Source organism: Schistocerca serialis, unplaced genomic scaffold (genome assembly GCF_023864345.2).
Source record: "Schistocerca serialis cubense isolate TAMUIC-IGC-003099 unplaced genomic scaffold, iqSchSeri2.2 HiC_scaffold_849, whole genome shotgun sequence".
Lineage (NCBI taxonomy): Eukaryota > Metazoa > Arthropoda > Insecta > Orthoptera > Acrididae > Schistocerca > Schistocerca serialis.
This window is the reverse complement of record NW_026048462.1, coordinates 11,195,084-11,267,172: the sequence shown is the minus strand read 5'-3', so window position 1 is coordinate 11,267,172 and position 72,089 is coordinate 11,195,084.

The window sequence follows — 72,089 nt, the reverse complement described above, 5'->3', positions numbered from 1 at the left end:
AAAACTGGCGTTCTGCGGATTGGAGCATGGAATGTCAGATCCCTTAATCGGGCAGGTACGTTAGAAAACTTAAAAAGGGAATTATTGAAGTTCGGTGGCAGGAGGAACAAGACTTTTGCTCAGGTGAATACATGGTTATAAATAAAAACCAAATTAGGGGTAATGCAGGAGTAGGTTTAATAATGGATAAAAAAATAGGAGTGCGGGTAAGCTACTACAAACAGCATAGTGAACGCCTTATTTTGGGCAAGATAGACACAAAGACCACACCTACTACAATAGTACAAGTCTATATGCCAACTAGCTCTGCAGATGATGAAGAAATTGATGAAATGTATGATGAGATAAAAGAAATTATTCAGGTAGTGAAGGGAGACGAAAATTTAATAGTCGTAGGTGACTGGAATTCGAGAGTAGGAAAAGGGAGAGAAGGAAACATAGTAGGTGAATATGGATTGGGGGAAAGGAATGAAAGAGGAAGCCGTCTGGCAGAATTTTGACAGAGCATAACTTAATCATAGCTAACACTTGGTTCAAGAATCATAAAAGAAGGTTGTACACATGGAAGAATCCTGGAACTACTAGAAGGTATCAGATAGATTATATAATGGTAGGACAGATTTTTAGGAACCGGGTATTAAATTGTAACACTTTTCCAAGGGCAGATGTGGACTCTGACCACAATCTATTGGTTATGAGCTGTAGATTAAAACTGAAGAAATTGCAAAAAGGTGGGAATTTAAGGAGATGGGACCTGGATAAACTGACTAAACCAGAGGTTGCACAGAGTTTCAGGGACAGCATAAGGGAACAATTGATAGGAATGGGGGAAAGAAATACAGTAGAAGACGAATGGGTAGCTCTGAGGGATGAAGTATTGAAGGCAGCAGAGGATCAAGTAGGTAAAAAGACGAGGGCTAGTAGCAATCCCTGGGTAACAGAAGAAATATTGAATTTAATTGATGAAAGGTGAAAATATAAAAATGCAGTAAATGAAGTAGGCAAAAAGGAATACAAACGTCTCAAAAATGAGATCGACAGGAAGTGCAAAATGGCTAAGCAGGCATGGCTAGAGGACAAAAGTAGGGATGTAGAGGCTTATCTCACTAGGGGTAAGATAGATACTGCCTACAGGAAAATTAAAGAGACCTTTGGAGAAAAGAGAACCACTTGTATAAATATCAAGAGCTCAGATGGAAACCCAGTTCTAAGCAAAGAAGGGAAACAGAAAGGTGGAAGGAGTATATAGAGGGTCTATACATGAGCGACGTACTTGAGGAAAATATTCTGGAAATGGAAGAGAATGTAGATGAAGACGAAATGGGAAATTCAATACTGCGTGAAGAGTTTGACAGAGCACTGAAAGACCTGAGTCGAAACAAGGCTCCGTGAGTAGACAACATTCCATTAGAACTACTGATGGCCTTGGGAGAGCCAGTCCTAACAAAACTCTAGCATCTGGTGAGCAACATGTATGAGACAGGCGAAATACCCTCAGTCTTCAAGAAGAATATAATAATTCCAATCCCAAAGAAAGCAGGTCTTGACAGATGTGAGAATTACCAAACAATCAGTTTAATAAGTCACAGCTGCAAAATACTAACACGTATTCTTTATGAACGAATAGAACTAGTAGAAGCCAACCTTGGTGACGATCAGTTTGGATTCTGTAGAAATATTGGAACACATGAGGCAATACTGACCTTACGACTTATCTTAGAAGAAAGATTAAGGAAAGGCAAACTTACGTTTCTAGCATTTGTAGACTTAGACTTAGAGACTCAGATTGACGAATTAGCACAGATATTGAGTCGCTAAGAAATACTATGTGTTCTATGACTTTTCCATCTAAATCGAGAAACGTTACTAGGGAAAATGCAGGATTTTCTTTTGGGATACGAGTATCTCCTTTCCGATGCACTATTCCATCTTTACTGCATCCCGCGCTCCCACATATTGACGAATTAACCCAGAAATTGCGTCGCTGTGAAATACTATGGTTACTATGACATCTCCTTGTAAATCGAGTAACGTTTCTATGGAAACGACAGGAATTTCTTTTGGGAAACGAGTATCTACTTTCCGATCCACTATTAATTCTTTACTGCATCCCTCACTCCCTCACATTGACACATTAACACAGAAACTGCGTCGCTATGAAACACTATGGGTTCCATGACTTCTGTTTCTAAATCGAGTTACGTTACTATGAAAACGACAGGATTTTCTTTTGGGATACGAGTATCTCATTTTCCAATGGAATAAACCTTCATTACTGCACTGCTGGTGCCCTCACATTGACGAATTAACACAAAAAATAGCGTCGCGATGAATTACTATGGGTTCTCTGACTTCTCCTTCTAAATCGAGAAACGTTTCTATGGACACGACAGGATTTTCTTTTGGGATACTAGTATCTCCTTTCCGATGCACTATTCCAACTTATCTGCATCCCTCGCTCCCTCGCATTGACGAATTAACACAGAAATTGCGGCGCTATGAAATACTATGGTTACTATGACATCTCCTTGTGAATCGAGTAACGTTTCTATGGAAACGACAGGAATTTCTTTTGGGAAACGAGTATCTACTTTCCGATCCACTATTCATTCTTTACTGCATCCCTAACTCCCTCACATTGACACATTAACACAGAAACTGCGTCGCTATTAAATACTATGGGTTCCAAGACTTCTGCTTTTAAATAGAGAAACGTTACTCTGGAAATGACAGGATTTTCTTTTGGGATACGAGTATCTCATATTCCAATGCACTAATCCTTCTTTACTGCGCTGCTGGTGCCCTCGCATTGACGCATTAAGACTGAATTTTGCGTCGCTATGAAATACTAGGGGTAATATGACTTCCCCTTCTAAATCCAGTAACGTTTATATGGAAACGACAGGATTTTCTTTTGGGATACGAGTATATCCTTTCCGATGCATTATTCCTTGCTTACTGCATCCCTCGCTCCCTAACATTCACGAATTAACAGAAAAACTGCGCCGCTAAGAAATACTATGGGTTCTATGACATCTCCTTCTAAATCGCGTGACGTTTCTATAGAAAGGACAGGATTTCCTTTTCTGATACGAGTATCTCCGTTCCGATGCACTGTTGCTTCTTTGCTGCATCCCTCGCTCACTCACATTGACGAATTAACACAGAATGTGCGTCGCTATGAAATACTTTGTTTTCAATGACATCTCCTTCTAAATCGTGTAACGTTTTTACGGTAACGACACGATTTTCCTTTGGGATATTAATATCTCCTTTCCGTTGCACAATTCCATCCTTACTGCATTCCTCGAGCCCTCACATTGACGAATTAACACAGAAATTGCGTCACTATGAAATACTATGGTTTCTATAACGTCTTTTTCTAAATCGGGTAACGTTTCAATGGAAACGACAGGATTTTCTTTTGGGATACGAGTATCTCCTTACCGATGCTCTATTCCTTCTTTACTGCATCCCTCGCTCTCTCACATTGACGAATCAACACTGAAATTGCGTCGCTATGAAATACAATGGGTTCTATGACTTCTCCTCCTAAATCGAGTAACGTTTCTATGGAAACGAGAGGATTGTTATTTTGGATACGACTATCTCCTTTATGACGCACTTTTCCTTCTTTAATGCATTCCTCGCTCCCTCACATTGACGAATAAACACAGAGATTGCGTAGCTATGAAATACTATGGGTTCCATTTCTTCTTATTCTAAATCGAGTAATGATTCTATGGAAACGACAGGATTTTTTTTTGGGATTCGAGTATCTCCTTTCCGATGCACTATTAATTCTTTAGTGCATCCCTCACTCCCTCACATTGGCGAATTAACACAGAAATTGCGTCGTATGAAATACTATGGGTTCTATGACATCTCCTTCTACATCGAGTAACCTTTCAATGGAAACGAAAGGATTTTCTTTTCGGATACGACTTTCTCCTTTCCGATGCACTATTCCTTCTTTACTGCATCCCTCGCACCCTCACATTCAAGAATTAAGACAAATTTGCGTCGCTAAGAAATACTATGGGTTCTATGACATCTCGTTCTAAATCGAGTAACGTTTCTATGGAAACGACAGGAATTTCTTTTGGGATACGAGTATCTCCTTTCCGATGCACTATTCCTTCTTTACTGCATCCTTCGCTCCCTCACATTGACAAATTAACACAGAAATTGCGTCGCTTTGAAATACTATGGGTTCTATGACATCTGCTTCTAAATCGAGAAACGTTTCTATGGAGACCACAGGATTTTCTCTTGGGATACGACTATCTCCCTTCCGATGCACTATTTTAACTTTACTGCATCCCTCGCTCCCTCGCACAGACGAATTAAGACAAAAATTTCGTCGCTATGAAATACTATGGGTTAATTACATCTCCTTCTAAATCAGGAAACGGTTCTATGGAAACGTCTGGTGTTTCTTTTGGGATACGACTATCTCCTTTCCGATGCACTATTTTATCTTTACTGCATCCCTCGCTCCCTCATATTGACGAATTAACACAGAAATTGCGTCGCTATGAAATACAATGTGTCTACGACATCTCCTTCTGAACCAAGTAACGTTTCTAAGAATACGACAGGAATTTCTTTTGGGATACGAGTATCTCCTTTCCGATGCACTATTCCATCTTTACTGCATCTCTCGCTCCCTCACTTTGACGAATTAACACAGAAATTGCTTCGCTATGAAATACTACTGGTTGTATGACATATCCTTCTAAATCGAGTAGCGTTTCTATGGAAACGACAGGATTTTCTTTTGGGATACGACGATCACCTTTACGATGCACAATTCCTTCTTTACTGCATCCCTCGCTACCTCACATTGACGAATTAACATAGATATTGCGGGGATATGAAATACTATGGGTTTTATGATATCTCCCTCTATATCGACTAACGTTTCTGTGGAAAGGACTGGATTATCTTTTGTGATACAAGTATTTCCTTTCCGATGCACTGTTCCTTCTTTACTGCATCCCTCGCTCCCACACACTGACGATTAAACACAGAAATTGCATCGCTGTGAAATACAATGTGTTCAATGACATCTCCTACTAATTCTAGTAACGTTTCAATGGAAACGACAGGATTTTCTTTTGGGATACGAGTATCTCTTTTGCGATGCACAATTCCTTCTTTACTGCACCCCTCGCTCCCTTACTTTGAAGAATCAACACAGAAATCGCGTCGCCATGAAATTCTATGGGTTCTATGACATCTCCTTCTAAATCGAGTAACGTTACAATGGAAACGACAGGATTTTCTTTTGGGATACGAGTTTCTCATTTTCCGATGCACTAATCCTTCATTACTGCACTACTGGCGCCCTCGTATTGACGAATTAACGCAGAAATTGCGTCGCTATGAAATACTATGGGTTCTATGACTTCTCCTTCTAAATCGAGAATCGTTTCTATGGAAACGACAGGATTTTCTTTTGGGATACGAATATCTCCATCCCGATGCACCATTCCTTTTTTACTGCATCCCTCGCTCCCTCACATTGACGAATCAACACAGAAATTGCATCGGTATGAATTACTATGGGTTCTATGACTTCTCCTTCTAAATGAAGTAACGTTTCAATGGAAACGACTGGATTTTATTTTGGAATACGAGTATCTCCTTTCCGATGCACTATTCCTTCTTTACTGCTTCCCTCGCACCCTCACATAGACGATTAACACAGTAATTGCGTCGCTATGAAATACTATGAGTTCTATGACATCTCCATCTTAATCGAGTAATGTTTCAATGGAAACGACAGCATTTTCTTTTGGGAAACGACTATCTCTTCTCCGATGCACTATTCCTTTTTTTCTGCATCCCTCGCTCCCTCTCATTCACGAATCAACACATAAATCGTGTCGCAATGAATTACTATGAGTTCTATTACATCTCGTTCTAAATCAGGTAACGGTTCTTTTGGGATACGACTATCTCCTTTCCGATGCACTATTCGTTCTTTACTGCATCCCTCGCACACTCACTTTGACGAATTAACACAGGAATTGCGTCGCTATGAAATACTATTGGTTGTATGACATATCCTTCTAAATCGAGTAACGTTTCTGGGGAAACGACAGGATTTTCATTTGGGATACGACTATCTCCTTTCCGATGCACTATTCCTTCTTTACTGCTTCCCTCGCACCCTCACATAGACGATTAACACAGTAATTGCGTCGCTATGAAATACTATGGGTTCTATGACATCTCCATCTTAATCGAGTAATGTTTCAATGGAAACGACAGCATTTTCTTTTGGGATACGACTATCTCTTCTCCGATGCACTATTCCTTTTTTCCTGCATCCCTCGCTCCCTCTCATTCACGAATCAACACATAAATCGTGTCGCAATGAATTACTATGAGTTCTATTACATCTCGTTCTAAATCAGGTAACGGTTCTTTTGGGATACGACTATCTCCATTCCGATGCACTATTCCTTCTTTACTGCATCCCTCGCTCCCTAACATTGACGAATTAACACAGAAATTGCGCCGCTATGAAATACTATGGGTTCCATTACATCTCCGTCTAAATCAAGTAACGTTTCTTTGGAAACGACTGGATTTTGTTTTGGGATGCGCCTATCTCCTTTGCGATGCACTATTCCTTCTTTACTGCATCCCTCGCTCCCTCAAATTGACGAAATAACACAGAAATTGCGTCGCTATGATACTATGGGTTGTATGACATATACTTCTAAATCGAGTCACGTTTCTATGGAAACGAAAGAACTTTCTTTTGGGATACGACTATCTCGTTATCGATGCACAATTCCTTCTTTACTGCATCCCTCGCTCCCTCACATTGGCGAGTTAAAATATTAAATTGCGTCGTTATGATATACTATGGGTTCTATGAGATCTCCTTCTAAATCGAGTAACGTTTCTTTGGAAACGACAGGATTTTTATTTGGGATACGACAATCTCCTTTCAGATGCACTATTCCTTCTTTACTGCATCCCTCGCATCCTCACATTGACGAATTAACACAGAAATTGCGGGGCTATGAAATTCTATGTGTTCTATGACTTCTCCTTCCATATCGAGTAACGTTTCTATGGAAAGTAAAGGATTTTCTTTTGGGATACAAGTATCTCCTTTCCGATGCACTGTTCCTTCTTTACTGCATCCCTCGCGCCCTCACATTGACGAATTAACATAGAAATTGTTTCGCCGTGAAATACAATCGGTTCTATGACATCTCCTTCTAATTCGAGTAACGCTTCTATGGATACGAGCGGATTTTTCTTTATGATACGAGTATCTCCTTTCCGATGCCCTATTCCTTCTTTACTGCATCCCTCACTCCCTCAGATTGATGAATTAGCACAGATATTGAGTCGCTAAGAAATACTACGTTTTCTATGACATCTCCATCTAAATCGAGAAATGTTTCTATGGAAACGACAGGATTTTCTTTGGGGATACGAGTATCTCCTTTCCGATGCACTGTTCCTTCTTTACTGAATCCCTCGCTTCCTGACAATGAAGAATTAACACAGAAATTGCGTCGCTATGAAACACTATGGGGTCTATGTCATCGCCTTCTAAATCGAGTTACGTTTTTATGGAAATGACAGGATTTTCTTTGGGGATACGAGTACCTCCTTTCCGATGCACTATTGCTTCTTTACTGCATCCCTCGCTCCCTCACATTGATGAATGAACACAGATATTGCGTCGCTATGAAGCACTATGGGTTCTATGACATCTCCTGCTAAATCGAGTAACAATACTATGGAAACGACAGGATTTTCTTTCGGATACGGGTATCTCCTTTCCGCTGCACTAATCCTTCATTACTGCAGTCCTGACGCCCTCACATTAACGAATTAACACAAAAAATTGCGTCGCTATGAATTACTATAGGTTCTTTGACTTCTCCTTCTAAATCGAATAACGTTTCTATGGACACGACAGGATTTTCTTTTGGGCTACGAGTAATTCCTTTCCGATGCACTATTCCAACTTTATTGCATCCCGCGCTCCTTCACATTAACGAATTAACACAAAAAATTGCGTCGCTATGAATTACTATAGTTTCTCTGACTTGTCTTTCTAAATCGAGTAACGTTTCTATGGACACGACTGGTATTTCTTTTGGGATACGAGTATCTCCTTTTCGATGCACTATTCCAACTTTACTGCATCCCTCGCTCCCTCACTTTTGTGGCGGCGTTCGTAGCGACAAACAATTCGCTGTGGAAATGGCTTACGAAGTCATCGCCACACTTTTAATAGCGGGCCGATCGGTCCGCTGGAACAGTGAACAGAAAGATGAAATCCCAAACACTCTGATTAAGTAAAAGTCGGTACTTATCTTTATTAACGAAGATACAGAAACACAGTAGTGAACTCGGTGGCTACAGAAATCTGTCTAGTTCGTGTCGGAGCGGCTAGGTCAGCGTCGGCTGACGACAAACAATAACTCTGCTGCGATGAACACACAACAGACTAGCAAGTACACAATTCGGTGGCGAGTATACAACTGAGCGGCGAATACAGAAATGTCCTAGTGCTCGCGACTCCAGCGCTTAACAAGCAGGAAGCCAGCGGTGGCGCGCGCGGACTTGCGGCGATTTGCTGTCTCGCTGGCGCTGCATATGCGGACGGCGTCCGTACTTTGATGCTGCCTACCTTTTGGCAGCGGGCTCGGGTGGCATTACTGGCTAGGATATAACACTCACATTGACTAATTAACTCAGTAATTGCGTCGCTATGATATACCATGTGTTCCTTGGCATATCCTTCTAAATCGAGTAACGTTTCTATGGAAACGACAGGAATTACTTTTGCGATACGAGTATCTCCTTTCCGATCCACCATTCCATCTTTACTGCATCCCGTGCTCCCTCTCATTAACGAATGAACACAGAAATTGCGTCGCTATGAAATACTATGGGTTCTATGACATCTCCTTCTAAATCGAGCTACGTTTCTTTGGAATCGACATGATTTGCTTTTGTGATAGGACTATTTCCTTTCCGATGCACTATTGCTTCTTTACTGCATCCCTCGCTCCCTCACATTGACGAATCAACACAGATATTGCGTCGCTATGAAGCACTATGGGTTCTATGACATCTCCTTCTAAATCGAGTAACAGTACTATGGAAACGACAGGATTTTCTTTTCGTATACGAGTATCTCCTTTCCGCTGCACTAATCCTTCATTACTGCACTCCTGGCACCCCCACATAGACGAATTAACACAGAAATTGCGTCGCTATGAAATACAATGTGTTCTATGACGTCTCCTTCAAAATCGAGTATCATTTCTATGGAAAGGACAGGATATTATTTTGGGATGCGAGTATCTCCTTTCCGATGCACTATTCCTTCTTTACTGCATCCCTCGCTCCCTCACATTGACGAATTAACACAGAAATTGCGTCGCTATGAAATACTATGGGTTCTGTTATATCCCAGCCAGTAATGCCACCCGAGCCCGCTGCCAAAAGGTTGGCAGCATCAAAGTCCGGACGCCGTCCGCATAAGCAGCGCCAGCGAGACAGCAAATCGCCGCAAGTCTGCGCGCGCCACCGCTGGCTTCTGGTTTCTTAAGCGCTGGAGTCGCGAGCGCTAGGACAGTTCTGTATTCCCGCTCGGTTGTATACTGACCACCGAATTGTGTACTTGCTAGTCAGTTGTGTGTTCATCGCAGCAGAGTCGTTGTTAGTCGTCAGCCGACGCTGACCTAGCCGCTCCGACTCGAACTAGACAGATTTCTGTAGACACGGAGTTCACTACTGTGTTTCTGTATTTTCGTTAATAAAGATGAGTACCGACTTTTATTTAATCATAGTGTTTGTGTTTTCATCTTTCTGTTCACTGTTCCAGCGGACTGGTAGGCCCGCTATTAAAAGTGTGGCCTTGACTTCGTAAGCCGTTTCTACAGCGAATTGTTTGTCGCTACGAACGCCGCCACAAAACTGGCGACGAGGGCTTCCGAACTCTTGTGCAGGGCTGGTTCAACTTGTTTCTGGTTATACTAATTATGGCGATAAAATTTTGGGATGCTGGTTTAATTTGTGTTGACTATGTCTGCCGAATTACAAGAGGTCATCTTGATACAGTCAGCAAATACAAAGTCTGGTGGAAGCAATCGCCAAACAAGCGGCTAATCCTCCAACACAACAGGAACAAGCACAGGCAGCACCACCTTACCGTGCTTTTGATGCATCACGAGAAGAATGGCGAGAATATTTCGCGCAGTTGCAGGCGCACATGACAGTCTACAAAATCACGGGTACTGAGCGGCAGCTTTATTTAATTTCCACTGCGGGCGTGGAACTCTATCGACTACTTTGTAAGTTGTTCCCGGAATCCAAGCCAGAAGCTTTAGACTATGACGTTGTTGTTAACAAGCTTGCTGAGTATTTCGAGTCGCGAGTTCATGTGGCAGCAGCCAGATTCAAGTTCTTCAGATTACAGAAACTGCCACATCAATCTAATAAACAGTGGTTACCAGATTTACGGGGCCTCACCCGTCAGTGCCGATTTAATTGTGTGTGTGGAGCTTCCTACAGTGATGTCATGTTACGAGACGCTATTACTCAAAACATTGCAGATTCTCGTATTCGTGCTGCTATCTTAAAGTTGCCTGACCCGTCGTTAGAGACTGTGATGAACATCATTGAAGCCCAAGATACTTTTGACTATGCTGAGTGTGAGTTAGATCAGCCATGTATTTCTCAAATTGCCTGTGCTAAGCAAGTTATGTCACGCCCGCGGCCCCACCGGCAGAGTCAGACTGTAAACACCAGCCGGCCGTGTCATGTTAAACACATTCGTCAGCCGCGTGTGCAAAATGATAGAGTTAAGTCTTGCCCTAAGTGTGTTCTTGCTCATGCTCGTGAACGTTGCCCGTTAAGAAACGCGGTTTGTCACTTTTGTCAAAGGAAAGGACACATCCAGACTGTTTGTTTGCGTAAACGCAAGAACAATTCTAGTGCTGCCCAGCCCATGGATATTCATGTTCTTCAAAGCCAGCCCGCCCAGAAGTTCGCGTTTAAAGACTCTTCCACGGTTCGTGTGGGTAATAAACTTGTTCGCAATAAGCCACCCACCCAGCCCTCTGCTATGCGACCCAAGCGTAATTCAAACGCTGTAAAAAGTAATGTACAGACTGCAAGTGAAGCGGGAGTTGTTGTTCCACCCGCCCAACCCACGAGTTGTCGTAAGCAGCGAACACGCGCTAAACGCGCTGATTTTGTGTCTTCCGCCTCCACTGCACCGATCCAGAGACAGTGTAATAAACTATTTGTGAAGCTACGCATCCAGGATAAGACCTCCAATTTTCAATTAGACACTGGTGCGTCTGTGACTCTCATAAATAGTGCTACGTATGCGGCTATCGGCCGCCCTACACTTTCAGCGGCAAAACATTCTTTGGCTACTTATAGTGGAGAACAAATTCCTGTGTTAGGTGTATGTAGCCTGCCAGCCACATTCCGTGGCAATACAAAAACAGTTTCATTCACAGTGCTCCGCGCTACAGACAGTGGAAACATTTTCGGATTAGACTGTTTTGACTTGTTTGGCCTGTCTATCCAAGACAATGTGTTGCAAATTAATTCTGTTGTTGTTCCTCAAGACAGCATAACCGATTTGTGTAAACAATACAGTGACATATTTAAAGACGAACTAGGTTGTGCTGCGAACTTTGCCGCTCATATTACGTTAAAAGATAATGCTCAGCCTCGATTTTTTCGTGCTCGTCCAGTGCCTCACGCCCTCCGGGCACCTGTAGCAGATGAACTTCGTCGTTGGCAAAACAATGGTGTTATTCAACCCGTTTCAGCGAGCCAGTGGGCTTCTCCCTTAGTTATTATAAAGAAACCGTCTGGCAAGTTACGTTTATGTGCTGATTTTAAGTCGACAGTTAATCCTCAGACTGTCATTGATTCTTTTCCTTTGCCTAGACCGGACGAGCTGATGGATAAGTTAGGGGAAGCTCGTTTCTTTTCCAAAATTGATAAAATTGATCTCCGTGAAGCATATTTGCAATTGCCCCTCGACGAGCAATCACAACAGTATTTTGTCATAAACACGTCGTTGGGGTTGTTCCGTTTTCTGCGTTTGCCTTTTGGTTGTGCGTCAGCTCCAGCTGTTTTTCAGCGTTTTTTGTCACAACTTCTGGCTAATGTGCCATCGTGTTGCAACTATTTAGACGATGTTGTTGTGTCCGGTCGGACGCCTGCTGAACATTTCCGTAATTTGGAGTGTTTGTTTACAGTGTTGTCTCAGGCAGGCCTACGTTGCAACATCGATAAATGTTCATTTTTCCTTACGGAGATGGAGTATCTGTGACATGTTATTAATGCTCAAGGCATTCATCCCTCCCAGTCACATTTAGCAGCTATTCGTGATTTGCCCGTCCCTCGCAATCTGCATGAATTGCAAGCAGTTCTTGGCAAATTGACATATTATATTATGTTTATACCTAATGCATCACAGATTGCTGCACCGTTGCATCGTCTCCGCCGTAAGAATGTTCCGTTTGTGTGGTCAGCTGATTGCCAATCCGCCTTTCAGCAGCTTAAAAAGGCTTTATTGAATGATCGTTGTCTGGTCCATTACGACCCTAACAAGCTTCTGGTGTTAGCTTGTGATGCCTCTTCTTTCGGCCTCGGTGCTGTGTTGTCTCACCGAGTCGGTAACACCGAACGTCCTATTGCGTTCGCATCTAAATTGCTAAACAAAGCTCAGTGTAATTATATGCAATTGGACAAGGAAGCGTTGGCTATTGTGTTCGGTGTCACAAAATTCCATCACTACCTCTATGGTAGACCATTCTATTTAGTAACAGATCACAAGCCCCTGACGTCACTGTTTCATCCGTCTAAACCAGTTCCTCAGCGGACAGCTCAGAGACTACAACGTTGGGCTCTTTTGTTATCACAATACCAGTATGAGATACTGTATCGCCCTACAGCTCAGCATGCAAACGCTGACGCGCTTTCTAGATTGCCGATTGCTGCGGATGATGTCTTCGATTCCTCTGACGACTCTTGCCATCAGATTGACGCCGATGAGCATCAATCCCTCCGGGATTTTCCGATTGATTATCGTCAGGTGGCACGTGAGACAGCTACGGATCCTCATCTGAGTTTACTATTACGTTTTGTTCAACGTGGTTGGCCGTCCAAGGCAAAGGACATATCGGATCCTGTGGTTCGTTGCTATTATCCGCAACGTCATCTGTTGTCTGTTTCGCTCGGAGTTTTGCTGTTACGCACCGAGAATGACCAGCTTCGTGTAGTGGTTCCCCAAGTGCTCCAATCCAAGGTCCTCGACTTGTTGCACCAAGGTCATTGGGGAGTGGTCCGCACCAAGCAGCTTGCCCGCCGTCATTGTACATGGATCGGCATTGATAAGCAGATTACGCAGATGTCTACAGATTGTTCGACGTGTGCCGAACACCAAGCTGCTCCGCCTCAACGCTATTTTGAGTGGGCACGCCCTGCCGGTCCCTGGCAGCGAGTACATATTCATTTCGCTGGTCCATATTGGCATTCTCGTTGGCTCATCGTGATAGATGCATTTAGTAATTTTCCGTTTGTTGTGCCCTTGCAGTCTACAACGTCTGCACAAACTATACAGGCGTTGACTTCAATTTTTTGTATTGAGGGTCTTCCAGAAGTTTTAGTGTCTGACAATGGTCCACAATTTACCTCTGCTGAATTTGAAAGTTTTTGTTCTGCCAATGGCATTCGCCATGTTCTTACACCGCCGTTCCACCCTCAATCGAATGGTGCAGCGGAGCGTTTTGTACGCACATTCAAGGATCATATGGACCGCCTTCGTGCTACGCACTCTCGTTAGCAGGCCCTCATCACGTTCCTGTCGTCGTACCGGACCACGCCACGCGACGGCCCTTCGCCTGCGGAGCTTCTCCACGGCCGTCGTCATCGCACCCTACTACGGTTGTTGCACACCCCGGATCGACCCGCCGCTTCTGAGCATCGCACGCGTTTTCACCGCAACAACGACGTTTTTTTCAGAGTTTATCACGGTCGCCGTCGTTGGGAACGTGGTACCGTGATAAGTGTCCAGGGTCGCGGTTTTTATACTGTTCAAGGCGCTACTGGGGTGCACAGGAGGCATCAGAACCAGTTGCGCCGCGCTGGCAGCCCGGATTCTGCCGCTCGTTCTTTGTCCACAGATTTGGTCCGCGGCGGGTTCCAGCCGCGCCTTCCGGCTTCGCTGCCGCCCCCAGGGCAGCAGCAGCAGCCGTCGCCGTTACCACGCCGACAGCCCGTCCCGTTGATGCCTCCCGCGCAGCTTCATCCAGGAGCGCCCCAGGTGGTCGCTCCGGCGCCTGCGGTCCCTCTTCAGTCGCCACCGCCTTCGGAGCTGATGGACGTCGACCCCTCAGCCGGGCCGCCTTCCCAAGCGGTGGCTGTGCAGCCTGTCCTGCAGCCGCTTTCCTTGGGCACCCCCAAGGAGTCTGACACCGCAGCGCCTTGTCCGGCGCCCACTCAGCAGCCGTCGACGCAGCGTCAGGAGACGCTGCCTCTCTTCGTGGGCCCCGACGCCCGTCGCGTCCAGTACCAGAAGCTGCGCCCGTGGTCACAGGCGTGCACCCTAACCTCGGTTTTCAGTCGGTGTTTCCCGAGGCCCCGCGCAGCCGATGCTGGGGTGCGGACCGGGGACTGCCACCGACAACAGTCTCCGCCCCGGTCTCTTCTGCTACGCCTGCGGCCAGACCCCTCCCCCGCCGTCGACGCTCGCCACGACATTATTCAACGACGGTGCGGCGATTTGGAGGGGAGGAGTGTTATATCCTAGCCAGTAATGCCACCCGAGCCCACTGCCAAAAGGTTGGCAGCATCAAAGTCCGGACGCCGTCCGCATAAGCAGCGCCAGCGAGACAGCAAATCGCCGCAAGTCTGCGCGCGCCACCGCTGGCTTCTGGTTTCTTAAGCGCTGGAGTCGCGAGCGCTAGGACAGTTCTGTATTCGCCGCTCAGTTGTATACTCGCCACCGAATTGTGTACTTGCTAGTCAGTTGTGTGTTCATCGCAGCAGAGTTGTTGTTTGTCGTCAGCCGACGCTGACCTAGTCGCTCCGACTCGAACTAGACAGATTTCTGTAGACACGGAGTTCACTACTGTGTTTCTGTATCTTCGTTAATAAAGATTAGTACCGACTTTTATTTAATCAGAGTGTTTGGGTTTCCATCTTTCTGTTCACTGTTTCAGCGGACCGGTCGGCCCGCTATTAAAAGTGTGGCGGTGACTTCGTAAGCCGTTTCTACAGCGAATTGTTTGTCGCTACGAACGCCGCCACAAAAGGTTCTATGACATCTCCTTCTAAATCGAGTTACGTTTCTTTGGAAACGACATGATTTTCCTTTGTGATACGAGTATCTCCTTTCCGATGCACTTTTGCTTCTTTACTACATCCCTCGCTCCCTCACATTGACTAATAAACACAGAAATTGCGGCGCTATGATATACTATGGTTACTATGACATCTCCTTGTAAATCGAGTAACGTTTCTATGGAAACGACAGGATTTTCATTTGGGAAACGAGTATCTCCTTTCCGATCCACTATTAGTTCTTTACTGCATCCCTCACTCCATCACATTGACACATTAACACAGAGACTGCGTCGCTATGAAATACTATGGGTTCCATTACTTTTGCTTGTAAATCGAGTACCGTTACTATGGAAACGACAGGATTTTCTTTTGGGATACGAGTATCTCATTTTCCAATGAACTAATTATTCATTACTGCACTGCTCGTGTCCTCACATTGACGAATTAACACTGAATTTTGCGTCGCTATGAAATACTGTGGGTAATATGACTTCTCCTACTAAATCCAGTAACGTTTATATGGAAAGGAGAGGATTTTCTTTTGGGATACGAGTTTCTCCATTACGATGCACTATTCCTACTTTACTGCATCCCACGCACCCTCACATTCACGAATTAACACAAAAATTGCGTCGCTAAAAAATACTATGGGTTCTTTTACATCTCCTTCCAAATCGAGTAACGTTTCTATGGAAACGACAGGATTTTCTTTTGGGATACGACTGTCTCCATTCCGATGCACTATTCCATCTTTGCTGCATCCCTCGCACCCTCACATTGACGAAGTAACACAGAAATTGCGTCGCTGTGAAATACAATGGGTTCAATGACATCTCCTGCTATTTCAAGTAACGTTTCTATGGAAACGACAGGATTTTCTTTTAGGATACGGGTATCTCCTTTCCGATACACAATTCCTTCTTTACTTCATCCCTCGCTCCCTCACATTGAAGAATTAACAAGGAAATTGCGTCGCTATGAAATACTATGGGGTCTAAGATATCTTCTTCTAATTCGAGTTACGTTTCTATGGAAACGACAGGATTTTCTTTAGGGATACGAGTATTTCCTTTCCGAAGCACTATTCATTCTTTACTGCATCCCTCGCTCCCTCACATTGACGAATCTACACTGTATTAGCGTCGCAATGATATACTATTAGTTCTATGACATCTCCTTCTAAATCGAGTAACAATACCATGGAAACGACAGGATTTTCTTTCGGATACGAGTATCTCCTTTCTGCAGCACTAATCCTTCATTACTGCACAACTGACGCCCTCACATTGACGAATTAACACAAAAAATTGCTTCGCTATGAATTACCATGGGTTCTCTGACTTCTCATTCTAAATCGAGTAACGTTTCTATGGACACGACAGGATTTTCTTTTGGGATAAGTGTATCTCCTTTCCGATGCGCTATTCCATCTTTACTGCATCCCGCGCTCCCTCACATTAACGAATTAAGACAGAAATAGCGCCGCTATGAAATACTATGTGTTCTATGACGTCTCCTTCAAAATCGAGTAACATTTCTATGGAAAAGACAGGATATTGTTTTGGGATGCGAGTGTCTCCTTTCCGATGCACTATTCCTTCTTTACTGCATCCCTCGCTCCCTCACATTGACGAATTAACACGGGAATTGCGTCGCAATAAAATACTATGGGGTCTATGACATCCTCTTCTAAACCGAGTAACGTTTCTATGGAAACGACAGGATTTTCTTTTGGGATACTACTATCTCCTTTACGATGTAATATTCCTTCTTTACTGCATCGCTCGCTCCCTCGCATTGAGGAATTAACACAGAAATTGCGTCGCTAAAATACTATGTGTTCTATGACGTCTCCTTCAAAATCGAGTAACATTTCTATGGAAACGACAGGATTTTATTATTGGGATGCGAGTATCTCCTTTCCGATGCACTATTCCAACTTTACTGCATCCCTTGGTCCCTCACATTGATGAATTAGCACAGAAATTGCGACACTGTGAAATACTATGGGTTCTATGACATCTCCTTCTAAATCGAGTTACGTTTCTTTGGAAACGACATGATTTTCTTTTGTGATACGAGTATCTCCTTTCCGATGCACTATTGCTTCTTTACTGCTGCCCTCGCTCCCTCACATTGACGAATCAACACAGATATTGCGCCGCTATGAAGCACTATGTGTTCTATGACATCTCCTTCAAAATCGAGTAAGAATACTATGGATACGACAGGATTTTCTTTCGGATACGAGTATATCCTTTCCGCTGCACTAATCATTCATTACTGCACTCCTGACGGCATCACATTGACGAATTAACACAAAAAATTGCGTTGCTATGAATTACTATGGGTTCTCTGACTTCTCCGTCTAAATCGAGTAACGTTTCTATGGACATGACAGAATTTTCTTTTGGGATACGAGTATATCCTTACCAATGCACTATTCGAACTTTGCTGCTTCCCTCGCTCCCTCACATTGACTAATTAACTCAGAAATTGCGTCGCTATGAAATACTATGTGTTCCTTGGCATATCCTTCTAAATCGAGTAACGTTTCTATGGAGACGACAGGATTTACTTTTGCGATACGAGTATCTCCTTTCCGATGCACTATTGCTTCTTTACTGCAGCCATCGCTCCCTCACATTGACGAATTAACACAGAAATTGCGGCGCTATGATATACTATGGTTACTATGACATCTCCTTGTAAATCGAGTGACGTTTCAATGGAAACGACAGGATTTTCATTTGGGAAACGAGTATCTCCTTTCCGATCCACTATTAATTCTTTACTGCATCCCTCACTCCTTCACATTGACACAGTAACACAGAAGCTGCGTCGCTATGAAATACTATGGGTCCCATGACTTCTGCTTCTAAATCGAGTAACGTTACTATGGAAACGACAGGATTTTCTTTTGGGATACGACTATCTCCATTCCGATGCACTATTCCTTCTTTACTGCATCCCTCGCTCCCTCACACTGACGAATTAACGCAGAAATTGCGAGGCTATGAAATACTATGCGTTCTATGACATCTCCTTCTATATCGAGTAACGTTTCTATGGATAGGACAGGATTTTCTTTTGGGATACGAGTACCTCGTTTCCGATGCACTATTCCTTCTTTACTGCATCCCTCGCTCCCACGCATGGACGAATTATAACAAAAATTTCGTCGCTATGATATACTATGGGTTCTATGACATCTCCTTCTGAATCGAGTTTCGTTTCTTTGGAAACGACAGGATTTTCTTGTGGGATACGAGTATCTCCTTTCCGATGCACTATTCCTCCTTTACTGCATCCCTCGCTCCCTCACATTCACGAATTAACAGAAAAATTGCGTCGCTAAAAAATACTATGCGTTCTATGACATCTCCTTCTAAATCGGTTAACGTTTCTATGGAAACGACAGGATTTTCTCTTGGGATACCAATATCTTCTTTCCGATGCACTATTCCTTCTTTACTGCATCCCTCGCCCCCTCACATTCACGAATAAACAGAAAACTTGCGTCGCTAAGAAATACTATGGGCTCTATGACATCTCGTTCTAAATCGCGTAACGTCTCTATGGAAACGACAGTATTTTCTTTAGGGATACGAGTATCTCCTTTCCGATGCATTAATCCTTCATTACTGCACTCCTGGCGCCGTCACATTGACGAATTAACACAGAAATTGCGTCGCAATGGAATACAATGGGTTCTATGACTTCTCCTTCCACATCGAGTAACGTTTCTATGGAAACGAAAGTATTTTCTTTTGGGATACGAGTATCTCCTTTCCGATGCACTAATCCTTCTTTACTGCATCCCTCGCTCTCTCACATTGACGAATCAACACAGAAATTGCTGCGATATGAAATACATTGGGTTCTATGACAGCGCCTTCTAAATCGAGTAACTTTACCATGGAAACGACATGATTTTCTTGTGGGATACGAGTATCTCCTTTCCGATGCACTATTCCTTCTTTACTGCATCCCTCGCTCCCTCACTTTAAAGAATTAACATATAAATTGCGCCGTTATGATATACTATGGTTTCTGTGAGATCTCCTTCTAAAACGAGTAACGTTTCTTTGGAAACGACAGGATTTTCTTTTGAGATACGACTGTCTCCTTTCCAATGCACTATTCCTTCTTTACTGCATCCCTCGCTCCCTCACAGTGACGAATTATCACAGATATTGCGTCGCAATGAAATACTATGGGTTCTATGACATCTCCTTCTAAATCGAGTAACGTTTGTATAGAAAGTACAGGATTTCATTTTGTGATACGAGTATCTCCTTTCCGATGCACTGTTGCTTCTTTATTGCATCCCTCGCTCACTCACATTGACGAATTAACACAGAAAGTGCGTCGCTATGAAATACTATGGGTTCTATGACTTCTCCTTCTAAATCGAGTAACCTTTCAATGGAAACGAAAGGAATTTCTTTTGGGATACGTCTTTCTTCTTTCCGATGCACTATTCCTTCTTCACTGCATCGTTCGCTCCCTCACATTGACGAATTAACACATTCGACAATGTGAGGGTGCGAGGGCTGCAGTAAAGAATGGATTCTGCATCGGAAAGGAGATGCACGTATCCCAATAGATAATCCTTTCGTTTCCATAGAAACATTACTCGATTTAGAATGAGAAGTCATGGAACACACAGTATTTAAAAGCGACGCAATTTTTGTGATAATTCGTCAATGTGAGGTAGCGAGGGATGCAGTAAAGAAGGAAAAGTGCTTCTTAAAGGCGATAGTCGTATCCCAAAAGAAAATTTTGTCGTTTCCGTAGAAACGTATCTCGATTTGGAAGGAGATGTCATAGAACCCATAGTATTTCATAGCGACGCAATTTATGTGTTAATTCGCCAATATGAGGGAGCGAGGGGTGCAGTGAAGAAGGAGTAGTGCATCGGAAAGGATATAGTCGTAACCCAAAAGTAAATCCTGTCCTTTTCATAGAACCGTAACTCGATTTAGAAGAAGATGTCATTGAACCCATAGAATTCCATAGCCCCGCAATTTCGGTGTTAATTCGTCAAAGTCAGGGAGCGAGGGATGCAGTAAAGAAGGAATAGTGCATCGGAAAGGACATACTCGTATCGCAAAAGTAAATCCTGTCGTCTCCATAGAAACGTTACTCGATTTAGAAGGATATGCCAAGGAACACATAGTATTTCATAGCGACGCAATTTCTGAGTTAATTAGTCAATGTGAGGGAGCGAGGGAAGCAGCAAAGTTCGAATAGTGCATTGGTAAGGATATACTCGTATCCCAAAAGAAAATTCTGTCGTTTCCATAATAACGTTACTCGATTTAGAAGGATATGTCATAGAACCCATAGTATTTCATAGCGACGCAATTTCTGTGTTGATTCGTCAATGTGAGGGAGCGAGAGATGCAGTAAAGAAGGTATAGTGCATCAGAAAGGAGATACTCGTATCCCAAAAGAAAATCCCGTCTTTTCCATAGAAACGTTACTCGAATTAGAAGGAGATGTCATAGAACCCCTAGTATTTCACGGCGACGAAATCTCTGTGGTAAATCGTTAATGTGAGGGAGCGAGGAATGCAGTAAAGAAGGAACAGTGCATCGGAAAGGAGATTCTCGTATCCTAAAAGAAAATCCTGTCCGTTCCATACCCCGCATCTCGTGGTCGTGCGGTAGCGTTCTCGCTTCCCACGCCGGGTTCGATTCACGGCGGGGTCAGCGATTTTCTCTGCCTCGTGATGGCTGGGTGTTGTGTGATGTCCTTAGGTTACTTAGGTTTAAGTAGTTCTAACTTCTAGGCGACTGATGACCATAGATGTTAAGTCCCATAGTGCTCAGAGCCATTTGTCCTTTCCATAGAAACGTTACTCGATTTAGTAGGAGATGTCATAGAACGCATAGTATTATATAGCCCCGCAATTTCTGTGTTAATTCGTCAAAGTGACGGAGCGACGGATGCAGTAAAGAAGGAATAGTGCATCGGAAAGGAGATACATTTTTACGGTAACGACACGATTTTCCGTTGGGATACGAGTATCTCCTTTCCGATGCTCTATTCCTTCTTTACTGCATCCCTCGCTCCCGCACATTGACGAACCAACACTGAAATTGCGTCGCTATTAAATACTATTGGTTCTATGACTTCTCCTTGTGAATCGAGTGACGTTTCTATAGAAACGACAGGTTTTTATTTGGGATACGTCAAACTGCCTTCCGATGCACTATTCCTTCATTACTGCATCCCTCGCTCCCTCACATTGACGAATTAACACAGAATTTGCATCGCAATGATATACTATGGGTTCTATGACATCTCCTTCTAAATCGAGTAACGTTTCTAATTAGACAATTGGATTTTCTTTTGGGATACGAGTATCTCCTTTCCGATGCATTATTCCTTCTTTACTGGATCCCTCGCTCCCTCACTTTGACGAATTATCCCCGAAATTGCGGGGCTTTGAAATACTATGGGTTCAATGACATCTACTTCTAAATCGTGTTACGGTTCTATGAGAAGGGCAGGATTTACTTTTGGGATACGACTCACTCCTTTCCGATGCACTATTCCTTCTTTACTGCATCCCTCGCTCCCCCATATTGACGAATTAACACATAAATTGCGTCGCTATGAAATATTATGGGTTCTATGACATCTCCTTCCAAATCGAGTTACGTTTCTATGGAAACGACAGGATTTTCTTTTGGGATACGACGATCCCCTTTAAGAAGCACATTTCCTTCTTTACTGAATCCCTCGCAACCTCACATTGACGAATTATCACAGATATTGCGTCGCCATTAAATACTATCTGTTCCATGACTTCTCATTCTAAATCGAGTAATGTTCCTATGGAAACGAAAGGATTTTCTTTTGGGATACGTGTATCTCCTTTCCGATGCACAATTCCCTCTTTACTGCATCCCTCGCACCCTCACATTGACGAATTAACACAGAAATGGCGTCGCCGTGAAATACTATGGGTCCTATGACTTCTCCTTCTAAATCGAGTAACGTTGCCATTGAGAAGATAGGATTTTCTTTTGGGATTCGACCATCTCCTTTCCGATGCACTATTCCTTCTTTACCGCATCCCTCGCTCCCTCACATTGACGAATTAACACAGAAATTGCGCCGCAATGAAATACTATGTGTTCTATAACATTCTCTTCAAAATCGAGAAACGTTTCTATGGGAAAGACTTGATTTTCTTTTGGGAAACGAATATCTCCATTCCGATCCTCCATTCCTTCTTAACTGCATCCCTCCCTCTCTCACATTGACGAAATAACACAGAAATTGCGTCTCTATGAAATGCTATGGGTTCTATGTCATCTCCTTCTAAATCGTGTAATGTTTCTGTGGAAACGGCAGGATTTTCTTTTGGGATACGAGTAACTGCCTTCCGATGTACTATTCCTCCTTTACTGCATCCCTCGCTCCCTCACATTGACGAATTAACACAGAAATTGTGTCCCTATGAAATACTACGGGTTCTATAACATCTCCTTCAAAATCGAGAAACGTTTCTATGGAAACGGCAGGATATTCTTTTGGGATGCGACTATCTCCTTTCCGATGCACTATTCCTTCTTTACTGCATCCCTCACTCCCTCAGATTGACGAATTATCATAGAAATTGCGGGCCTACGATATACTACGAGTTCTATGACATCTCCTTCTAAATCGAGTATCGTTTCTATAGAAAGGACAGGATTTCCTTTTGGGATACGAGTATCTCCTTTCCGATCCACTATTAATTCTCTACTGCATCCCTCACTCCTTCACATTGTCGCATTAGCACTGAAATTGCATCACTATGAAATACTATGGGTTCCATGACGTCTCCTTCTTAGTCGAGTAACGTTTCCATGGAAGCGACGGGACTTCCGTTTGGGATACGAATTTCTCCATTCCGATTCACTAATCTTTCTTAACTGCATCCGTTGCTTCCTCACATTGACGAATTAATACCTAAATTGCATCGCTATGAAATACTATGGGTTCTCTGACATTTCCTTTTAAACCGAGTAACGTTTCTATGGAAACGACAGAATTTTCTTTTGGGATACGAGTATCTCCTTTCCGATGCACTATTCCTTTTTAACTGCATCGCTCGCTACCTCACATTGACGAATTAACACAGAAATTGCGTCGTTATGAAATACAATGGGTTCTATGACATCTCCTTCTAAATCGAGTAATGTTTCTATGGAATCGACCGGATTTTCTATTGCGATACGACTATCTCCTTTCCGATGCACTATTCCTTCTTTACTGCATCCCTCGCTCCCTCACTTTGACGAATTAACACCGAAATTGCGGGGCTATGAAATTCTATGGGTTCAATGACATCTCTTTCTAAATCGAGTTACGGTTCTATGAAAATGACAGGATTTACTTTTGGGTTACGACTATCTCCTTTCCGATACACTACTCCTTCTTTTCTGCACCCCTCGCACCCTCACATTGACGAATTAACACATAAATTGCGTCGCTATGAAATACTATGGGTTCTATGACATCTCCTTCCAAATTGAGTTACGTTTCTATGGAAACGACAGGATTTTCTTTTGGGATACGACTATCTCCTTTAAGAAGCACTATTCCTTCTTTACTGCATCCCTCGCTACCTCACATTGACGAATTATCACAAAAATTGCGTCGCTATTAAAAACTGTGTGTTCCATTACTTCTCATTCTAAATCGAGTAATGTTTCTATGGAAACGAAAGGATTATCTATTGGGATACGTGCATCTCCTTTCCGATGCACAATTCCTTCTTTACTGCAGCCCTCACACCCTCACATTGACGAATTAACACAGAAATTGCGTCGCCATGAAATACTATGTGTCCTACGACTTCTCCTTCTAAATCGAGTAACGTTGCCATTGAGAAGATAGGATTTTCTTTTGGGATTCGACCATCTCCTTTCCGATACACTATTCCTTCTTTACCGCATCCCTCGCTCCCTCACATTGAAGTATTAACAGAGAAATTGCGTCACTATGAAATACTATGTGTTCTATAACATTCCCTTCTGAATCGAGAAACGTTTCTATGGAAAAGACTTGATTTTCTTTTGGGAAACGAGTATCTCCATTCCGATGCTCCATTCCTTCTTTACTGCATCCCTCCCTCTCTCACATTGACGAAATAACACAGAAATTGCGTCTCTATGAAATGCTATGGGTTCTATGACATCTAATTCTAAATCGAGTAATGTTTCTGAGGAAACGGCAGGATTTTCTTTTGGGATACGAGTAACTCCTTTCCGATGCACTATTCCTAATTTACTGCATCCCTCGCTCCCCCACATTGACGAATTAACACAGAATTTGCGTCCCTATGAAATACTATGGGTTCTATAGCATCTAGTTCTAAATCGAGAAACGGTTCTATGGAAACGACAGGATTTTCTTTTGGATATGAGTATCTCCTTTCCGATGCACTATTCCTTCTATACTGCATCGATCGCTAGTTCACATTGACGTATTAACACAGATATGGCATCGCTATGAGATACTATGGGTTCCATGACTTCTCCTTGTTAATCGAGTGACGTTTGTATGGAAATGACAGAATTTTCTTTTGGGATATTAGTATCTCCTTTCCGATGCACTAATAATTTTTTAGTGCATCATTCACTCCATTACTTTGACGAATTAACACAGAAATTGCGTCGCTATGAAATACTATGTGTTCTATGACATCTCCATCTAAATCGTATCACAATTTTATGGAATCGACAGAATTTTTTTTTGGGTTACGAGTATCTCCTTTCCGATGCACTACTCCTTCTTTACTGCAATGATTGCTCCCTCACAATGATGAATTAGCACTGAAATTGCGTCGCTGTTAAATACTATGGGTGCTATGACATCTCCTTCTAAATCGAGTAACGTTTCTATGGAAACGACAGGATATTCTTTTGGGATACGACTATCTCCTTTCCGATGCACTATTCCTTCTTTACTGCATCCCCCGCTCCCTCACATTGACGAATTATAACAGAAATTACGGGCCTACGAAATACTACGGGTTCTATGACATATCCTTCTATATCGAGTATCGTTACTATAGAAGGGACAGGATTTCCTTTTTGGGTACGAGTATCTCCTTTCCGATGCACTATTAATTCTTTACTGCATCCCTCACTCCCTCACATTGTCGCATTAACACTGAAATTCCGTCACTATGAAATACTATAAGTACTACGACTTCTCCTTCTAAATCGAGTAACGTTGCTATGGAAACGACAGGATTTTCTTTTTAGGATAAGACTATCCCCTTTCCGATGCACTATTCCTGTTTTACTGAATCTTTCGCACCGTCACATTTACGAATTAACACAGAAATTGCGTCGCTATGAAATGCTATGGGTTCTATGACTACTCCTTCTAAATCGAGTAACGTTTCTAAGGAAACGACAGGATTTTCTTTTCGGATACGAGTATCACCCTTCCGTTGCACTATTCCTTCTTTTTCGCATCCCTCGCTCCATCACATTGACGAATTAACACAGAAATTGCGTCGCAATGAAATACTATGGGTCCTATGACTTCTCCCACTAAATCGAGTAACGTTTCTATGGAAACGACAGGATTTTCATTTGGGATACGACTATCTCCTTTCTGATGCACTATTCCTTCTTTGCTGCATCCCTCGCTACCTCACAATGACGAATTAACACAGAAATAGCGCCGCTATGAAATACTATGTGTTCTATGACATCTCCTTCTAAATCGTGTAACGTTTTTATGGAAACGACAGGATTTTCTTTTGGGATACGAGTTCCTCCTCCCCGATACACTATTCCTTCTTTAATGCATACCTCGCTCCTTCACATTGACGAATTAACACAGAAATTGCGTCGCAATGAAATACTATGGGTTCTATGATATCTCCTTCTAAATCGTGTAACGTTTTTATGGAAACGACAGGATTTTCTTTTGGGATACGAATTTCTCCTTTCAGATACCCTATTCTCTTTTTAATGCATACCTCGCTCCTTTACATTGAGGAATTAACACAGAAATTGCATCGCTATGATGCACTATGTGTTAAATGACATCTCCTTCTAAATCGAGTAACTTATCAATGGAAACGACAGGATTTTCTTTTGGGATATGAGTATCTCATTTCCGATGCACTATTCCTTCTTTACTGCATCCCTCGCTCCCTCACATTGCCGAAGTAACACAGAAATTGCTTCTCTATGAAATACAATGGGTTCTATGACATCTCCCTCTAAATCGAGTAACGTTCCTATGGAAATGACCGGATTATCTTTTGGTATACGACTATCTACTTTACGATGCACTATTCCTTCTTTGCTGCATCCCTCGCTTCCTCACATTAACGAATTAACACTGAAATTGCGTCGCTATGAAATACTATGGGTTCTATGACTTCTCCTTCAAAATCGAGTTGCGTTTCTATGGAAAAGACTGTATTTTCTTTTGGGATACGACTATCGCCTTTCCGGTGAGCTATTCCTTGTTTACAGCATCCCTCGCTCCCTCTCATTGACGAATTAACACAGAAATTGCGTCGCTTTTAAATACTATGGCTTCTATGACTTCTTCTACTAAATCGAGTAACGTCTCTATGGAAATGACAGGATTTTCCTTTGGGATACGACTGTCTCCTATCCGATGCACTATTACTTCTTTACTGCACCCCTCGCTCCATCACATTGACGATTTAACACAGAAAGGGCGTCGCTACGATATACTATGTGTTCTATGACATCTCCATCTAAATAAAGTAACGTTTATATGGAAACGACTGGATTTTCTATTGGGATACGACTATCTCCTTTACGTTGCACTATTCCTTCTTTACTGCATCCCTCGCTCCCTCACATTGACGAACTAACACAGAAATTGCGTCGCTATTAAGTACTATGGGTTCCATGACATCTCGTTCTAAATCGAGTAACGTTTATATGGATACGACAGGATTTTGTTTTGGGATACGACTATCTCCTTTACGATGCACTATTCCTACTTTACTGCATCCCTCGCTTCCTCACATTAACAAATTAACACTGAAATAGAGTCTCTTCGATACACTATGGTTTCAATGACTTCACCGTTCAAATCGAGTATCGTTTCTATGGATACGACAGGATTTTCTTTTGGGTTCCGAGTATCTCCTTTCCGATGCACTATTCCTTCTTTACTGCATCCCTCGCTCCCTAACATTGACGAATTAACACAGAAATTGCGTCTCTATGAGATACTATGGGTTCTATGACATCTCCTTCTAAATAAAGTAACGTTTCTATTGAGACGACTGGATTTTCTTTTGGGATACGACTATCTCCTTTACGATGCACTATTCCTTCTTTACTGCATCCCTCGCTCCCTCACATTGACGAACTAACACAGAAATTGCGTCGCTATTAAGTACTATGGGGTCTATGACATCTCTTTCTAAATCGAGTAACGTTTCTATGGATACGACAGGATTTTGTTTTGGGATACGAGAATCTCCTTTCCGATGCACTATTCCGTCTTTACTGCATCCCTCGCTCCCTTACTTTGACGAATTAACACAGAAATTGCGTCGCTATGTAATACTATGGGTTCTATGACATATCCTTCTAAATCGAGTAACGTTACTATGGAAACGGCAGTATTTTCTTTTGGGATACGTGTATCTCCTTTCTGATGTACTATTCCTTCTTTACTGCATCCCTCGCTCCCTCACATTGACAAATTAACACAGAAATTGCGTCGCTATGAGATACTATTGGTTGTAGGACTTCTCCTTCTGAATCGAGTAACGTTCCAATTGGAACGACAGGATTTTCTTTTGGGTCCGGAGTATCTCCTTTCCGATGCACTATTCCGTCTTTACTGCATCCCTCGCTGCCTCACTTTGACGAATTAACACAGAAATTGCGGGGCTATGTAATACTATGCGTTCTATGACTTCTCCTTCTAAATCGAGTAACGTTTCTATGGAAACTACAGGAATATCTTTTGGGATACGAGTATCTCCTTTCCGATGCACTGTTCCTTCTTTACTGCATTCCTCGCTCCCCCACATTGACGATTTACCACAGAGATTTCGTTGCCGTGAAAAACTAGGGGTTATATGACATCTCCTTCTAATTCGAGTAACGATTCAATGGAAACGACGGGATATTCTTTTGGGATACGAGTATCTCCTTTCCGATGCACTATTCCTTCTTTACTGCATCCTTCGCTCCCTCACATTGACGAATCAACACAGAAATTGCGTCGCTATGAAATACTATGGGTTCTATGACATATCCTTCTAAATCGAGTAACGTTACTATGGAAACGGCAGTATTTTCTTTTGGGATACGTGTATCTCCTTTCTGATGTACTATTCCTTCTTTACTGCATCCCTCGCTCCCTCACATTGACAAATTAACACAGAAATTGCGTCGCTATGAGATACTATTGGTTGTAGGACTTCTCCTTCTGAATCGAGTAACGTTCCAATGGAAACGACAGGATTTTCTTTTGGGATACGACTATCTCCTTTACGATGCACTGTTCCTTCTTTACTGCATTCCTGCCTCCCTCACATTGACGAATTAACACAGATATTGCGTCGCTATGAAATACTATGGGTTCTATGACATCTCCTTCAAAATCGTGTAACGTTTTTATGGAAACGACAGTATTTTCTTTTGGGATACGAGTTTCTCCTTTCATATACACTATTCCCTTTTTAATGCATTCCTCGCTAATTCAGATTGACGAATTAACACAGAAATTGCGTCGCTATGATACACTATGTGTTAAATGACATCTCCTTCTAAATCGAGTAACTTATCAATGGAAACGACAGGATTTTCTTTTGGGATATGAGTATCTCATTTCCGATGCACTATTTCTGCTTTACTACATCCCTCCCTCCTTCAAATAGACGAATTAACACAGAAATTGCGTCGCTATGAAACTCTATTGGTTCTATGACTTCTCCCTCTAAATCGAGTAACGTTTCTATGGAACGACAGGATTTTCTTTTGGGATACGAGTACCTCCTTTCCGATGCACTATTACTTCTTTACTGCATCCCTCGCTCCATCACACTGACGAATTAACACAGAGATTGCGTCGCTACGATATACTATGGGTCCTATGACATCTCCTTCTATATAAAGTAACGTTTCTATGGAGACGACTGGATTTTCTTTTGGGATACGACTATCTCCTATACGATACACTATTCCTTCTTTACTGCATCTCTCGCTTCCTCACATTAGCAAATTAACACTGAAATAGCGTATCTTTGATACATTATGGATTCTATGACTTCACCGTCTAAATCGAGTAACGTTTCTATGGAAACGACAGGATTTTCTTTTGTGGTCCGAGTATCTCCTTTCTGATGCACTATTCCTTCTTTACTGCATTCCTCGCGCCCTCACATTGAAGAATTAACACCGAAATTGCGTCGCTATGAAATACTATGTGTTCTAAGAATCTCCTTCTACAGCGGGTAACGTTTCTATCGAAACGAACGGATCTTTCTTAGGGATACGACTACCTCCTTTCCGATGCACTAATCCTTCTATACTGCATCCCCCGCTATCTCACATTGCGAATAAACACAGAACGTGCGTCGCTATGAAATACTATGGGTTCAATGGCTTCTCCATTTAAATCGAGTAACGTTTCTATGGAAACGACATGATTTCCTTTTGGGATACGAGTATCTCGTTCCGATGCACTATTCCTTCTTTACTGCATCCCTCGCTCCCTCAAATTGAAGAATTGACCCAGAAATTGCGTCGCTACGAAATACAATGTGTTCTATAATATCTCCTTCTAAATCGAGTAACGTTTCTATCGAAACGACAGGATTTTCTTTTGGGATAGGAGTATCTCCTTTCCGATGCACTATTCCTTCTTTACTGCATCCCTCGCTCCCTCACATTGACGAAGTAACACAGAAATTGCGTCGCTATGAAATACTATGTGTACTATGACATCTCATTCTAAATCGAGTATCGTTTCAATGGAAACGACTGGATTTTCTTTTGCGACACGACTATCCCCTTTCCGATGCACTATTCCTATGCTACTGCATTCCTCGCTCCCTCACATTGACGAATTAACACAGAAATTGTGGGGCCATGAAATACTATGGGTTCTATGACTTCTCCTTCTAAATCGAGTAACGTTTCTATGGAAACGACAAGATTTTCTTTTGGGATACGAGTATCTCCTTTTTGATGCACTATTAATTTTTACTGCATCCCTCGCTCGCTCACATTGACGTATTAACACAGAAATAGCGTCGCAACGAAATACTATGATTTCAATAACGTCTCCTTCTAAATCGAGTAACGTTTCTATGGAAACGACAGGATTTTCTTTTGGGATACGATTATCTCCATTGCGATGCACTATTTCTTCTTTACTGCATCCCTCGCTCCCTCACATTGACGAATTAACTCAGAAATTGGTCGCTGTGAAATACAATGGGTTCTATGACATCTCCCTCTAAATCGGGTATCGTTTCTATGGAAACGAAAGGTTTTTCGCTTGGTATACGACTATCTCCTTTCCGATGCATTATTCCTTCTTTACTGCATCCCTCGCTCCCTCACAATGATGAATTAACACAGAAATTGCGTCGCTACGAAATACTGTGGGTCCTATGACTTCCCCTTCTAAATCGAGTAACGTTTCAATAGAAACGACTCGATTTTCTTTTGGGACACGACTATCTCCTTTCTGATGCACTATTCCTTATATACTGCATCACTCGCCCCCTCACATTGACGAATTAACACAGAAATTGCGTTGCTATGAATTACTATGAGTTCTATGACCTCTCCTTCTAAATCGAGTCACGATTCCATGGAAAGGACAGGATTTTCTTTCCGGGATACGAGTATCTCATTTCCGAAGCACTATTCCTTCATTACTGCATCCCTCGCCCCCTCACATTGTCGAATTAACACAGAAATTGCGTCGCTATGAAAAACTATGGGTTCTATGACTTCTCCTTCTAAATCGAGTAACGTTTTTAATGGAAACGACAGGATTTCCTTTTGGGATACGACTGTCTCCTTTCCGATGCACTATTTCGTCTTTACTGCATACCTCGCTCCCTCACATTCACAAATTAACAGAGAAATTGCGTCGCTATGAAATACTATGGGTTCTATGACATCTCCTTCTAAATAGATTAATGTTTCTACGGAAACGGTAGGATTTTCTTTTGGGATACGCGTATCTCCTTTCCGATGCACTATTCCTTCTTTACTGCATCCCGCGCTCCCTCACATGGACGATATAACACAGAAATTGCGTCGCTATGAAATACTATGGGTTCTATGACTTCTCCTTCTATATCGAGTCACGTGTCTATGGAAAAGAGAGGATTTTCTTCTGGTATACGGCTATCTCCTTTCCGATGCACTATTCCTTCTTTACTGCATCCCTCGCTCCCGATTATCGTCTCTATGGAAACGACAGGATTTTCTTTTGCGACACGCCTATCCCCTTTCCGATGCACTATTCCTATGCTACTGCATTCCTCGCTGGCTCACATTGACGAATTAACACAGAAATTGCGTCGCTATGAAATTCTATGGGTTCTATGACATCTCCCTCTAAATCGAGTAACGTTTCTATTGAAACGACAGGTTTTTCGTTTGGGATACGACTATCTTCTTTCCGATGCATTATTCCTACTTTACTGCATTCCTCACAAGCTCACATTGACGAATTAACACGGAAATAGCGTTGCTTAGAAACACCATGGGTTCTATGACTTCTCCTTGTAAAGCGGGTAACGTTTCAATGGAAACGCCAGAATTTTCTATTGGGATACGACTATCTCCTTTACGATGAACTGTTCCTTCTTTACTGCATCCCTCGCTTCCTCACATTAACGAATTAACACTGAAATTGCGTCGCTATGAATTACTATGGTTTCTATGACATCTCCTTCTAAAACGAGTAACGTTTCTATGGAAACGACAAAATTTTCTTTTCGGATACGAGTATCTCCTTGCCGATGCACTATTAATTTTTACTGCATCCCTCTCTCCCTCACATTGACGTATTAACACAGAAAAGCGCCGCTACGAAATACTATGAGTTCTATGACGTCTCCTTTTAAATCGAGTAACGTTTCTATGGAAACGACAGGATTTTCTTTTGGGATACGATTATCTTCTTCCCGATGCACTATTCCTCCTTTACTGCATCCCTCGCTCCCTCACATTGACGAATTAACACAGAAATTGGTCGCTATGAAATACTATGGGTTCTATGACATGTCCCCTAAATCGTGTAACGTTTCTATGGAAACGAAAGGTTTTCCGTTTGGGATACGACTATCTCCTTTCCGATGCATTATTCCTTCTTTACTGCATTCCTCGCACCCTCACATTGACGAATTAACAAGAGAAATTGCGTCGCTTAGAAACATCATGGGTTCTATGACTTCTCCTTGTAAAGCGGGTAACGTTTCAATGGAAACGACAAAATTATCTTTTGGGATACGACTATCTCCTTTCTGATGCACTATTCCTTTTTTACTGCATCCTTCGCAACATCACATTGACGAACTAACACTGAAATTACGTCGCTATGATGTATTATAGGTACTATGACATCTTCTTCTAAATCGAGGACGTTTCTATGGAAACGACTGTATTTTCTTTTGGGATACGAGTATTTCCTTTCAAATGCACTATTCCTTCTTTACAGCATCCCTCGCTCCCTCATATTGACGAATTAACACAGAAAATCCGTCGCTGTGAAATACAGTGTGTTCGATAACATCGCCTTCTAAATCGAGACATGTTTATATGGAAACGGCAGGATATTCTTTTGGGATACGAGTATCTCCTTTCCGATGCACTATTCCTTCTTTACTGATTCCCTCGCTCCCTCACATTGAAGTACTAACGCAGAAATTGCGTCGCTGTGGGATACAATGGGTTCTATGACATGTCTTTCGAAATCGAGTAACGTTTCTTAGGAAACGACAGGATTTTCTTTTGGGATACGACCATCACCTTTCCGATGCACTATTCCTTCTTTACTCCATTCCTCGCTCCCTCACACTGACGAATTAACAAAGAAATTGCGTCGCTATGAAGTACTATAGGTACTATGACCTCCCTTTCTAAATCGAGTAAAGTTTGTATGGTAACGGCAGGATTCTCTTTAGGGAAACGAGAATCTCCATTCCGATGCACTGTTCCTTCTTTACTGCATCCCTCGCTCCCTCACACTGAGGAATTTACACAGAAATTGCGTCGCTATGAAATACTATGGCTCCTATGACTTCCCCTTCTAAATCGAGTAACGTTTCTATGGAAAAGACAGGATTTTCTTTTGGGATGCACTATTCGTTCTTGACTGCATCCTTCGCACCCTCACATTGACGAATTAACACTGAAATTGCGTAGCTACGATATACTTTGGGTTCTGTGACATCTCCCTCTAAAGCAATTAACGTTACTATGGAAACGACTGGATTTTCCATTGGGATACGACTATCTCCTTTACGATGCACTGTCCCTTCCTTACTGGATCCCTCGCTCCCTCACATATACGAGTTTACACAGAAATTGCGTCGCTATGAAGTACTATGGGTTCTATGACATCTCCTTCTAAATCGAGGACGTTTCTATGGAGTCGGCTGTATTTTCTTTTGGAATACGACTATCTCCTTTCCGACGCATTATCTTTTCCTTACTGAATACCTCGCTCCCTGACATTGACGAATTAACACAGAGATTGCGACGCTATGAAATACTATGATTTCAATCGCATCACCTTCTAAATCGAGTAACGTTTCTATGGAAACGACAATATTTTCTTTTGGTATGCGACTGTCTCCTTTCCGATTCACTATTCCTTCCTTACTGGATCCCTCGCTCAGTCACATATACGAATTTACACAGAAATTGCGTCGCTATGAAGTACTATGAGTTCTATGACAACCCCTTGTAACTCGAGGATGTTTCTATGGAGACGACTGTTATTTCTGTTGGGATACGAGTATCTCCTTTCAAATGCACTATTCCTTCTTTACTGCATCCCTCGCCCCCTCACATTGACGAATTAACACAGTAATTACGTCGCTATGAAATTCCATGGGTTCTATGACTTCTCCTTCTAAATCTAGTAGCGTTTCAATGGGAACGACAGGATTTTCTTTTGGGATACGAGTATCTCCTTTCTGATGCACTATTCCTTGTATACTGCATCCCTCGCCCCCTCATATTGACGAATTAAGGCAGATAATGCGTCGCTATGAAATACTATGACTTCTATGACATCTTATTCTAAATGGAGTAACACTTCTACGGAAACGACAGGACTCTCTTATGGGATCCGAGTATCTCCTTTCCGAAGCACTATTCCTTCTTCACTGCATTCCTCGCTCCCTCACATTGACGAATTAACACAGAAATTGCGCTGCTATGAAATACTATGGATCCTATGACTTCTCCGTCTAAATCGAGTAACGTTACTATGGAAACGACAAGATTTTCTTTTGGGATACGAGTATCTCCTTTCCGATGCACTATTCCTTCTTTACTGCATCCCCCGCTCCCTCACATTGACGAAGTAACACAGAAATTGCATCGCTATGAAATACTATGTGTTCTATGACTTTTCCTTCTAAATCGAGTAACGTTTGTATGGAAACGAAAGGGCTTTCTTTTGGGGTACGAATATCTCCGTTCCGATGCACTATTCCTTCTTTACTGCATCCCTCGCTCCATCACAATACGAATTAACACAGAAATTGCGTCGCTATGATATGCTATGGGTTATATGACTTTTCCTTCTAAATGGAGTATCGTTTGTGTGGAATCGACACGATTTTCTTTTGGGATACGAGTATCTCCTTTCCGATGCACTATTCCTTCATTACCGCATCCCTCGCTCCCTCACATTGACGAAGTAACACAGAAATTGCGTCGCTATGAAGTACTAAGGTTTTATGACATCTCCTTCTAAAACGAGTAACGTTTCAATGGAAACGACAGGATTTTCTTTTGGGATATGAGTATCTATTTTCCGATGCACTATTCCTTCTTTGGTGCATACCCCCTCCCTCACATTGACGAATTAACACAGAAATTGCGTCGCTACGAAATTCTATGAGTTCTATGGCTTCTCCTTCTAACTCGAGTTACGTCTCTATGGAAACGACAGGATTTTATTTTGGGATACGAGTATCTCCTTTCCGATGCATTATTCCTTCTTTACTGCATCCCTCGCTCCTTTACATTGACGAATTGACACAGGAATTGCGTCGCTATGAAATACTATGTGTTCTATGATTTCTCCTTCTATATCGAGTAACGAGTCTATGCAAACGAAAGGATATTCTTTCGGGATACGAGTATCTCCTTTCCGATGCACCATTCCTTGTTTACTGCATCCCTCGCCCCCTCACATTGACGAATTAACACAGAAATTGCGGGGCTATGAAATACTATGGGTTCTATGTCTTCTCCTTCTAAATCGAGTAAAGTTTCTATGAAAACGACGGGATTTCCTTTTGGGATACAAGTATTTCTTTTCCGATGCACTATTACTTCTTTACTGCATCCCCCGCACACTCACATTGAAGAAATAGCACAGGAATTGCGTCGCTATGAAATGCTATGGGTTCTATGACATATCATTCTAAATCGAGTAACGTTTCTATGGAAACGACAGGATTTTCTTTTGGGTTACGACTGTCTCGTTTCCGATGCACTATTTCTTCTTTACTGCATCCCCCGCTCCCTCACATTGGCGAATTAATACAGAAATTGCGTCGCTACGTAATACTATGGGTTCTATGACTTCTCCATCTAAATCGAGTAACGAGTCTATGCAAACGAAAGGATATTCTTTCGGGATACGAGTATCTCCTTTCCGATGCACCATTCCTTGTTTACTGCATCCCTCGCCCCCTCACATTGCCGAATTAACACAGAAATTGCGCCGCTATAAAAAACTATGGGTTCTAGGACTTCTCCTTCTAAATCGAGTAACGTTTCATTGCAAACGACAGGATTTTCTTTTGGGATACGGCTGTCTCCTTTCCGATGCACTATTCCGTCCTTTCTGCATCCCTCGCACCCTGACATTGACGAATTAACACAGATATTGTGGGGCTATTAAATACTATGGGTTCTATGGCTTCTCCTTCTAAATCGAGTAAAGTTTCTATGGAAACGACAGGATTTTCTTTTGGGATACAAGCTTTTTTTTTCCGATGCACTATTTCTTCTTTACTGCATCCCTATCTCCCTCACATTGACGAATTAACACAGAAACTGCGTCGCTATGATATACTATGGGTTCTATGACCTGTCCTTCGAAATCGGGTAACGTTTCTATGGAAACGAGAAGATTTTCCTTAGGGTTACGACCGTCTCCTTTCCGATGCAATATTCCTTCTTTACTGCATCCCTCGCAACCTCACATTGAAGAATTAACACAGAAATTGCGTCGCTATGAAATACAATGGGTTCTGTGAGTTCTCAATCTAAGCCGAGTAACGTTTCTATGGAAACGACAAGATTTTCTTTTGGGTTACGACTGTCTCCTTTCCGATGCACCATTTCTTCTTTACTGCATCCCTCGCTCCCTCACATTGACGAATTGACACAGATACTTCGTCGCTATGTTATACTACGGGTTCTATGACGTTTCCTTCGAAATCGAGTAACGTTTGTATGGAAACGAGAAGATTTTCTTTTGGGATACGACCGTCACCTTTCCGATGCACTATTCCTTCTTTACTGCATCCCTCACTCCCTCACATTGACGAATTATCACAGAAATTGCGGGGCTATGAAATACTATGGGATCTATGACTTCTGCTTCTAAATCGAGTAATGTTTGTATGGAAACGACAGGATTATCTTTTGGGATACAAGTATTTCTTTTCCGATGCACTATTCCTTCTTTAATGCATCCCTCGCTCCCTCACATTGACGAATTATTACAGAAACTGCGTCGCTATGAAATACTGTGGGTTCTATGACATCTCCTTCTAAATCGAGTGACGTTTCTGTGGAAACGCAAGGATTTTCTTTTGGGATACTACTGTCTCCTTTCCGATGCACTGTTCCGTCTTTACTGCATCCCTCGCTCCCTCACATTTACAATTTAACACAGAAATTACGTCGCTATAAAGTTCCATGAGTTCTATGACTTCTCCTTCTAAATCTAGTAACGATTCTATGGAAACGACAAGATTTTTTTTTGGGATACGAGTATCTCCTTTCCGATGCACTATTCCTTCTATACTGCATCCCTCGCCCCCTCACATTGATGAATTAACACAGAAATTTCGTCGCTATGAAATACTATGTGTTCTATGATTTCTCCTTCTAAATCGAGTAACGTTTCAATGGAAACAATAGGATTTTCTTTTGGGATACGACTGTCTCCTTTCCGATGCATTATTCCGTCTTTACCGCATCCCTCCCTCCCTCACATTGACGAATTAACACAGAAATTGCGGGGCTATGAAATACTATGGGTTCTATGGCTTCTCCTTCTAAATCGAGTAAAGTTTCTATGATAACGACGGGATTTCCTTTTGGGATACAAGTATTTCTTTTCCGATGCACTATTACTTCTTTACTGCATCCCCCGCACACTCACATAGAAGAAATAGCACAGGAATTGCGTCGCTATGAAATACTATGGGTTCTATGACATATCATTCTAAATCGAGTAACGTTTCTATGGAAACGACAGGATTTTCTTTTGGGTTACGACTGTCTCCTTTCCGATTCACTATTTCTTCCTTACAGCATCCCTCGCTCCCTCACATTGACGAATTAGCACAGAAATTGCGTCGCTATGATATACAATGTGTTCTTTTACATCTCCTTCTAAATCGAGTCTCGATTCTATGGAAACGACAGGATTTTCTTTTGGGGTACGACTGTCTCTTTTCCGATGCACTATTCCTTCTATACTACATCCCCCCCTCACTCACATTGGCGAATTAATACAGAAATTTCGTCGCTACGTAATACTATGGGTTCTATGACTTCTCCATCTAAATCGAGTAACGAGTATATGCAAACGAAAGGATATTCTTTCGGGATACGAGTATCTCCATTCCGATGCACTATTCCTTGTTTACTGCATCTCTCTCCCCCTCACATTGCCGAATGAACACAGAAATTGCGCCGCTATAAAAAACTATGGGTTCTAGGACTTCTCCTTCTAAATCGAGTAACGTTTCATTGCAAACGACAGGATTTTCTTTTGGGATACGGCTGTCTCCTTTCCGATGCACTATTCCGTCCTTGCTGCATCCCTCGCTCCCTCACATTGACGAATTAACACAGAAATTGCGGGGCTATTAAATACTATGGGTTCTACGGCTTCTCCTTCTAAATCGAGTAAAGTTTCTATGGAAACGACAGGATTTTCTTTTGGGATACAAGCTTTTTTTTTCCGATGCACTATTTCTTCCTTACTGCATCCCTCGCTCCCTCACATTGACGAATTAACACAGAAACTGCGTCGCTATGATATACTATGGGTTCTATGACCTGTCCTTCGAAATCGGGTAACGTTTCTATGGAAACGAGAAGATTTTCCTTTGGGATACGTCCGTCTCCTTTCCGATGCAATATTCCTTCTTTACTGCATCCCTCGCAACCTCACATTGAAGAATTAACACAGAAATTGCGTCGCTATGAAATACAATGGGTTCTATGAGTTCTCAATCTAAACCGACTAACGTTTCTATGGAAACGAGAAGATTTTCTTTTGGGATACGAACGTCTCCCTTCCGATGCACTATTCCTTCTTTACTGCATACCTCACTCCCTCACATTGACGAATTATCACAGACATTGCGGGGCTATGAAATACTATGGGTTCTATGGCTTCTCCTTCTAAATCGAGTAAAGTTTCATTGGAAACGATAGGATTTTCTTTTGGGATACGACTGTCTAATTTCCGATGCACTATTCCGTCTTTACCGCATCCCTCGCTCCCTCACATTGACGAATTAACACAGAAATTGCGGGGTTATGAAATACTATGGGTTCTATGACATCTCCCTCTAACGCAATTAACGTTTCTATGGGAACGACTCAATTTTCGATTGGGATACGACTATCTCCTTTACGAAGCACTATTTCTGCCTTACTGGATCCTGCGCTCCCTCACATGTACGAATTTACACAGAAATTGCGTCGCTATGAAATACTATGGGTTCTATGATTTCTCCTTCCAAATCGAGTAACGTTTCAATGGAAACGATAGGATTTTCTTTTGGGATACGACTGTCTCCTTTCCGATGCCCTATTCCGTCTTTACCGCATCCCTCGCTCCCTCACATTGACGAATTAGCACAGAAATTGCGGGGCTATGAAATACTATGGGTTCTATGGCTTCTCCTTCTAAATCGAGTAACGTTTCTATGGTAACGACAGGATTTTCTTTTGGGTTACGACTGTCTCCTTTCCGATGCACTATTTCTTCTTTACAGCATCCCTCGCTCCCTCACATTGACGAAGTAACACAGACATTGCGTCGCTATGAAATACAATGGGTTCTATGGCGTCTCCTTGTTAATCGAGTAAAGTTTCTATGAAAACGACAGGATTTTCTTGTGGGATACAAGTATTTCTTTTCCAATGCACTATTACTTCTTCACTGCATCCCTCGCACCCTCACATTGACGAATTACACAGAAATTACGGGGCTATGATATACTATGGGTTCTATGGCTTCTCCCTCTAAATCGAGTAAAGTTTCTATGGAAACGACAGGATTTTCTTTTGGGATACAAGCTTTTTTTTCCGATGCACTATTTCTTCTTTACTGCATCCCTCGCTCCCTCACATTGACGAATTAACACAGAAACTGCGTCGCTATGATATACTATGGGTTCTATGACCTGTCCTTCGAAATCGGGTAACGTTTCTATGGAAACGAGAAGATTTTCCTTTTGGAAACGTCCGTCTCCTTTCGGATGCAATATTCCTTCTTTACTGCATCCCTCGCAACCTCACATTGAAGAATTAACACAGAAATTGCGTCGCTATGAAATACAATGGGTTCTATGAGTTCTCAATCTAAGCCGAGTAACGTTTCTATGGAAACTACAGGATTTTCATTTGGGTTACGACTGTCTCCTTTCCGATGCACCATTTCTTCTTTACTGCATCCCTCGCTCCCTCACATTGACGAATTAACACAGATATTTCGTCGCTATGTTATACTACGGGTTCTATGACCTTTCCTTCGAAATCGAGGAACGTTTGTATGGAAGCGAGAAGATTTTCTTTTGGGATACGACCGTCTCCCTTCCGATGCACTATTTCTTCTTTACTGCATCCCTCACTCTCTCACATTGACGAATTATCACAGAAATTGCGGGGCTATGAAATACTATGGGATCTATGATTTCTGCTTCTAAATCGAGTAACGTTTGTATGGAAACGACAGGATTATCTTTTGGGATACAAGTATTTCTTTTCCGATGCACTATTCCAACTTTAATGCATCCCTCGCTCCCTCACATTGACGAATTAACACAGAAACTGCGTCGCTATGAAATACTGTGGGTTCTATGACATCTCCTTCTAAATCGAGTGACGTTTCTGTGGAAACGCAAGGATTTTCTTTTGGGATACGACTGTGTCCTCTCCGATGCACTATTCCTTCTTTTCTTCATCCCTCGCTCCCTGACATTGACGAATTAACACAGAAATTGTGTCGCTATGAAATACTATGGGTTCTGTGACTTCTCCATCTAAATCGAATAACGTTTCTATGGAAACGACAGGATTTTCCTTTGGGTTACAAGTATTTATTTCCGATGCACTATTCCTTGTTTACTTCATCCCTCGGACCCTCACATTGAAGAATTAACACAGAAATTGCGTCACTGTGAAATACTATGGGCTCAATGACATATCCTTCTCAATCGAGTAACGTTTCTATCGAAACGACGGGATATTATTTTGGGTTACGACTGTCTCCTTTCCGATGCACTATTTCTTCTTTACTGCATCCCTCACTCACTCACATTGACGAATTAACACAGAAATTGCGTCGCTATGATATACTACGGGTTCTATGACCATTCCTTCGAAATCGAGTAACGTTTCTATGGAAACGAGAAGACTTTCTTTTGGGATACGGCCGTCTCCTCTCCGATGCACTATTCCTTCTTTACTGCATCCCTCACTCCCTCACATTGACGAATTGACACAGAAATTGCGTCGCTATGAAATACTGTAGGTTCTATGACATCTCTTTCTAAATCGAGTAACGTTTCTATTTAAGCGACAGGATTTTCTTTTGGGATACGACTGTGTCCTCTCCGATGCACTATTCCTTCTTTACTGCATCCCCCGCTCCCTCACATTGAAGTATTAACGCAGAAATTATATCGCTGTGAGATACAATGTTTTCAATGGCATGTCCTTCTAAATTGAGTAACGTTTCTATGGAAACGTAAGGATTTTTTTTCGGGATACGAATATCACCTTTCCGATGCACTATTCCTTCTTTACTGCATTCCTCGCTCCCTCACATTGACGAATTAACACAGAAATTGCGTTGCTATGAAATACTATGGGTCCTATGACATCCCCTTCTAAATAGAGTAACTTTCCTATAGAAAGGACTGTATTTTCTTTTGGGATACGAATATCTCCTTTCCGATGCACTATTCCTTCTTTACTGCATCCCTCGCTCCCTCACATTGAAGAATTAACGCAGAAATTATGTCGCCGTGAGATACAATGGGTTCGATGACATTTCCTTCTAAATCGAGTAACGTTTCTATGGAAACGAAAGGATTTTTTTTTGGTGTACGACTATCACCTTTCCGATGCACTATTCCTTCTGTACTGCATCCCTCGCTCCCTCACTTAGACGAGGTAACACAGAAATGGCGTCGCTATGATATACTATGGGTTCTATGACATCTCCCTCTATATCGAGTAACGTTTATATGGAAACGACAGGATTTTCATTTGGGTTACGACTGTCTCATTTCCGATGCACTATTCCTTCTTTACTGCATCGCTTGCCTGCTCACATTGACGAATTAACACAGAAATTGCGTCGCTATGAAAAACTATGGGTTCTATGGCTTCTCCTTCTAAATCGAGTAACGTTTCTATGGAAACGACAAGATTTTCTTTTGGGAGACGACTGTCTCCTTTCCGATGCACTATTCCTTCTTTACTGCATCCCTTCGTCCCTCACATTGACGAATTAACACAGAAATTGCGTAGCTACGGTATACTATGGGTTCTATGACATCTTCATCTAAAGCAATTAACGTTTCTATGGGAACGACTTAATTTTCGATTGGGATACGACTATCTCCTTTACGAAGCACTATTCCTGCCTTACTGCATCCTGCGCTCCCTCACATATACGAATTTACACAGAAATTGCGTCGCTATGTAATACTATGGGTTCTATGATTTCTCCTTCTAAATCGAGTAACGTTTCAATGGAAACGACAGGATTTTCTTTTGGGATACGACTGTCTCCTTTCCCATGCACTATTCCGTCTTTACTGCATCCCTCGCTCCCTCACATTTACGACTTAACACAGAAATTACGTCGCTAAAAATTCCATGAGTTCTATGACTTCTCCTTCTAAATCTAGTAACGACTCTATGGAAACGACAGGATTTTTTTTTGGGATACGAGTATCTCCTTTCCGATGCACTATTCCTTCTATATTGCATCCGTAGCCCCCTCACATTGACGAATTAACACAGAAATTGCGTCGCTATGAAATACTATGTGTTCTATGATTTCTCCTTCTAAATCGAGTATCGTTTCAATGGAAACGATAGGATTTTCTTTTGGGATACGACTGTCTCCTTTCCGATGCACTATTCCGTCTTTACTGCATCCCTCGCTCCCTCAAATTGACGAATTAACACAGAAATAGCGTTGCTATGAAATACTATGGGTTCTATGACTTCTCCTTCTAAATCGAGTAAAGTTTCTATGAAAACGATAGGATTTCTTTTTGGGATACAAGTATTTCTTTTCCGATGAACTATTACTTCTTTACTGCATCCCCCGCACACTCACATTGAAGAAATTACACAGGAATTGCGTCGCTATGAAATACTATGGGTTCTATGACATATCCTTCTAAATCGAGTAACGTTTCTATGGAAGCGACAGGATTTTCTTTTGGGTTACGACTGTCTCCTTTCCGATGCACTATTTCTTCTTTACAGCATCCCTCCCTCCCTCACATTGACGAATTAACACAGAAATTGCGTCGCTATGAAATACAATGGGTTCTATGGCGTCTCCTTCTAAATCGAGTAACGTTTCTATGGAAACGACAAGATTTTCTTTTGGGACACGGCTGTCTCCTTTCCGATGCACTATTCCTTCTTTACTGCATCCCTCCCTCCCTCACATTGACGAATTAACACAGACATTGCGTAGCTACGGTATACTATGGGTTCTATGACATCTCCCTCTAAAGCAATTAACTTTTCTATGGGAACGACTGGATTTTCTATTGGGATACGACTATCTCCTTTACGAAGCACTATTCCTGCCTTACTGGATCCTGCGCTCCCTCACATATACGAATTTACACAGAAATTGCGTCCCTATGAAGTACTATGGGTTCTATGATTTCTCCTTCTAAATCGAGAAACGTTTCAATGGAAACGACAGCATTTTCTTTTGGGATACTACTGTCTCCTTTCCGATGCACTATTCCGTCTTTACTGCATCCATCGCACCCTCACATTTACAATTTAACACAGAAATTACGTCGCTATAAAATTCCATGAGTTCTATGGTTCTCCTTCTAAATCTAGTAACGATTCTATGGAAACGCCAAGACTTTTTTTTTGGGATACGAGTATCTCCTTCCCGATGCACTATTCCTTCTATACTGCATCCCTCGCCCCCTCACATTGACGAATTAACACAGAAATTGCGTCCCTATGAAATACTATGAGTTCTATGATTTCTCCTTCTAAATCGAGTAACGTTTCAATGGAAACGATAAGATTTTCTTTTGGGATACGACTGTCTCCTTTCCGATGCACTATTCCGTCTTTACCGCATCCCTCGCTCCCTCACATTGACGAATTAACACAGAAATTGCGGGGCTATTAAATACTATGGGTTCTACGGCTTCTCCTTCTAAATCGAGTAAAGTTCCTATGGAAACGACAGGATTTTCTTGTGGGATACAAGTATTTCTTTTCCGATGCACTATTACTTCTTTAGTGCATCCCTCGTACCCTCACATTGACGAATTAACACAGAAATTGCGGGGCTATTAAATACTATGGGTTCTACGGCTTCTCCTTCTAAATCGAGTAAAGTTTCTATGGAAACGACAGGATTTTCTTGTGGGATACAAGTATTTCTTTTCCGATGCACTATTACTTCTTTAGTGCATCCCTCGTACCCTCACATTGACGAATTAACACAGAAATTGCGGGGCTATGATATACTATGGGTTCTATGGCTTCTCCTTCTAAATCGAGTAAAGTTTGTATGGAAACGACAGGATTTTCTTTTGGGATACAAGCTTTTTTTTCCGATGCACTATTTCTTCTTTACTGCATCCCTCGCTCCCTCACATTGACGAATTAACACAGAAACTGCGTCGCTATGATATACTATGGGTTCTATGACCTGTCCTTCGAAATCGGGTTACGTTTCTATGGAAACGAAAAGATTTTCCTTTGGTATACGTCCGTCTCCTTTCCGATGCAATATTCCTTCTGTACTGCATCCCTCGCAACCTCACATTGAAGAATTAACACAGAAATTGCGTCGCTATGAAATACAATGGGTTCTATGAGTTCTCAATCTAAACCGAGTAACGTTTCTATGGAAACTACAGGATTTTCTTTTGGGTTACGACTGTCTCCTTTCCGATGCACCATTTCTTCTTTACTGCATCCCTCGCTCCCTCACATTGACGAATTAACACAGATATTTCGTCGCTATGTTATACTACGGGTTCTATGACCTTTCCTTCGAAATCGAGTAACGCTTGTATGGAAACGAGAAAATTTTCTTTTGGGATACGACCGTCTCCCTTCCGATGCACTATTCCTTCTTTAATGCATCCCTCGCTCCCTCACATTGACGAATTAACACAGAAACTGCGTCGCTATGAACTACTGTGGGTTCTATGACATCTCCTTCTAAATCGAGTGACGTTTCTGTGGAAACGCAAGGATTTTCTTTTGGGATACGACTGTGTCCTCTCCGATGCACTATTCCTTCTTTACTGCATCCCTCGCTCCCTCACATTGAAGTATTAACGCAGAAATTATATCGCTGTGAGATACAATGGGTTCAATGACATGTCCTTCTAAATCGAGTAACGTTTCTATGGAAACGAAAGGATTTTTTTCGGGATACGACTATCACCTTTCCGATGCACTATTCCTTCTTTACAGCATTCCTCGCTCCCTCACATTGACGAATTAACACAGAAATTGCGTCGCTATGAAATACTATGGGTCCTATGACATCCCCTTCTAAATAGAGTAACTTTCCTATAGAAACGACTGTATTTTCATTTGGGATACGAATATCTCCTTTCCGATGCACTATTCCTTCTTTACTGCATCCCTCGCTCCCTCACATTGAAGCATTAACGCAGAAATGATGTCGCCGTGAGATACAATGGGTTCTATGACATGTCCTTCTAAATCGAGTAACGTTTCTATGGAAACGAAAGGATTTTTTTTTGGGATACGACTATCACCTTTCCGATGCACTGTTCCTTCTGTACTGCATCCCTCGCTCCCTCACATTGACGAGGTAACACAGAAATGGCGTCGCTAAGATATACTATGGGTTCTATGACATCTCCCTCTATATCGAGTAACGTTTATATGGAAACGACAGGATTTTCTTTTGGGTTACGACTGTCTCATTTCCGATGCACTATTCCTTCTTTACTGCATCCCTCGCCTGCTCACATTGACGAATTAACACAGAAATTGCGTCGCTATGAAAAACTATTGGTTCTATGGCTTCTCCTTCTAAATCGAGTAACGTTTCTATGGAAACGACAAGATTTTCTTTTGGGACACGACTGTCTCCTTTCCGATGCACTATTCCCTCTTTACTGCATCCCTCCCTCCCTCACATTGACGAATTAACACAGAAATTGCGTAGCTACGGTATACTATGGGTTCTATGACATCTCCCTCTAAAGCAATTAACGTTTCTATGGGAACGACTGGATTTTCTATTCGGATACGACTATCTCCTTTACGAAGCACTATTCCTGCCTTACTGGATCCTGCGCTCCCTCACATATACGAATTTACACAGAAATTGCGTCCCTATGAAGTACTATGGGTTCTATGATTTCTCCTTCTAAATCGAGTAACGTTTCAATGGAAACGACAGGATTTTCTTTTGGGATACGAGTGTCTCCTTTCCGATGCACTATTCCTTCTATACTGCATCCCTCGCCCCCTCACATTGACGAATTAACACAGAAATTTCGTCGCTATGAAATACTATGTGTTCTATGATTTCTCCTTCTAAATCGAGTAACGTTTCAATGGAAACGATAGGATTTTCTTTTGGGATACGACTGTCTCCTTTCCGATGCACTATTCCGTCTTTACCGCATCCCTCGCTCCCTCACATTGACGAATTAACACAGAAATTGTGGGGCTATGAAATACTAAGGGTTCTATGGCTTCTCCTTCTAAACCGAGTAAAGTTTCTATGAAAACGACGGGATTTCCTTTTGGGATACAAGTATTTCTTTTCCGATGCACTATTACTTCTTTACTGCATCCCCCGCACACTCACATTGAAGAAATAACACAGGAATTGCGTCGCTATGAAATACAATGGGTTCTATGACATATCCTTCTAAATCGAGTAACGTTTCTATGGAAACGACAGGACTTTCTTTTGGGTTACGACTGTCTCCGTTCCGATGCACTATTTCTTCTTTACAGCATCCGTCGCTCCCTCACATTGACGAATTAACACAGAAATTGCGGGGCTATTAAATACTATGGGTTCTATGGCTTCTCCTTCTAAATCGAGTAAAGTTTCTATGGAAACGAGAGGATTATCTTGTGGGATACAAGTATTTCTTTTCCGATGCACTATTTCTTCTTTACTGCATCCCTCGCTCCCTCACATTGACGAATTAACACAGAAACTGCGTCGCTATGATATACTATGGGTTCTATGACCAGTCCTTCGAAATCGGGTAACGTTTCTATGGAAACGAGAAGATTTTCCTTTGGGATACAACCGTCTCCTTTCCAATGCAATATTCCTTCTTTACTGCATCCCTCGCACCCTCACATTGAAGAATTAACACAGATATTGCGTCGCTATGAAATAATATGGGTTCTATGACTTCTCCTCCTAAATCGAATAACGTTTCTATGGAAACGACAGGATTTTCCTTTGGGTTACAAGTATTTATTTTCCGATGCACTATTATTTGTTTACTTCATCCCTCGGACCCTCACATTGATGAATTAACACAGAAATTGCGTCGCTATGAAATACTATGGGTTCAATGACATATCCTTCTAAATCGGATAACGTTTCTATGGAAACGACGGGATATTACTTTGGGTTACGACTGTCTCCTTTCCGATGCACTATTTCTTCTTTACTGCATCCCTAGCTCCCTCACATTGACGAATTAACACAGAAATTGGGTCGCTATGATATACTACTGGTTCTATGACCTTTCCTTCGGAATCGAGTAACGTTTCTATGGAAACGAGAAGATTTTCTTTTGGGATACGACCGTCTCCTCTCCGATGCACTATTCCTTCTTTACTGCATCCTTCGCTCCCTCACATTGACGAGGTAACACAGAAATGGCGTCGTTATGATATACTATGGGTTCTATGACATCTCCCTCTATATCGAGTAACGTTTATATGGAAACGACAGGATTTTCTTTTGGGTTACGACTGTCTCCTTTCCGATGCACTATTCCTTCTTTACTGCATCCCTCGCGTGCTCACATTGACGAATTAACACAGAAATTGCGTCGCTATGAAGTACGAAGGGTTTATGAGATCTCCTTCTAAAACGAGTAACGTTTCAATGGAAACGACAGGATTTTCTTTTGGGACATGAGTATCTATTTTCCGATGCACTATTCGATCTTTACTGCATCCCTCGCTCCTTTACATTGACGAATTGACACAGAAATTGCGTAGCTATGAAACACTATTGTACTATGCCTTCTCCTTCTAAATCGAGTAACAATTCTATGGATACGACAGGATTTTCTTTTAGCATAAGACTATCCCCTTTCCGATGCACTATTCCATCTTTACTGCATTCCTCGCTAACTCACAATGACGAATTAACACAGAAATAGCGCCGCTATGAAATACTATGGGTCCTATGACATCTCCTTCTAAATAAAGTAACGTTTTTATGGAAACGACAGGATTTTCTTTTGGGATTCGAGTATCTCCTTTCCGATGCACTATTCCTTCTTTACTGCATTACTCGGCCCTCACATTGACGAATTAACACAGAAAATGCGGCGCTACGAAATACTATGTCTTCTATGACTTCTCCTTATAAATCGAGTAACGTTTCTATGGAAACGACTGGATTTTCTTTTGCGATACGAGTATCTCCTATCCGATGCAATATTCTTTCTTTACTGCATCCCTCGCTCCCTCACATTGACGAATTAACACAGAAATTGCGTCGCTTTTAAATACTATGGCTTCTATGACTTCTTCTACTAAATCGAGTAACGTTTCTATGGAAACGACAGGATTTTCCTTTGGGATACGACTGTCTCCTATCCGATGCACTATTACTTCTTTACTGCACCCCTCGCTCCATCACATTGACGAATTAACACAGAAATTGCGTCGCTACGTTATACTATGTGTTCTATGACATCTCCATCTAAATAAAGTAACGTTTATATGGAAACGAATGGATTTCATTTTGGGATACGACTATCTCCTTTACGTTGCACTATTCCTTCTTTACTGCATCCCTCGCTCCCTCACATTGACCAACTAACACAGAAATTGCGTCGCTTTGATACACTATGTGTTATATGACATCTCCTTCTATATCGAGTAACTTATCAATGAAAACTACAGGATTTGCTTTTGGGATATGAGTATCTCCTTTCCGATGCACCATTCCTTCTTTACTGCATCCCTCGCTCCCTGACATTGACGAATTAACACAGAAATTGCGTCTCTATGAAATACTATGGGTTCTATGACATCTCCTTTTAAATCGTGTAACGTTTTCATGGAAACGACAGGATTTTCTTTTGGGATACGAGTTTCTCCTTTTTCGATGCACTATTCCTTCTTTAATGCATACCTCATTCCTTCACATTGACCAATTAACACAGAAATTGCGTCGCTATGATACACTATGTGTTAGATGACATCTCATTCTAAATCGAGTAACTTATCAATGGAAACGACAGGATTTTCTTTTGGGATATGAATATCTCCTTTCCGATGCACTATTTCTTCGTTACTGCATCCCTCCCTCCCTCACATTGACGTGTTAACACAGAAATTGCGTCGCTATGAAATCGAGTAACGTTTCTATGGAACGACAGGATTTTCTTTATGGATACGAGTATCTCCTTTCCGATGCAATATTCCTTCTTTATTGCATCCCTCGCTCCCTCACATTGACGAATTAACACAAGTATTGCGTCGCTTTTAAATACTATGGCTTCTATGACCTCATCTACTAAATCGAGTAGCGTGTCTATGGAAACGACTGGATTTTCTATTGGGATACGAGTAACTCCTTTCCGATGCAATATTCCTTCTTTACTGCATTCGTCGCTCCCTCACATTGACGAATTAACACAGAAATTGCGTCGCTTTTAAATACTATGGTTTCTATGACTTCTTCTACTAAATCGAGTAACGTTTCTATGGAAACGACAGGATTTTCCTTTGGGATACGACTGTCTTCTATCCGATGCACTATTACTTCTTTACTGCATCCCTCGCTCCCTCACATTGACGAACTAACACAGAAATTGCGTCACTATTAAGTACTATGGGTTCCATGACATCTCGTTCTTAATCGAGTAACGTTTCTATGGATACGAAAGGATTTTGTTTTGGGATACGACTATCTCCTTTACGATGCACTATTCCTACTATACTGCATCCCTCGCTTCCTCACATTAACAAATTAACACTGAAATAGAGTCTCTATGATACACTATGATTTCAATGACTTCACCGTCTAAATCGAGTTTCGTTTCTATGGATACGACAGGATTTTCTTTTGGGTTCCGAGTATCTCCTTTCCGCTGCACTATTCCTTCTTTACTGCATCCCTCGCTCCCTAACATTGACGAAGTAACACAGAAATTGCGTCTCTATGAGATACTATGGGTTCTATGACATCTCCTTCTAAATCGTGTATCGTTTTTATGGAAACGACAGGATTTTCTTTTGGGATACGAGTTTCTCCTTTCCGATACACTATTCCTTCTTTAATGCATACCTCACTCCCTCACATTGACGAATTAACACAGAAATTGCGTCGCTATGATACACTATGTGTTATATGACAACTCATTCTAAATCGAGTAGCTTATCAATTGAAACGACAGGATTTTCTTTTGGGATATGAGTATCTCCTTTCCGATGCACTATTCCTTCTTTACTTAATCCCTCCCTCCCTCACATTGACGAGTTAACACAGAAATTGCGTCGCTATGAAATACTATGGGTTCAATGACTTCTCCCACTAAATCGAGTAACGTTTCTATGGAACGACAGGAATTTCTTATGGGATACGAGTATCTCCTTTCCGATGCAATATTCCTTCTTTATTGCATCCCTCGCTCCCTCACATTGACGAATTAACACAGAAATTGCGTCGCTACCATATACTATGGCTTCTATGACATCTCCATCTAAATAAAGTAACGTTTATATGGAAAAGACCGGATTTTCTATTGGGATACGACTATCTCCTTTACGTTGCACTATTCCTTTATTACTGCATCCCTCGCTCCCTGACATTGACGAACTAACACAGAAATTGCGTCGCTATTAAGTACTATGGGTTCCATGACATCTCGTTCAAAATCGAGTAACGTTTCTATGGATACGACAGGATTTTGTTTTGGGATACGACTATCTCCTTCACGATGCACTATTCCTTCTTTACTGCATCCCTCGCTTCCTCACAATAACAAATTAACACTGAAATAGCGTGTCTATGATACACTATGGGTCCAATGCCTTCACCGTCTAAATCGAGTAAAGTTTCCATGAAACGACAGGATTTTCTTTTGGGTTCCGAGTATCTCCTTTCCGATGCACTATTCCTTCTTCACTCCATCCCTCACTCCTTCACATTGACGAATTAACACAGAAATTGTGTCGCTATGATACACTATATGTTATATGACATCTCCTTCTAAATCGAGTGACGTATCTTTGGGTACGACAGGATTTTCTTTTGGGATTCGACTATCTCCTTTCCGATGCACTTTTCCTTATTTACTGCATCCCTCGCTCCCTCACAATGACGAATTAACACAGAAATTGCGTCGCTATGAAATACTATGGGTTCTATGACTTCTCCCTCTAAATCGAGTAACGTTCCTATGGTACGACAGGGTTTTTTTTGGGATCCGTGTATCTACTTTCCGATGCACTATTCCTTCTTTACTGCATCCCTCGCTCCCTCACATTGACGAATTAACACAGAAATTGCGTCGCTCTTAAATACTATGGCTTCAATGACTTCTTCTACTAAATTGAATAACTTTTCAATGGAAACGACAGGATTTCGTTTTGGGATACGAATGTCTCCTTTCCGATGCACTATGATTTCATTACTGCATCCCTCGCTCCCTCACATTGACGAATTAACACAGAAATTGCGTCGCTACCGAATACTATGGGTTCTATGACATCTCCTTCTAAATAAAGTAACGTTTCTATGGAAACGACTGGATTTTCTTTTGGGTTACGACTATCTCCTTTACGATGCACTATTCCTTCTTTACTGCATCCCTCGCTCCCTCACATTGACGAACTAACACAGAAATTGCGTCACTATGAAATACTGTGGGTTCTAAGACATCTCCTTCTAAATCGAGTAATGTTTCTATGGAAACGACAGGATTTTCTTTTGGGATTCGAGTATCTCTTTTCCGATGCACTATTCCGTCTTTTCTGCATTCCTCGCGGCCTCACATTGACGAATTAACACAGAAAGTGCGTCGCTACTAAATACTAGAGGTTTCACGACTTCTCCTTATAAATTGAGTAACGTTTCTATGGAAACGACTGGATTTCTTTTTGGGATACGACTATCTCCTTGACGATGCTTTATTCCTGCTTTACTGCATCCCCCGCTGCCTCTCATTGACGAATTAACACAGAAATTGCGTCGCTATGAACTACTATGAGTTCTATGACATCTCCTTCTAAATCGAGTAATTTATCAATGGAAACGAAAGGATTTTCTTTTGGGATATGAGTATCTCCTATCCGATGCACTATTCCTTCTTTACTGCATCCCTCACTCTCTCACATTGATGAATTAACACAGAAATTGCGGCGCTATGAAATACTATAAGTTCTATGACTTCTGCCTCTAAATCGAGTAACGTTTCTATGGAACGACTGGATTTTGTTTATGGATACGAGTTTCTCATTTCCGATGCAATATTCCTTCTTTATTGCATCCCTCGCTCCCTCACATTGACGAATTAACACAGAAATTGCGTCGCTTTTAAATGCTATGGCTTCTATGACCTCTTCTACTAAATCGAGTAACGTTTCTATGGATACGACAGGATTTTCATTTTGGGATCCGAGTATCTCCTTTCCGATGCAATATTCCTTCTTTACTGCATCCCTCGCTCCATCACATTGACGAATTAACACAGAAATTGCGTCGCTACGATACTCTATGGGTTCTGTGACATCTCCATCTAAATAAAGTAACGTTTATATGGAAACGACCGGATTTTCTATTGGGATACGACTATCTCTTTTACGTTGCACTATTCCTTTATTACTGCATCCCTCGCTCCCATACATTGACGAACTAACACAGAAATTGCGTCGCTATTAAGTACTATGGGTTCCATGACATCTCGTTCAAAATCGAGTAACGTTTCTATGGATACGACAGGATTTTGTTTTGGGATACGACTATCTCCTTTACGATGCACTATTCCTTCTTAACTGCATCCCTCGCTTCCTCACAATAACAAATTAACACTGAAATAGCGTGTCTATGATACACTATGGGTCCAATGACTTCACCGTCTAAATCGAGTAAAGTTTCCATGAAACGACAGGATTTTCTTTTGGGTTCCGAGTATCTGCTTTCCGATGCACTATTCCTTCTTCACTCCATCCCTCACTCCTTCACATTGACGAATTAACACAGAAATTGTGTCGCTATGATACACTATGTGTTATATGACATCCCCTTCTAAATCGAGTGACGTATCTTTGGGTACGACAGGATTTTCTTTTGGGATTCGACTATCTCCTTTCCGATGCACTTTTCCTTCTTCACTGCATCCCTCGCTCCCTCACAATGACGAATTAACACAGAAATTGCGTCGCTATGAAATACTATGGGTTCTATGACTTCTCCCTCTAAATCGAGTAACGTTTCTATGATACGACAGGATTTTCTTTGGGATCCGTGTATCTACTTTCCGATGAACTATTCCTTCTTTACTGCATCCCTCGCTCCCTCACATTGACGAATTAACACAGAAAGTGCGTCGCTACTAAATACTAGAGGTTTCACGACTTCTCCTTATAAATTGAGTAACGTTTCTATGGAAACGACTGGATTTCTTTTTGGGATACGACTATCTCCTTGACGATGCTTTATTCCTGCTTTACTGCATCCCCCGCTGCCTCTCATTGACGAATTAACACAGAAATTGCGTCGCTATGAACTACTATGAGTTCTATGACATCTCCTTCTAAATCGAGTAATTTATCAATGGAAACGAAAGGATTTTCTTTTGGGATATGAGTATCTCCTATCCGATGCACTATTCCTTCATTACTGCATCCCTCACTCCCTCACATTGATGAATTAACACAGAAATTGCGGCGCTATGAAATACTATAAGTTCTATGACTTCTCCCTCTAAATCGAGTAACTTATCAATGGAAACGACCGGATTTTCGTTTGGGATATGAGTATCTCCTTTACGATGCACTATTCCTTCTTTACTGCATCCGTCGCTCCCTCACTTTGACGAACTAACACAGAAATTCCGTCGCCATTAAGTACCATGGGTTCCATGACATCTCGCTCTAAATCGAGTAACGTTACTATGGATACGACAGGATTTTGTTTTGGGATACGACTATCTCCTTTACGATGCACTATTCCTTCTTTACTGCATCCCTCGCTTCCTCACATTAACAAATTAACACTGAAATAGCGTCTCTTTGATACACTATGGGTTCAATGGCTTCACCGTCTAAATCGAGTAACGTTTCTATGGATACGACAGGATTTTCTTTTGGGTTCCGAGTATCTCCTTTCCGATGCACTATTCCTTCTTTACTTCATCCCTCCCTCCCTCACATTGACGAGTTAACACAGAAATTGCGTCTCTATGAAATACTATGGGTTCTATGTTATCTCCCTCTAAATCGAGTAACGTTTCTATGGAAACGACCGGATTATGTTTTGGTATACGACTATGTACTTTACGATGCACTATTCCTTCTTTATGGCATCCCTCGCTTCCTCACATTAACGAATTAACACTGAAATTGCGTCGCTATGAAATACTATGGGTTCTATGACTTCTCCTTCAAAATGGACTTACGTTTCTATGGAAAAGACGGTATTTTCTTTTGGGATACGACTTTCGCCTTTCCGATGCGCTATTCCTTGTTTACAGCATCCCTCGCTCCCTCTCATTGACGAATTAACACAGAAATTGCGTCGCTATGAAATACTGTGGGTTCTAAGATATCTCCTTCTAAATCGAGCAATGTTTCTAAGGAAATGGCAGAATTTTCTTTTGGGATACGATTATCTCGATTCCGATGCACTATTCCCTTGTTACTGAATCCCTCGCTCCCTCACATTGACGAATAAACACAAAAATTTCGTCGCTATGAAGACTATGGGTTCTATGACAACTCCTTCTAAATCGAGTAACGTTTCTAAGGAAACGAAAGGATTTTCTTTTGGGATTCGAGTATCTCCTTTCCGATGCACTATTCCTTCTTTACTGCATTCCTCGCGCCCTCACATTGACGAATTAACACAGAAATTGCGTCGCTACGAAATACTATGGGTTCTATGACTTCTCCTTATAAATCGAGTAACGTTTCTATGGAAACGACTGGAATTTCTTTTGGGATACGAGTATCTCCTTTCCGATGCAATATCCCCTCTTTACTACATCCCTCGTTCCCTCACATTGACGAATTAACACAGAAATTGCGTCGCTTTTAAATACTATGGCTTCTATGACTTCTTCTACTAAATTGAGTAACGTTTCTATGGAAACGACAGGATTTTCCTTTGGGATACGACTGTCTCCTATCCGATGCACTATTACTTCTTTACTGCATCCCTCGCTCCATCACATTGACTAACTAACACAGAAATTGCGTCGCCACGATATACTATGGTTTCTAGAACATCTCCTTCTAAATAAAGTAACGTTTCTATGGAAACGAATGGATTTTCTTTTGGGATACGACTATCTCCTTTCCGATGCACTATTCCTTTTATACTCCATTCCTCGCGCTCTCACATTGACGAATTAACACAGAAATTGCGTCTCTATGAGATACTATGGGTTCTATGACAACTCCTTCTAAATCGAGTAACGTTTCTAAGGAAACGAAAGGATTTTATTTTGGGATACGAGTATCTCCTTTCCTATGCAATATTCCTTCTTTATTGCATCCCTCGCTCCCTCACATTGACGAATTAACACAGAAATTGCGTCACTTTTAAATACTATGGCTTCTATGGCTTCTTCTAACAAATCGAGTAACGTTTCTATGGAAACGACAGGATTTTCCTTTCGGATACGACTGTCTCCTATCCGATGCACTATTACTTCTTTACTGCATCCCTCGCTCCATCACATTGACGAATTAACACAGAATTTGCGTCGCTTTTAAATACTATGGCTACTATGACTTCTTCTACTAAATCGAGAAACGTTTCTATGGAAACGATAAGATTTTCTTTTGGGATAATACTGTCTCCTTTCCGATGCACTATTACTTCCTTACTGCATCCCTCGCTCCCTCACATTGACGAATTAACACAGAAATTGCGTCGCTATGAAGTACTTAGAGTTGTATGACTTTGTGGTGTCACCGCCAGACACCACACTTGCTAGGTGGTAGCTTAAATCGGCCGCGGTCCATTTAGTACATGTCGGACCCGCGTGTCGCCACTGTGTAATCGCAGACCTAGCGCCACCACCAAGGCAGGTCTCGTGATACGAGAGAGGACTCGCCCCAGTTGTACGAGAACCTAGCTACCGACCAGATGTACGAAGCCTTTCTCTCTCATTAGCCGAGAGACAGAATAGCCATCAGCTAAGTTAATGGCTACGAACTAGCAAGGCGCCATTAGCCATACAGTGATTGTACTTAAAGTCTCCTGTGTATCGTCAAGATCGATGTACCACAAGGATTAATTAAAGTTAAGTATTAAACCTGCTCCGTACTTTTCTTCCTAACATTAATTACGTATCCTGTTCCAGTACTTCACGCCCGTCTGCGTTAGAATAGCGTGCATTTTCAGCCATCTCAACTTCACGGTGTCGGCCCAGCTACCGACACAACAGACTTCTCCCTCTAAATCGAGTAACATTTCTATGGAACGACGGTATTTTCTTTTGGGATTCGAGTATCTCCCTTACGATGCACTATTCCTTCTTTACTGCATCCCTCGCTTCCTCACATTAACAAATTAACACTGAAATAGCGCCTCTATGATTCACTATGGGTTAAATGACTTCACCGTCTAAATCGAGTAACGTTTCTATGGATACGACTGGATATCCTTTTGGGTTCCGAGTATCTCCTTTCCAATGCACTATTCCTTCTTTACTGCATCCCTCGCTCCCTAACATTCACGAATTAACACAGAAATTGCGTCGCTACGATAGACTATGGGGCCTATGACATCTCCTTCTAAATCGAGTAACGATTCTATGGAAACGACCGGATTATCTTTTGGTATACGACTATGTACTTTACGATGCACTATTCCTGCTTTACTGCATCCCTCGCTTCCTCACATTAACGAATTAACACTGAAATTGCGTCGCTATGAAATACTATGGGTTCTATGACTTCTCCTTCAAAATCGAGTTACGTTTCTATGGAAAAGACTGTATTTTCTTTGGCATACGACTAGCGCCTTTCCGATGCGCTATTCCTTGTTTACAGCATCCCTCGCTCCCTCTCATTGACGAATTATCGCAGAAATTGCGTCGCTATGAAATACTGTGGGTTCTAAGACATCTCCTTCTAAATCGAGTAATGTTTTAAGGAAACGGCAGAATTTTCTTTTGGGATACGTGTATTTCGATTCCGATGCACTATTCCTTCTATACTGAATCCCTCGCTCCCTCACATTGACGAATAAACACAAAAATTTCGTCGCTATGAAAACTATGGCTTCTATGACTTCTTCTACTAAATCGAGTAACCTTTCTATGGAAACTACTAGATTTCCTTTTGGGATACGACTATTTCCTTTACGATGCCCTACTCCTGCTTCACTGCATCCCTCGCTGCCTCTCATTGACGAATTAACACAGAAATTGCATCGCTATGAAGTACTATGAGTTCTATGACATCTCCTTCTAAATCGAGTAACTTATCAATGGAAACGACAGGAGTTTCTTTTCGGATATGAGTATCTCCTATCCGATGCACTATTCCTTCTTTACTGCATCCATCACTCCCTCACAAGGACGAATTAACACAGAAATTGCGTCGCTATGAAATACTATGAGTTCTATGACTTCTCCCTCTAAATCGAGTAACGTTTCTATGGAAAGATGGTATTTTCTTTTGCGATACGAGTATCTCCTTTCCGATGCAATATTCCTTCGTTACTTCATCCCTCGCTCCATCACATTGACGAATTAACACAGAAATTGCGTCGCTTTTAAATACTATGGCTTCTATGACTTCTTCTACTAAATCGAGTAACGTTTCTATGGAAACGATAAGAATTTCTTTTGGGATACTACTGTCTCCTTTCCGATGCGCTATTACTTCTTTACTGCATCCCTCGCTCCCTCACATTGACGAATTAACACAGAAATTGCGTCGCTATGATGTACTTAGAGTTCTATGACATCTCGTTCTAAATCGAGTAACGTTTCTATGGATACGACAGGCATTTGTTTTGGGATACGACTATCTCCTTTACGATGCACTATTCCTTCCTTACTGCATCCCTCGCTTCCTCACATTAACAAATTAACACTGAAATAGCGTCTCCATGATACAGTATGGGTTCAATGACTTCACCGTCTAAATCGAGTAACGTTTCTATGGATACGACAGGATTCTCATTTGGGTTCCGAGTGTCTCCTTTCCGATGCACTATTCCTTCTTTACTGCATCCCTCGCTCCCTAACATTGACGAATTAACACAGAAATTGCGTCTCTATGAGATACTATGGGTTCTATGACATCTCCTTCTAAATCGTGTAACGTTTCTATGGAAACGACAGGATTTTCTTTTGGGATACGAGTTTCTTCTTTCCGATGCACTACTCCTTGTTTAATGCATACCTCACACCTTCACATTGACGAATTAACACAGAAATTGCGTCGCTATGATACACTATGTGTTATATGACATCTCCTTCTAAATCGAGTAACTTATCAATGGAAACGACAGAATTTTCTTTTGGGATATGAGTATCTCCTTTCCGATGCACTATTCCTTCTTTACTTCATCCCTCCCTCCATCACATTGACGAGTTAACACAGAAATTGCGCCGCTATGAAATACTATGTGTTCTATGACTTCTCCCTCTAAATCGAGTAACGTTTCTATGGAACGACAGGATTTTCTTTTGGGATACGAGTATCTCCTTTCCGATGCAATATTCCTTCTTTATTGCATCCCTCGCCCCCTCACATTGACGAATTAACACAGAAATTGCGTCGCTTTTAAATACTATGGCTTCTATGACCTCTTCGACTAAATCGAGTAACGTTTCAATGGATACGGCAGGATTTTCTTTTGGGATCCGAGTGTCTACTTTCCGATGCACTATTCCTTCTTTACTGCATCCCTCGCTTCCTCTCATTGACGAATTAACACAGAAATTGCGTCGCTATGATATACGGTGGGTTCTAAGACATCTCCTTCTAAATCGAGTAATGTTTCTAAGGAAACGGCAGAATTTTGTTTTGGGAGACGAGTATCTCGATTCCGATGCACTATTCCTTCTTTACTGAATCCCTCGCTCCCTCACATTGACGAATAAACACAAAAATTTCGTCGCTATGAAAACTATGGGTTCTATGACATCTCCTTCTAAATCGAGTAACGTTTCTAAGGACATGAGAGGATTTTCTTTTGGGATTCGAGTATCTCGTTTCCGATGCACTATTCCTTCTTTACTGCATTCCTCGCGCCCTCACATTGACGAATTAACACAGAAATTGCGTCGCTACGAAATACTATGGGTTATATGACTTCTCCTTATAAATCGAGTAACGTTTCTATGGAAACTACTGGATATCCGTTTGGGATACGAGTATCTCCTTTCCAATGCAATATTCCTTCTTTACTGCATCCCTCGCTCCCTCACATTGACGAACTAACACAGAAATTGCGTCGCTATTAAATACTATGGGTTCCATGACATCTCGTTCTAAATCGAGTAACGTTTCTATGGATACGTCAGGATTTTCTTTTGGGATACGAGTATCTCCTTTCCGATGCAATATTCCTTCTTTACTGCATCCCTCGCTCCCTTACATTGACGAATTGACTCAAAAATTGCGTCGCTATGATACACTATTTGTTATATGACATCTCCTTCTAAATCGAGTAACTTATCAATGGAAACGACAGGATTGTCTTTTGAGATATGAGTGTCTCCTTTCCGATGCACTATTCCTTCTTTACTGCATCCCTCCCTCCCTCGCATTGACGAATTAACACAGAAATTGCGTCGCTACGAAATACTATGGGTTCTATGACATCTCCTTCTAAATCGAGTAACGTTTCGATTGAAACGAATGGATATTCTTTTGGGATACGACTATCTCCTTCACGATGCACTATTCCTTCGTTACTGCATCCCTCGCTTCCTCACATAGACGAATTAACACAGAAATTGCGTCTCAATGAAATACTTTGGGTTCTATGACATCTCCTTCTAAATCGAGTAACGTTTCTATGGAAACGACAGGATTATCTTCTTTTATACGACTATCTACTTTCCGATGCAGTATTCCTTCTTTACTGCATCCCTCGCTCCCTCACGTTGACGAATGAACACGGAAAATCGCGTCGCTATGAAATACTATGGGTTCTATGCCCTCTCCGTCTAAATCCAGCTACGTTACTATAGAAACGACAGGATATTTTTTGGGGATACAAGAATCTTCTTCCCGATGAACTATTCCTTCTTTACTGCATCCCGCGCTTCCTCACATTGACGAATTAACACAGAATTAGCGTCGCAAATAAATACTATGTGTTCTATGACATCTTCTACTAAATCGAGTAACGTTTCTATGGATACGACTAGATTTTCTTTTGGGATACGACTGTCTCTTTCCGATGCACTATTCCTTCTTTACTGCATCCCTCGCTCCCTCACTTTGACAAATTAACATAGAAATAGCGTCGTCGAGAGAGGTGGCGCAGTGGTTAGCGCACTGGACTCGCATTTGAGAGGACGACGGATCTATCCCGTCTCCGTCCATCCTGATTTACGTTTTCCGTGATTTCCCTAAATCAATTCAGGCAAATGCCGGGATGGTTCCTTTGAAAGGGCACAGCCGATTTCCTTCCCCATCCTTCCCTCACCCGAGCTTGCGTTCCGTCTCTAATGACCTCGCTGTCGACGGGACGTTAATCACTAATGTCCTCCTCCTCCCAGAAATTGCGGCGCTACGAAATACTATGGGTTCTATGACATCTCCTTCTAAATCGAGTAACGTTTCGATTGAAACGACTGGATATTCTTTTGGGATACGACTATCTCCTTCACGATGCACTATCCCTTCTTTACTGCATCCCTTGCTCCCTCACATTGATGAATTAACACAGAAATTGCGTGTCAATGAAATACTTTGGGTTCTATGACATATCCTTCTAAATCGAGTAACGTTTCTATGGAAACGACAGGATTATCTTTTGGTATACGACTATCTCCGTTACGATGCACTATTCCTTCTTTACTGCATCCCTCGCTTCCTCACATTAACGAATTAATACTGAAATTGTGTCGCTAAGATATACTATGGGTTCTATGACTTCTCCATCAAAATCGAGTAACGTTTCTATGGAAAAGACTGTATTTTCTTTTGGGATACGAGTATCTCCTTTCCGATGCACTATTCCTTTTTTACTGCATCCCTCGCTCCCTCACGTTGACGAATGAACACAGAAATAGCGTCGCTATGAAATTCCATGGGCTCTATGACACCTCCTTAGAATCGAGAAATGTTTCTATGGAAACGGCAGGATTTTCTTTTGGGATACGAGTATCACCTTTCCGATGCACTATTCCTTCTTTACAGCATCCCTCGCTACCTCACATTGACGAATTAACACAGAAATTGCGTCGCTATGAAATACTATGTGTTCTATGCCCTCTCCGTCTAAATCCAGCTACGTTTCTATAGAAACGACAGGATATTTTTTCGGGATACGACTATCTCCTTTCCGATGCACTATTCCTTCTTTACTGCATCCCGCGCTCCCTCACATTGACGAATTAACACAGAATTTGCGTCGCAAATAAATACTATGTGTTCTATGACATCTTCTACTAAATCGAGTAACGTTTCTATGGATACGACTAGATTTTCTTTTGGGATACGACTGTCTCTTTCCGATGCACTATTCCTTCTTTACTGCATTCCTCGCTCCCTCACTTTGACGAATTAACATAGAAATTGCGTTGCGGAGAGAGGTGGCGTAGGGGTTAGCACACTGGACTCGCATTCGGGAGGACGACGGATCAATCCCGTCTCCGTCCATCCTGATTTACGTTTTCCGTGATTTCCCTAAATCAATTCAGGCAAATGCCGGGATGGTTCCTTTGAAAGGTCACGGCCGATTTGCTTCCCCATCCTTCCCTCACCCAAGCTTGCGCTCCGTCTCTAATGACCTCGTTGTCGACGGGACGTTAAACTCTAATCTCCTCCTCCTCCCAGAAACTGCGTCGCTACGAAATACTATGGGTTCTATGACAACTCCTTCTTAATCAGGTAACGTTTCAATGGAAACGACTGGATTTTCTTTTGGGATAAGACTATCTCCTTTACGGAGCACTATTCCTTGTATACTGCATCCCTCACTCCCTCACATTGACGAATTATCACAGAAATTGCGTCGCTATGAAATACTGTGTGTTCTAAGACATCTCATTCTAAATCGAGTAATGTTTCTAAGGAAACGGCAGAATTTTCTTTTGGGATACGAGTATTTTGATTCCGATGCACTATTCCATCTATACTGAATCCCTCGCTCCCTCACATTGACGAATAAACACAATAATTTCGTCGCTATGAAAACTATGGCTTCTATGACTTCTTCTACTAAATCGAGTAACCTTTCTATGGAAACGACTGTATTTCCTTTTGGGATACGCCTATTTCCTTTACGATGCACAATTCCTGCTTTACTGCATCCGTCACTCCCTCACATTGACGAATTAACACAGAAATTGCGTCGCTATGAAATACTATGAGTTCTATGACTTCTCCCTCTAAATCGAGTAACGTTTCTATGGAAAGATGGTATTTTCTTTTGGGATACAAGTATCTCCTTTCCGATGCAATATTCCTTCGTTACTTCATCCCTCGCTCCCTCACATTGACGAATTAACACAGAAATTGCGTCGCTTTTAAATACTATGGCTTCTATGACTTCTTCTACTAAATCGAGTAACGTTTCTATGGAAACGATAAGAAGTTCTTTTGGGATACTACTGTCTCCTTTCCGATGCACTATTACTTCTTTACTGCATCCCTCGCTCCCTCACATTGACGAATTAACACAGAAATTGCGTCGCTATGAAGTACTTAGAGTTCTATGACATCTCGTTCTAAATCGAGTAACGTTTCTATGGATACGACAGGATTTTGTTTTGGGATACGACTATCTCCTTTACGATGCACTATTCCTTCTTTACTGCATCCCTCGCTTCCTCACATTAACAAATTAACACTGAAATAGCGTCTCTATGATACACTATGGGTTCAATGACTTCACCGTCTAAATCGAGTAACGTTTCTATGGATACGACAGGATTTTCTTTTGGGTTCCGAGCGTCTCCTTTCCCATGCACTATTCCTTCTTTACTGCATCCCTCGCTCCCTCACATTGACGAATTAACACAGAAATTGCGTCGCTATGAAGTACTTAGAGTTCTATGACATCTCCTTCTAAATCGAGTAACGTTTCTATGGATAAGACAGGATTTTGTTTTGGGATACGCCTATCTCTTTTACGATGCACTATTCCTTCTTTACTGCATCCCTCCCTCCCTCACATTGACGAGTTAACAAAGAACTGGCGTCGCTATGAAAAACTATGGGTTCTATGACTTCTCCCTTTAAATCGAGTAACGTTTCTATGGATATGGCAGGATTTTCTTTTGGGATCCGAGTGTCTACTTTCCGATGCACTATTCCTTCTTTACTGCATCCCTCGCTCCCTCAGATTGACGAATTAACACAGAAATTGCGTCTCTATGAAATACTATGTGTTCTATGACATCTCCCTCTAAATCGAGTAACGTTTCTATGGAAACGACCGGATTATCTTTTGGTATACGACTATGTACTTTACGATGCACTGCTCCTTCTTTACTGCATCCCTCGCTTCCTCTCATTGACGAATTAACACAGAAATTGCGTCGCTATGAAATACTGTGGGTTCTAAGACATCTCCTTCTAAATCGAGGAATGTTTGTAAGGAAACGGCAGAATTTTCTTTTGGGAGACGAGTATGTCGATTCCGATGCACTATTCCCTCTTTACTGAATCCTTCGCTCCCTCACATTGACGAATAAACAAAAAATTTCGTCGCTATGAAAACTATGGGTACTATGACATCTCCTTCTAAATCGAGTAACGTTTCTAAGGACATGAGAGGATTTTGTTTTGGGATTCGAGTATCAGCTTTCCGATGCACTATTCCTTCTTTACTGTTTCCCTCGCTCCCTCACATTGACGAATTAACACAGAAATTGCGTCGCTATGAAATACTATGAGGTCTATGACTTTTCCTTCTTAATCGAATAACGTTTGTATGGAAACCTCAGGATTTTCTTTTGGGATACGCGTATCTCCTTTCCGATGCACTATTCCTTCTTTACTGCATCCCTCGCTCCCTCACATTAACGAATTAACACAGAAATTTTGTCGCTATGAAATACTATGCTTTCTATGACATCTCCTTCCAAATCGAGTGATGTTTCTATGGAAACGGCAGGATTCTTTTTGGGATACGAGTATCTCCTTTCCGATGCACTACTCCTTCTTTACTGAATCCATCCCTCCCTCACATTGAGGAATAAACACAGAAATGGCGCCGTAATGAAATACTATGTGTTCTATGACATCCCTTTCGAAATCGAGTAACGTTTCTATCTAAACGACTGAATTTTCTTTTGGGATACGAGTATCTCCTTTACAATACACTATGTTTTCTTAGTGCATCACTCGCTCCCTCACATTGACGAATTCACACAGAAATTGCGTCGCTATGAAATACTATGGGTTCTATGAGTTCTCCTTCTAAAGCGGGTAACGTTTCTATGGAAACGACTGTATTTTCTTTTGGGATACGAGTATCTCCTTTACGATGCACTAATCCTTCTTTACTGCATCCTTCGATACCTCACATTGACGAATTAACACAGAAATCGCGTCGCTATGAAATACTATAAAGGCCTATGACTTTTCCTTCTAAATCGACTAACGTTTGTATGGAAACGACAGGATTTTTTTTTGAGATACGAGTATCTCCTTTCCGATGCACTATTCCTTGTTTACTGCATCCCTCGCTTCCTCACATTAACGAATTAACACTGAAATTGCGTCGCTATGAAATACTATGGGTTCTATGACTTCTCCTTCTAAATCCAGTAACGTTTCTAAGGAAACCACAGTATTTCCTTTTGGGATAACAGTATCTCCTTTCCGATGCACTATTCCTTCATTACTGCAACCCTCGCTCCCTCACATTGACGAATTAACACAGAAATTGCGTCGCTATGAAATACTGTGGGTTCTATGACATCTCCTTCTAAATCGAGTAATGTTTCTGTGGAAACGGCAGGGTTATCTTCTGGGATACGAGTTACTCCTTTCCGATGCACTGTTCCTTCATTTTCTTCACCCCTCGCTCCCCCACATTGACGAATTTACACAGAAATTGCGTCGCTATGAAATACTATGTGTTCCATGACTCTCCTTCAAAATCGAGTTACGTTTCTATAGAATCGACAGGATTTTCTTTTGCGATACGAGTATCTCATTTCCGATGCACTATTCCTTCTTTACAGCATCCCTCACTCACTCACATTGAATAATAAACACAAAAATTTCGTCGCTATGAAAACAATGCGTTCTATGACAACTCCTTCTAAATCGAGTGACGTTTCTATGGAAGCGACTGTATTTTCTTTTGGGACACGAGTAGCTCCTTTGCGATGCACCATTCCTACTTTACTGCATCTCTCGCTCCCTCACATTGACGAATTAACACAGAAATTTCGTATCTATGATATACTATGGGTTCTATGACACCTCCTTCTATTTCGAGTAACATTTCTATGGAAACGACAGTATTTTCTTTTGGGATACGACTATCTCCTTTCCGATGCACTATTCCTTCTTTACTGCATCCTTCGATACCTCACATTGACGAATTAACACAGAAATTTCGTCGCTATGAAATTATGTGGGTTCTATGACATCTCCTTCTAAATCGAGTAATGTTTCTGTGGAAACAGCAGGGTTTTCTTTTGGGATACGAGTTACTCCTTTCCGATGCACTATTCCTTCTTTACTTCATCCCTCGCTCCCTCACATTGACGAATTTACACAGAAATTGCGTCGCTATGAAAACTATGCGTTCTATGACAACTCCTTCTAAATCGAGTGACGTTTCTATGGAAACGAAAGGATTTTCTTTTGGGATACGAGTATGTCCTTTCCGATGCACTATTCCTTCTTTACTGCATCCCTCGCTTCCTCACATTAGCGAATAAACACTGAAATTGCGTCGCTATGAAATACTATGTGTTCTATGACTTCTCCTTCTTAATCGAGTAACGTTTCTATGGAAACAACTGCATTTTCTTTTGGGACACGAGTATCTCCTTTCCGATGCACCATTCCTACTTTACTGCATCCCTCGCTCCCTCACATTGACGAATTAACACAGAAATTTCGTAGCTATGATATTCTATGGGTTCTATGACACCTCCTTCTAATTCGAGTAACATTTCTATGGAAACGGCTGGATTTTCTTTTGGGATACGAGTATCTCCTCTCCGATGCACTATTCCTTCCTTACTGCATCCCTCTCTCCCTCACATTGACGAATTAACACAAAAATTGCAGCGCTATGAACTACTATGGGTTCAATGGATTCTCCTTCCAAATCGAGTAACGTTAATATGGGAACGACAGGATTTTGTTTTGGGATACGAAGATCTCCATTACGATGCACGATTCCTTGTTTACTGCATCCCTTGCTTCCTCGCATTAACAAATTAACAGTGAAATTGCGTCGCTATGAAATACTGTGGGTTCTAAGACTTCTCCTTCTAAATCCAGTAACGTTTCTAAGGAAACGACTTTGTTTTCTCTTGGGATACGAGTTTCTCCTTTACGATGCCCTATTCCTTCTTTACTGCATCCCTCGCTCCCTCACATTGACGAATTAACACAGAAATCGCGTCGCTATGAAATACTATAAAGGCCTATGACTTTTCCTTCTAAATCGACTAACGTTTGTATGGAAACGACAGGATTTTTTTTTGGGATACGAGTATCTCCTTTCCGATGCACTATTCCTTGATTACTGCATCCCTCGCTTCCTCACATTAACGAATTAACACTGAAATTGCGTCGCTATGAAATACTATGGGTTCTATGACTTCTCCTTCTAAATCCAGTAACGTTTCTAAGGAAACCACTGTATTCTCTTTTGGGATAACAGTATCTCCTTTCCGATGCTCTATTCCTTCATTACTGCAACCCTCGCTCCCTCACATTGACGAATTAACACAGAAATTGCGTCGCTATGAAATACTATGGGTTTTGTGACATCTGCTTCTAAATCGAGTAACGTTTCTATGGAAACGACAGGATTTTCTTTTGGGATACGACTATCTCCTTTCCGATGCACTATTCCTTCTTTACTGCATCCCTCGCTACCTCACATTGACGAATTAACAAAGAAACTTCGTCGCTATGAAATACTGTGGGTTCTATGACATCTCCTTCTAAATCGAGTAATGTTTCTGTGGAAACGGCATGGTTATCTTCTGGGATACGAGTTACTCCTTTCCGATGCACTATTCCTTCATTTTCTTCACCCCTCGCTCCCCCACATTGACGAATTTACACAGAAATTGCGTCGCTATGAAATACTATGTGTTCCATGACTCTCCTTCAAAACCGAGTTACGTTTCTATAGAATCGACAGGATTTTCTTTTGCGATACGAGTATCTCATTTCCGATGCACTATTCCTTCTTTACAGCATCCCTCGCTCACTCACATTGAATAATAAACACAAAAATTTCGACGCTATGAAAACAATGCGTTCTATGACAACTCCTTCTAAATCGAGTGACGTTTCTATGGAAGCGACTGTATTTTCTTTTGGGACACGAGTAGCTCCTTTGCGATGCACCATTCCTACTTTACTGCATCTCTCGCTCCCTCACATTGACGAATTAACACAGAAATCTCGTATCTATGATATACTATGGGTTCTATGACACCTCCTTCTATTTCGAGTAACATTTCTATGGAAACGGCTGGATTTTCTTTTGGGATACGAGTATCTCCTCTCGGATGCACTATTCCTTCTTTACTGCATCCCTCTCTCCTTCACATTGACAAATTAACACAAAAATTGCAGCGCTATGAAATGCTACGGGTTCTATGTATTCTGCTTCCAAATCGAGTAACGTTAATATGGAAACGACAGGATTTTGTTTTGGGATACGACGATCTCCATTACGATGCACGATTCCTTGTTTACTGCATCCCTTGCTTCCTCGCATTAACAAATTAACACTGAAATTGCGTCGCTATGATATACTGTGGGTTCTAAGACTTCTCCTTCTAAATCCAGTAACGATTCTAAGGAAACGACTGTGTTTTCTCTTGGGATACGAGTTTCTCCATTACGATGCACTATTCCTTCTTTACTGCATCCCTCGCTCCCTCACATTGACGAATTAACACAGAAATCGCGTCGCTATGAAATACTATAAAGGCCTATGACTTTTCCTTCTAAATCGACTAACTTTTGTATGGAAACGACAGGATTTTCTTTTGGGATACGAGTATCTCCTTTCCGATGCACTATTCCTTCTTTACTGCATCCCTCGCTCCCTCACATTGACGAATTAACACAGAAATTGCGTCGCTCTGAAATACTATGGGTTTTATGACATCTCCTTCTAAATCGAGTAACGTTTCTATGGAAACGACAGGATTTTCTATTGGTATACGACTATCTCCTTTCCGATGCACTATTCCTTCTTTACTGCTTCCCTCGCTACCTCTCATTGACGAATTAACACAGAAATTTCGTCGCTATGAAATACTGTGGGTTCTATGACATCTCCTTCTAAATCGAGTAATGTTTCTGTGGGAACGGCAGGGTTTTCTTCTGGGATACGAGTTACTCCTTTCTGATGCACTATTCCTTCTTTACTGCATACCACGGTCCTTCACATTGACGAATTAACAAAGACATTGCGGCGCTATGAAATACTATGGGCTCTACGACATCTCCTTCAAAATCGAGTAACGTTTGTATGGAAACGAGAGGATTTTCTTTTGGGATACGAGTATCTCCATTCCGATGCACTATTCCTCCTTTACTGTCTTCCTCGCGCACTAACATTGACGAATTAACACAGAAATTGCGTCGCTATGAAATACTATGTGTTCTATGACTTCTCCTTCTAAATCAAGTAACGTTTCTATCGAGACGACAGGTTTTCCTTTTGGGATACGACTATCTCTGTTCCGATGCACTATTCCTTCTTTACTGCATACCTCGCTCCCACACATTGACGAATTAACACAGAAATTGCGTCGCTATGAAATTCTATGTGTTCTATGACTTCTCCTTCTAAATCGTGCAACGCTTCTATGGAAACGACAGGATTTTCCTTTGGGATACAACTATCTCCTTTCCGATGCACTATTCCTTCTTTACTGCATCCCTCGCTCCCTCACATTGACGAATTAACACAGGAATTGCGTCGCTATGAAATACTTCTGCTTCCATCACTTCTCCATATAAATCGAGTTACGTTTCTATAGAAACGACAGGATTTTCTTTTGGGATACGAGTATCTCCTTTCCGATGCACTATTCCTTCTTTACTGCATCCCTCGCTCCCACACATTGACAAAATAACACAGAAATTGCGGCGCTATGAAATACTATGGGTTCTATGGCATCTCCTTATTAATCGTGAAACGTTTTTATGTAAACGACAGGATTTTATTTTCGGATACGAATATTTCCTTTCGGATGCACTATTCCATCTTTACTGCGTACCTTTCTCCTTCACATTGACGAATTACCACAGACAATGCGTTGCTATGAAATACTATGGGTTCTATGACATCTCCTTCTGAGTCGAGTAACGTTTCTATGGAAACGACAGGATTTTCTTTTGGGTTACGAGTATCTCCTTTTCGATGCACTATTCCTCCTTTACTGCATTCCTCACGCACTCACATTGACGAATTAACACAGAAATTGCGTCGCTATGAAATAGAATGGGTTCTATGACTTCTCCTTCTAAATCGAGTAATGTTTCTATGGAAACGAGAGGATTTTCTTTTGTGTTACGACTATCTCCTTTCCTTTACACTATTCCTACTTTACTGCATCCCTCGCTCCCTCACATTGACGAATTAACACAGAAATTGCGGCGCTATGAAATTCAATGGGTTCTATGACACATGCTTCTAAATCGTGTAACGTTTTCATGGGAACGACAGGATATTCTTTTGGGAAACGAGTATTTCCTTTCCGATGCACTATTCCTTCTTTACTGCACACCTCGCCCTTCACATTGACGAATTAACACAGAAATTGCGTCGCCATGAAAAACTATGGGTTCTATGACATCTCCTTCTGAATCGAGTCACGCTTCTATGGAAACGACAGGAATTTCTTTTGGGATACGTGTATCTCCTTTACGATGCACTATTCCTTCTTTACTGCATTCCTCGCGCACTCACATTGACGAATTAACATAGACATGGCGTCGCTATGAAATACTATGCGTTCCAAGACACCTCCTTCTGAATCGAGTAACGTTTCAATGGAAACGACAGGATTTTCTTTGAAATACGAGTATCTCCTTTTCGATGCAGTATTCCTTCTTTACTACACCCCTCCCTCCCTCACATTGACGAATTAACACAAAAATTGCAGCGCTATGAAATTCAATGGGTTCTATGACACCTCCTTCTAAATCGTGTAACGTTTTTATGGAAACGACAGGATTTTCTTCTGGGATACGACTATCCCTTTCAGTTACACTATTACTTCTTTACTGCATCCCTCGATCCCTCACATTGACGAATTAACACAGAGATGCGGCGCTATGAAATTCAACGGGTTCTATGACACCTCCCTCTAAATCGTGTAACGTTTTTATGGAAACGACATGATTTTCTTTTGGGATGCGACTATCCCTTTCCGTTGCACTATTACTTCTTTGCTGCATCCCTCGATCCCTCACATTGACGAATTAACACAGAAAATGCGGCGCTATGAAATACTATGAGTTCTATGGCTTCTCATTCTAAATTGAGTAACGGTTCTATGGAAACGACAGGATTTCCTTTTGGGATACCACTATCTCCTTTACGATGCACTATTCCTTCTTTACTGCATCCCTCGCTTCCTCACATTAGTGAATAAACACAGAAATTGCGTCGCTATGAAATACTATGTGTTCTATGACTTCTCCTTCTAATTTGAGTAACGTTTCTATGGAAACGACTGTATTTTCTTTTGGGACACGAGTAGCTCTTTTCCGATGCACCATTCCTACTTTACTGCATCTCTCGCTCCCTCACATTGACGAATTAACACAGAAATTTCGTTCCTATGATATACTATGGGTTCTATGACACCTCCTTCTATTTCGAGTAACATTTCTATGGAAACGGCTGGATTTTCTTTTGGGATACGAGTATCTCCTCTCCGATGCACTATTCCTTCTTTACTGCAT